The sequence below is a fragment of the Erinaceus europaeus genome, chromosome 7, assembly GCF_950295315.1.
Source record: "Erinaceus europaeus chromosome 7, mEriEur2.1, whole genome shotgun sequence".
NCBI classification, from domain to species: domain Eukaryota; kingdom Metazoa; phylum Chordata; class Mammalia; order Eulipotyphla; family Erinaceidae; genus Erinaceus; species Erinaceus europaeus.
Window position 1 is genome coordinate 67013746 of NC_080168.1, and position 71403 is coordinate 67085148.

General features: G+C 47.9%; 1 protein-coding gene across 1 annotated transcript; it reads left to right on the forward strand.

Moving 5' to 3' along the window:
• Positions 1 to 21008: 21008 nt before the first annotated feature.
• On the forward strand, positions 21009 to 21804 carry LOC103121243 (small ubiquitin-related modifier 2). Its single transcript, XM_007531763.2, has one exon. The coding sequence runs from the start codon at positions 21121 to 21123 to the stop codon at positions 21406 to 21408; it is 288 nt and encodes a 95-aa protein (XP_007531825.1). The 5' UTR covers positions 21009 to 21120; the 3' UTR covers positions 21409 to 21804.
• Positions 21805 to 71403: the final 49599 nt, after the last annotated feature.

Sequence of the window (71403 nt, forward strand, 5' to 3'; positions counted from 1 at the left end):
TTTACAATTTTAAAGAAAAAAAGACTTTGAGGGATTTGGCAATGGTGTAACAGTGAAGCACACATACTACTAAGCACAAAGACTGGCTCAAGAATCCTGGTTTGAGCCCCCTGTTCCCCACCTGCACCTGCAAGGGGGGACACTTCACGAGAGGTGAAGCAGGTCTGCAGGTGTCTCTCTGTCTCTCCCCCTTTCTATCTCCCTCCTCTCTCAATTTCTCTCTGTTCTATCCAGTAAAAAAGGGGGGGGGATGGCCACCAGGAGCCATGGCTCCATAGTGTCAGCACTGAGTCCCAGAGAGAACCCTGGCAAAAACAGCAACAGAAAAAGATAACACACACACACACACACACACACACACACACACACACACACACACACACACACACACACCTCACTCTGATTTCTCAGACTCACGTGCCCACTTTCTCCAGAACAAGGTTGTAGAAGCACTTTGGCCCTTGTTGCCCTCTCTTCGTGGGACAGCCACCCAGCCCCACCTCTGAGCTCCCTCTGGCTCCTTCTGCTCTCAGTGCCCCTGACCCAAACCCTGGTGCTCTGCCCCAAGGCCCCTGCCGAGTCTCGAGTGCCCCTGCTACCCCACTCCTGCTACTGCCACACCTTGGTTTTCAGCTAACTGTATGACATTTCCGATTCATATTGATGAGTTAAGATTGATGAAAATTACTTCTGTTGTACTCAGCAGGAGAAAACTCCACAGTCAGAATATCTTTGAACTTTAAAGACCTCTGGTAAGTAGTCCTGGGTGTTTTCAAGAGCCACTTCTGAAAGGAAATTCACTCATGGGGAGGGACAATTCAATTACTGATTATGGGCAATCTCCCCCCAGAAGATACAAAGCCACTGCATGAAGAGCAGCTCTCACTGTGGACAAGTTTTTTTGCATTAATTTAGGAGGGAGAACTCCTCAGCCTTAACCCCCAGTTCCTGAAGCATCATTGACTACTCCATCAATGAAAATCCATCAGCTCATTATAAAGCTGCTGATCAACACAGTCGAGCCCCATTTCCCCCTCAGGAAGGAGCAGGCATGCCAAAGATCAGGCTTTTCACTTCATTTTTGCCAGTATTCAGTTCATTTATACAAGGTCCTACTTTGAAGACACTTGCAGTGCAATGGCCTTACCCTGGTGGGTTTGGGAAGATAGTGGGATCAGAGAGGGAAGTGGTCACATTTCTTGTTTTCTTCTCCAGCTAAAAGCCATCTAAGCCATCTGTTGTTTTTATGGTTGTGTTGGTTTCCTTTGAGAATGCATTTAAAGCCGTCCCCTCCCACACACACACCTCCCTGCAAGTAACTGACCTCCTCAGGCATTGAATGAGATTAGGTGTTGGTGTTAAGGAGCTCCGGGGTTTCCTTGGCTAATTTCCAGAGCACCACAATATGAAGGGTGGGGAAAACTGTGATCCCAATAGATGGTTTTCTACTTCGATTCTAAAATTAGTTGAGCAGTAAGGACTGCTCCCCAGGGGCCTTGTTGTGTGAAGGTCTTTGGTACTGAGCTCCCCCCAGTTCCCAGTAGCTGCCCTGAGGACACCCCAAGACACAGCTACTCCTGCTGTGCTGCTGTCTGTGACACCCTTGCTCACCCTGATCTCTGTGTTGGGGACGCCATTTTGGGGGGTAGGCCTGGAGCATGGTGGAGCATTCCAGGTGCCCTCCAGTCAGTACAGAGGCAGATGACTAGGTGGTCCCTTCACGTCACCCTCCAGCAGAGAGTCGTGCATTCCTTATCAGAGCTGGATTGGTGAATAATTCTGTCCACAATTCATATTCTATTTATCTCTTTCATTTATTTATTTATTTATTTATTTATTTTTAGCAACTGTGTGGCCCTTTTATTGGATTTGAGGCCAGCTAAAACTTCATGGAGATATTTTTTTATTGCCTCCAGGGTTATTTCTGGGGCTCAGTGCCAGCACTAGGAATTCACTGCTCCCAGAAACCATTTTCCTTTCTAATTTGTTGTTGTTGTTGTTGCTAGATAAGACAGAAATTGAGAGAGAGGAGGGAAGATGGAGGGAAGATAGAGAGAGGGAGAGAAAGACACCTGCAGACCTGCTTCACCACTCATGAAGCAGACCCCCTGTAGGTGGGGAGCAGGGGCTCAAACCTTGGTCCTTGTGCTTGGTAATGTGTACTCAAGTGAGTGCGCCACTACCCTGCCCACCCCCCATAGAAAGAATTTTGCATGACTGGTGTCCAGATTATAAATCACTGGCACAAGGAGCTGTGATTGAGCCAAATCTTCCTCTTGATTCTTAAATTCAAATTTTGATTCTGACTTACTTTTCTCAAATTTGTCACCTTCAAATTTGAGATTCATGTAGTATACACCCCCCCCCAACACTTCTAGATTGACATTTGTTTGAGTTTCCTTTGTTTTTTGCCCCCAAGGTTATCACCACGAATCCACTGCTCCTGAAGGCCATTATCCCCCCATATTTGCTGCCCTTGTCGCTATTGCTGTCGTTATTGTTGGATAGGACAGAGAAATCAAGCGAGGAGGGTAAGATAGAGAAGGGGAGAGAAAGGCACCTGCAGACCTGCTTCACTGCTTGTGAAGCAAACCCCCCCCCCCACTGCAGGTGGGGAGCCAGGAGCTTGAACTGGGATCCTTACACCAGTCCTTGCACTTCAAGCCATGCATGCTTAAACTGCTATGCTACCTCCTGGCCCCCTTTTGAGTTTCCTTTTTTTTTTTTTTTTTTTTTTGCCTTTTCTTTAATTTTCCTTTTTCTGGAGGCTTCTCTGGATGCTCAGTGGAAGCATTTCTGAACTTCTTTTTTGTCACTGGGCTTTCTCTGTCTTCTCTGAGGAAGCAGAGGGCAGGCTGGTTTACAGCCAGGCTCCTTGGTTTTGAATTCTGCTTCTGCGGCCTGTGTGGTGCTGGGCAGAGTGCCTAACCTGTCTGTGCCTTTGTTAACTCATGAAAAATGTGGATGGTAATTGCTCTCACCTTAGAATTCCCATGGAAGTGAAGCAAGGTGACACCTGTACATGACTTGGGACTTCTGGCACTCAGTTCTAGATAACAAATTTTGCTTTTTAACTTATTTTTGTTTGTTTTTATTTATTTTTCTATTATTGGGACTAATGGTTTATAGTCTACAGCAAAATACAGTAGTTGGTACATGTGTAAAGTTTCTGTTTTCTGCATAACACTCTAAACACCCCCCCCCCCCCCGTCTAGGTCCTCCTCTGCCATCATTTTCCAGGACCATGTCCCCCCGCCCCCAATCCTTTACTTTGGTGAAATACACCAACTCCAGTCCAAATTCTGCTTGGTGTTTCCCCTTCTGTTCTTATTTATCAGCTTCTGTCCATGAGTCAGATCATTCCATATACATCCTTTTCTTTCTGGATGATCTCATTTAACATGATTCCTTCAAGCTCCATCCAAGACGAGGGGAATATGGTGAATTCATCATTCTTAATAGCTGAGTAGTATTCCATTGTTTATATAGTTTTCAGCTTGCTCAGCCACTCATCTGTTGTTGGACATCTGGGTTGCTTCCAGGTTTGGGCTATTACAAATTGTGCTGCTGTGAACACAGTTGTATACAGATCTTTTTGGATGGATGTGTATGGTTCCTTAGGATATATCCCTATGAGAGGAATTGCAGGGTCACAGGGCAGGTCCACTTCTAGCCTTCTGAGAGTTCTCCAGACTGCTCTCCACAGGAGTTGGGCCCATTGACATTCCCACCAGCAGTGCAGGAGGGTTCCTTTGTCCCCACAACCTCTCCAGCATTTGTTGCTGCTCCCTTTTCTGATGTCTGACATGCTCACAGGAGTGAAGTAGCATCTCATTGTTGTCTTTATTTGTATGTCTCTGGCAATCAATGACTTGGAGCATTTTTTCATATGTTTGTTGGCTTTTGGATCTCTACTGTGGTGAATTTTCAGTTAATATCCTCTCCCCATTTTTGAATGAGGTCATTTTTGTTGTTGTTGTTGCTGAGTTGGGTGAGCTCTTTATATATTTTGGTTATTAGCCTCGTCTGATATATGGCATGTAAAGATCTCCCATTCTGTAAGGGGTCTCTTTGTTTGGGTGGTAGTTTCTTTTGCTGTGTGGAGGCTTTTTTTTTTTTTCTTTCCTCCAGGGTTATTGCTGGGGCTTGGTGCCTGCACTATGAATCCACTGCTTCTGGAGGCCATTTTTCCCATTTTGTTGCCCTAATTGTAGTTGTTATTATTACTATTGTTATAGCTGTTGTTGTTGTTGGATAGGACAGAGAGAAATGGAGAAAGGAGGGGAAGACAGAGGGGGAGAGAAAGAGAGACACCTGCAGACCTGCTTCACTGCCTGTGAAGCGACCCTTCTATAGGTGGGGAGTGGGGGGGGGCAGCTCTAACCAGGGTTCTTATCCCAGTCCTTGTGCTTCAAGCCACGTGCACTTAACCCACTGTGCTACTGCCTGGCTCCCTACAGAAGCTTCTTAATTTGATGCAGCCCCATTGATTTATCTTTCTTTTAATCTTCCTTACAATTAGAGTTGTATCATTGAAGATGCCTATAAAATTTAGAAGGAAAAAAATTCTGCCAGTATTTTCCTCTAAATGTTTGATAGTTTCTGGTCTAACATCCAAGTCCTTGCTCCACTTGGAATTTAGTTTTGTGTTTGATGAAATAATAGTAGTTCCATTTCATTCTTCTACACATTTCAACTCATTGTTTCCAACACCATTTGTTGAAGAGACTCCCTTTTCCCCATTTAATAGTCTGGGCACCTTTGTCAAAGATGAGATGTCCATAGGAGTGGGGGCTTACTTCTGGGCCCTCAATTCTATTCCACTGGTCAGTGTGTCTGCTTTTGTTCAGTTCCAGGCAGTTTTGATCACAATGGGCACATTTTATTCTTTAATTCTATTTCATATGACAAGATGTGAAATGAACACTCTTTCTGTGTACAGTCTCTTAGACCATTTCCCGAGCTACTTTGTTATCTTATCCTTCAGCCACTGTCATGGAAACAGCCAGTAGTAACTGGTGGTGACTGATTTGTTCTGGGAACGTGTTTGTGGCAAGGTGGCTGTGACCCCTTGGCTCCTGGCAGAGCCTGCTCTTCTGCTAGCAAGAGTTCTGCTCTGCCAGTGTGCCAGTGTGCGGGGCCTCCTCTTTGCAGACTGCACCCTGCCTGCTACTCAGCTGGGCCCTGGGACACCCCCCACCCCCACCCCGAGCTCCACTTCTTTGCTGACAGAGGCCCCTGGTACTCCCTCTGGGCAGTGGTGCTTCCCCTCCCTTTCCTAGGCTGGCTGGGAAGTGCAGGCACACAGTGTAGTGGGTGCTGGCTCTGGGCGGGAGGCAGCTCTGGCATCTCAGCCCCTGACCCCACCTGTCGGAGCAGCTTCCTACCATCCATGTGGTGTGGAAGCATCACACATAACACAGATGCTCATGGTCTATGCAGCAGCTTTCAGAACAGTCACTTGAAATAGCAACTCTCCCTTCCTATTTCCCTTTTATTTATTAATGAGAAAGTAGGAAGAGAGAGAGAGAGGAAGAACCAGACATCACTCTGTAGTACATATGCTGCCAGAGGTCAAACTCAGAACCTCATGCTTGAGGGTCCAGGGCATTGTAACTGCGTCACCTCCCAGACCACCTTTTCCTCTTGCCTTCCATGATGGGGAGACATTGCCTATAGGGGCCAAATTAAAAAAAAATAAATTCCCTTTTTTTTATCTAGAAGATCCCTTAGAAAGAAACAGGGCTGTGAGTTTTTCCTTATAGGCAATAGTGAATGATTGTCGACAGTGAATGATTACCGATGGAAAAGTCCACCTGTGTGTTAGCAGCCCTTGGCACGTGCTGCCTTTCCTGTGTGGGCAGGCAGGCCACAGTGATGTGTCCATGTGGAGTGATGGCTTACCCTTGATCACACTGTGACCACTGGGCTCCCTTCTTCAGGGCCTTGCTGGGGCAGGCAGTGCTAGGCCCATGTCTCCTCACAGATGACAAGCTGCCCAGAGTCTGCAGGAGTCCAGGCATAGCATGCACAGGTAGCTGGCAGGTCACCTGCACCTATTGGGAGCTAGGACCCCTCACATAGCATCCTTGTGAAAACTCCCCAGCAGACGTGCACAAGTGGGAGGTAACGCAGTGGTGGCCAGAGGGGTGGTGGCCAGAGGGAGGGCTACACGCACACTCTCTGGGGGTCTGGGGGCCAGAGGAGGACATCTAGGAGGAGAGGTGATTCTAGGATTTAGTCTTAGAACAATGGGCCAGGCTGTGGTGCCCCAGGTGAGTGCACACGTTGCCAAGTGCAAGGACCAGGGTTTGAGCCCCACACTCCCGACATTCAGGGCAGAAGCTTCACAGATTCAAGTGCTGAGGCAGGTTTGCAGCCCCCTCCGCCCCATCTCCATCTTCCCCTGCCCTCTCATTTCTTCTCTGCCCTATCCAGTAATAATAAAAAATTAATTAATAAAGAGGAAGAAATGGCTGTAGAAATGGAGCCATAGGGAGTCGGGCGGTAGCGCAGCGGGTTAAGCGCACGTGGCGCAAAGCGCAAGGACCAAGTGAGGATCCCGGTTCGAGCCCCCGGCTCCCCACCTGCAGGGAGTCGCTTCACAAGCGGTGAAGCAGGTTTGCAGGTGTCTATCTTTCTCTCCCCCTCTCTGTCTTCCCCTCCTCTCTCCATTTCTCTCTGTCCTATCCAACACTGAAGACAGACAACAACAATAATAACTACAACAACAAAAACAAGGGCAACAAAAGAAATAAATATTTAAAAAAATAATAAAAAAATAAAAGAAAAAAGAAAGAAAAGAAATGGAGCCGTGGACTCATAGTGCTGGCACTGAGCCCTCAAAATAACCCCGATGGAAAAAAAAATGAGTAGGCGCCTGCCAGGGAAACCAATTGGAAACATCTCTGGAGGAAGGCAAACTCGCAGGAGCAAAGGCTGAGTCTGCAGGAGAACTGGCAGATGCTATAGGATGAGAACTTATAAAAAATGTTTATTTAACTTTGATTTGTATTGGACAGAGAGAAATTGAGAGGGAAGGAGTAGATGGGGGAGGGGGAGGAGAGACACCCACAGAGCTGCTTTACCTTTTAGGATGCTTCCCCCCTGCAGGCGGGGAGCAGGGGCTTGAACTCGGTTCCTTGCTCACGGTAACATGTGCACTCAGCCAGGTGCTCCACCACGTGGCCCCCTCCAGGATATGAGCCAGATTTTGGAGATGTGTCAGTGGAATAGCAGGCCATGACATCCTTCGTGCTCGGTCGTGTCACTGCGGTCACTGCACTCTACCTCGACGTCAAGTGTGTTTGTAAGACAGAGAAGGTCTCATCATGCTTTGGAAGCAGCTTCAACACATTTATTATTGCCAAGATGTGTGCTTTGAAAGCATGAGAGGCCCCGTGTGTATCAGTTCATGTCCCTTTATTTTAGGTTCCAAAGATTTGAATGATTTAGGAAAACCTGTAAGCCACACTGTGCTCTGTTTACAAGGAAAAGACATCCAGGAGAAGGGGCTGGGAGATGGCGCACCCAGCAGAGTGCATACTTCTCCACCTGCCCCCTCCCCCCCCCCCCCCCCCCGTTGGGCCCCAGGCACCACAGGGAGCACTGTGCAAGGCCATGCTTCTTGAGCTGTGAAGCAGGGCTGTGATGTCTAGACTTCTCTTTCTTCCCTCCTTCACTCCTCCTCCTATTGCCCTCTCTCTCACCCCCCCATCTTTCATCCTTTATCTAGAGAAAAGGAAAAGGAAAGAAATGTTCCCCACCCGAGTACTGAAACCATAGGGTGCAGAGCACCAGGATAGCCCTGGCGCTACAGTGCTTACAGAAAGCTGCTCCGGCAGGCAGCTTTCCAATCATATTGCATTTCGGAAGGTGTGCTCGCTACTTTCTGTTTTGAGCCTCCCGGTGACAGCCCCAGCCACAGCAGACATTTTGTTGGGTGCCCTTTGCTTGGCTTTCCGCCCAGCCCTTGCTCACTGTCTGGCATCTGCTAGGCTCTTGGCCCTGAATTCTCTTTCGGGCTGCCCTTTTCCACGTGTTCACGGCCTCATTTGCTGTACCCCTCGCACCCTGCTCTCCCCATTATCTAACTGCCCACTTGTCATTTGCAAGTCTAAAGTCTCTTGTCTGCAAAGAGCTAGTTTACATTTTTATGTGTCTGGGATGGAGACAGTACTAAAAATAAGGATGTTCCAAGGTGAGTTCAGTGTCAGCCAGTCCCTTCTCAATCTCAGGCAGCTTTGTAAACAAGTGAGGATGGCTTCCTGTCCTCTGACTCTCTGGGGAGGTTTCTCCCCAGAACCATCACTAAGAAGGAACAGTGCAGCCCGCAAAGCATTCTAGCTTCTGTGGAACTTCCTCTTGCATACGAAATGATCTGAGGCCATCAGGAAGCACTTTGTATACCGGGTGCTCGGGTGGCCAACACCCTGGCTTCCCACTCTGCTTGCTGCACTTAGGCTGGTTTTGGACTCTACCCACCTTGGACCTCCACCCTGAGCTGAACCTTCCTTCTCTCTAGATAAGCAGCTTCTTCATTTTGCTTCTGGCTCACCAGAGACATTTGCAGGGAGATCCTCTGGGGAGTTCTTTCCTTTCAGTAGGGTTTATTGCTTTCTCTGGGATGGTGGATTGAGGAAAAACGAGGCACAGCCCACCCCCCCCCCCCCAACTTCAGACGGAATAGAAGTTGTAAAACAAAGAGAGGTGGTGCTCAGCCACACACATGAAGCCTCTGCTCAGATAGTGTGTGTGTGGGGGAGATAGAGATGGCTCATAGATAGAGGGTGGGTGGTGGGTGAGGCGGGTGGCTTCTTCCCGTGCAGAAGACAGGGAAAGAACAAGGACTCCTTGGGAGGACATTTTGGCTGTGGAATCTCTCTGAGGGTCACTGTAGAAGGCCAGGATGGAGGAGAAAGAGCACAAGAGTGGAGGGCTGGGCGTGATGCACCCAGTTGATTGCACATAGATCCGGGTTCAAGCCCCCACTCTCTGCCTGCCAGGGATGGGGGCGCTTCATGAGTGGCAAGGCAGGTCCGCAGGTGTCTATATTTCTCTTCCCTTTTAAATATTTTTACTAGTGATTTAATAATGATAAGCAAGATTGTTAGATAGCAGGGTACAATCCCATACAGTTCCCACCACCAGAGTTCCATGTCCCATCTCTTTCATTAGAAGCTTCCCTATTTTCTTTATTTTTTCTTTCTTCTTTTTTTTTTTTTTGCCTCTAGTGTCATGTACTATGAATCCACTGCTCCTGGTGGCCCTTTTTGTTTCCATTTTATTGAACAAAACAGAGAGAAATTGAGAGGAGGGAGAGATAGAGAGGGAAAGAGAGACACCTGCAGACCTGCTTCACCACTTGTGAAGCAACCCCTCCTGCAAGTAGGGAGCCTGGGGCTCAAACCGGGATCCTTGCATGGGTTCTTGAGCTTTGTACTGTGTGTGCTTAACCTGTTACTCCACCACCTGGCCTCCACTTCCCTGTTCTTTATCCCCCTCTGGGAGTATGGACCCAAAATCTTTTTGGGGTGCATAAGATGGGAGTTCTGGCTTCCATAATTACTTCTCCACTGGGTGTTGACAGGTGGATCCACACCCCCAGCCCGTTTCTATCTTTCCCTACTGGGGCAGGGCTCTGGGGAGGGGAGGTTCTAGGACATATTGGTGAGGTCATCTGCCCAGGGAAGTCAGGATGGAATCCTAGTAGTGTCTGCAACTTGGTGGCTGGAAGGCAGTGCTTCTTCAAATGTCTCAGTTGTCGGTGAGGTTTGTTAAGATCAATAGTTGTTGATATTTGTTGTTTTCAGGGTGAGTCTGGACTGTCCACCCTTACTCTGTGGCCACTTTATTGTTTTTATTACTGATTTATTTCATGGTTTAATTGTATTTATTTATTGGATAGAGACAGAAAGAAATCAGGAGGGAAGGGAAGATAGGGAAGGAGAGAGACAGAGAGACACCTACAGACCTGCTTCACCACATGTGAAGCTTTCCCCCTGCAGGTGGGGAGCGGGGTCTTGAACCCAGTCCTTTCACATTGTAACATGTGCTCTCAACTGGGTGTGCCACTGCCAACCCCTTTCTTTTTTTTACTTTTAACTGAGAAAGTGTTGTTTGTCAGATTGTTGTCATCTCAGGGCCAGAACCTCTCACCTGCCCACAGTGTGTAGCACACCTCTACCTGTATGCACCAAGAGGCTCACGTGGTCTGCTGCTTGTTGGGGAACCCGATGGGAGGGGCTGAATGTAGACTTCTACACCGCTGGCCACCTCCCGCTGGGAATCAAGCTCTTGCAAAAGAAAGGGAAGGCATTGTCAGATCTTAGAGTCATCTTGTGGGCTAAGACTCAGTGGCATCGGGTTTCTAGACTTCCCTGTTCCTGAATGGAGCTTGGAGTTTTCCTTGCCCCCCTGCCCCCCAGAAGACCCCCACCCTGGGAGTGGCTGGCTTTGAAGGAATCCTGGAGTGCTCCTCTGGGTCTTCCCTGCTTGGAGATGAGTCTCAGAGAAATCAGACTTCAATTTTTTATAACGCTGCTTCTCTAATGTCTTCTTCTTTTAAAAAGAAAGTATTATCTTTATTTATTGGATAGAGACAGCCGGAAATTGAGAGGAAGGGGAGACAGAGAAGGAGAGAGACAGAGAGATACTTGCAGACCTGCTTCACCACTCGTGAAGCTTCCTTCCTGAAGGTGGGCACTGGAGGCGTGAACCTGGGTCCTTACTCAGCCTGGCCTCTATTTTAAGTTAATTTTTTTTTTAAGTTAATTCCTAGATCTGACAAGACCAGGTGTGTTCAGTGTGGTTTGGCTACAGATCTGAATCAATTCCTTTGGCTTGTCATTTGGAAGTTTCCCCCCCTTTAACTTCAGATAGACAGAGGGAGACACAGATATCATGGCACTGCTCCACAGTCCACGGAGCTCCCCCGAGGCTGTGCCTGCTGCTCCCATGAGATGCCAGGTCCTCAGCCTCACGTCCTCGTGAATCCTGAATGGTGCGCTCTCCTGGGTGAGCCAGCTTCCGGTCTTTGGCATCTCTATATGCCCCTCGTGTGAAACCACTCAGTGCTTCTGTCTCTGCATCCGATTTCACTAAGTGTAAACTAAGTTCACTAAGTGAACTTCTCCCTCCAGACGGGAGAAGTTCACCTTTTCTGTTTAGAGGTGAGTAATGTCTCACTGGGTAGCAGGCCGCACCTCCTCCACCCCTCTGACTGTGGCTATTATAAATAGTGCTATGATGAGGTGTCTCTTTGAATTAGTGTTTCTGTATGAGTTGTAATTTGGGTATGACAGAAATATAATGAGCCTTTCTGGTAAAATACTTGTCTTTTCTTGTACCAAATAATAGCAGAAAAAAATCATTGGTTTCTTGCCTACAGGTGCTCATTAAAGACCCATTTCCAGGGGCCCGGTGGTGGTGCACCTGGTTGACTGTACATGTTACAACTCACAAAGACCTGGGTTCAAGTTCCCACCCCCACCTGTAGGGAGAAAGTTTCACAAGTGGTGAAGCTCGGATGCAGATGTCTCCCTCCCTTTCTATCACCCCTCCCCTTTCAATTTCTGGCTATCTCTACCCAATAATAGACTTAAGATAATAATAAAAATTACCTATTTCCACTGAGAGGACCTGAATCTCCCTATGGCATTGCAGGGTAACACCACTAACACCTTTCTGGCAGCGTCCAGGTACACAGCTTCACCTGCTGAGACTGAATAAGAAGGGAGCTCACAGAGCAGCCGGCCTCCTAGGTGAGTCCAGGGCATGCCCACTCACTCTCGACTGCTGTGCTCTGGGTGGACTAGGTGGTGGTTTACAACTCTGAGCCAGAGTTTACAACTGGTGGCCAGAGTTGCTGAGCTTAGGACTGGGGGAATGAGATAGATGCCTTCCACCACTGGAAGAGCCTCAGCCGCATTCTACCTTGGAAGGATCTGGTAGACAGGAATCAGCCTGTCTTTGGGTGCTCATAAAAGTGTCTCTCTGGGGCTTTCCCTCCCTTCCTCTCTTTTCTTTTCTTTCCTTTTCTCTCTCCCCCCCATTTCTTTCTTTCTTTCTCTCTCTCTCTTTCCTACCACCCAGGCCCCTCTTTGTGTTTATTTTTCTAAGGTATTCATCTTCAATAAGATAGGCAGGGTCTCTGTGCTCAGAGGAAGAAGTGTTTCTGCTTCTCCTGATAAATTCAGTGTCTGCCCCTGGCCCTTCCCATCTGTGATGCACATCCCTGCCCCTGATCGTCCTCTGTCTGTGATGTACACTTCCCTACACATTTATGTTGAGCCAGATCCTTTAATTGCCATGGTGTTGCTGTACTAAAGTTAAGCACATTTAGATTTCTCCTGTTTGACTAATTGCAATTAACAAGCTCACGCCCATGATTCATATTTTCTACTAAAATACTAGCATGAGAGAAAGAAAGGTTCCGGAGGTGGGGCTACGGACCAGCAGCAGCTGTGTTTTTCTCCTCTCCTCTCCTAGGTCAACTAGGAATACCAAAGGAGACCACCTGGGACTGCAACAAGACAGGACTAGAACGACTTCAAGAACCCACCAAATCACCGGTGAGTGCAAACACATGTTGCTCGTGGACAAAGAGGAGCCTAGGGAGAGATTAAGTGGCTGCTAACAGCCCGGCAGTTTGCCAGTTGAGACACTATATCCAGTCTCTTTCACAAACAAAAAGATGGCTGAAGGGAGGAGAAGACTCCCCTGAGACTCACCTAATGCAACTGTGAGTCTCCATTGCTATTGCTGTCAGAAGCAGGAGCAGTGGAGGGGAGGCCCTGTGCTGACACCAAGGGACAGAGAACTAACAAGGAAACTCAGAAGAAGGTCTCTACCTCGGTGGCCTAGCAGTGGGGCTGTGAGAGTCTCTTTGCATAACCACTGGATTATCTCTGCCACACCCTACTTTATCTCTTGGTCAGGAGTCAGTGATTAAGCTAAGAAGCCTACTTATAGTTTAAAATCCCTCAGGCTCCCATAGCCTACAGGGAAGGAAAAGAACAAAAGAGGCTTTTAAGGCTTTTAAAGCACTGTGCTCCAACTCAGGGATTAAAATACTATAGAAGCAACAGTTAATTTCCACAACTGTGAATCCTTTAATTATCTTACTTAGGCACAAGTAAATCCAGGCAAGAGTGATCAGTAATTTGAAAAGTACTGAGAGAGGGACCTCATAGCATACTATATAAAATGGTTAAACCAACAAGAAGAAATATTGGAGAAATGAACCAGGACAAGAGGCCAGCTAAAAGCTCCCCAAAGATTGAAGTACAAAATAATGAGGTCAACATACAAACACTAGTTAAGGAAATAATCACAGGAGTGAGTAAAGAGTTTGAAAGAATTGTCATCAGAAATGCAGAAACAACAAATGAGACCCTGGAAGAAAACACTAATTATCTTAAGGTTATTAGAGAGCTGAAAGCTGAACTAGCTGAGTTAAGAACACAACTAGTTGAACAAGCTAAAACAGTATCAGAACAGGGTAACAAAATAGATGAACTCCAGAGAGCAGTAGAGGGCAGAGAGAATAGAGTAAATGAGGCTGAAGACAGAATAAGCAAGATCCAGGATGAATTAGAGACAACTAAAAAAGAAGCAAGAGATCTCAAAAAGAGATTAAGTGATACTGAACACAACAACAGGGACCTATGGGATGACTTCAAAAGAAATAGTATACACATTATTGGCTTACCAGATGAAGAAAGAGAGGGAGAGGAAGAAATCATTCTTCAGGCCATAATAGCTGAGAACTTCCCTAATCTATACAACATAAAAGACATAAAGGTTCAAGAAGCCCAGAGGGTCCCAAACAGAATAAACCCAGACTTAAAGACACCAAGACACATCATATTTAGAATGGAAAGGAGTAAGGATAAAGAAAGGCTCCTGAAGACTGCAAGAGAAAAACAAAGAGTCACCTATAGAGGAAAACTCATAAGATTAGCAGCAGAAACATACATACTACATCCATACAAACTACAGGCCTGAAGAGAATGGCAAGATATCTATCAAGTACTCAGTGAGAAAGGCTTTCAACCAAGAATATTGTATCCTGCTAGACTGTCATTCAGACTAGATGGAGGCATAAAAACCTTCTCAGACAAAAAACAGTTGAAAGAATCAACTATCACCAAGCCTGCTCTGAAAGAAGTTCTGAAAGTTCTCCTATAAACAGTCAGACCACCATAAATAGGCTATATATCAGAACACTCTAAAAATCTACAAGAATGGTGTTAAAATATCTTCAATCTTTGATATCAATAGATGTCAATGGCCTGAATTCACCTATTAAAAGGTAGAGAGTAGGAAGATAGATCAGAAAACACAACCCAACAATATGCTGTCTACAGGAAACCCACCTAACTCAGCAAGACAAACACAGACTCAAAGTGAAAGGATGGGAAACTGTCATACAGGCCAATGGCCCACAAAAAAGGGAAGGTACAGCAATTCTTATGTCTGACATGATAGACTTTAAAATAAATAAAATTTAAAAAGATAGGGATGGACACTACTTAATGCTCAGAGGATCAGTCAATCAAGAGAACTTAATAATTATTAATATCTATGCACCCAATGAAAAGCCATCTAAATACATCAAACATCTACTGAAAGAGCTACAGCAATATATTAACAGCAACACAGTCATAGTAGGGGACTTCAACACCCCACTCTCTCAACTTGACAGATCTTCCAGGCAGAAAATCAATGAGGGAGCTAAATGAGGAGATAGATAGATAAACTAGAAGTATTGGACATTTTCAGAGTCATTCATCCCAAGAAACTGGAATACACATTCTACTCAAGTCTGCATGGGTCATTCTCAAGGATAGACCATATATTAGGCCACAAAGACAGCATCAGCAAATTCAAAAGCATTAAAATCATCCCAAGCCTCTTCTCAGACCACAGTGGAATTAAACTAACAGTTAACAATCAACAAAAGATTAGTAATAGTCCCAAAATGTGGAAGCTCAACAGTACACTACTTAACAGCTACTGGGTCAAAGAGGAAATCAAGGAAGAAATCAAAATGTTTTGAGAGTTCAATGAAAATGAAGACAGAAGCTATCAAAATATGTGGGACACATTTAAGGCAGTACTGAGAGGGAAGTTCATAGCCATACAAGCACACATTAGGAAACAAGAAAAAGCACAAATAAACAGCCTGATTGCACATCTTAAAAACCTAGAAGAAGAACAACAAAGAAACCCTAAAGCAACCAGAAGGACAGAAATCACTAAAGTTAGAGCAGAAGTAAATAACATTGAAAATAAGAAAAGCATACAAAAGATCAATGGAATTAGATGTTGGTTCTTCAAAAGAGTGAACAAAATCGACAAACATTTAGCCAGACTCACAAAACAAAAAAGGGGAAAGACCCAAATAGATCAGATTATAAATGAAAGAGGAGATACTACAACAGACACTGCAGAAATTCAACACATTATATGAGGCTTCTTTGAACAACGATATGCCACCAAGCTAGAGAACCTGGAAGAAATGGCCGATTTCCTAGATACCTAGAACTTCCAAAATTAAGTAAGGAGGAAGTAGATAACATGAATAGGCCCATCACAGCTAATGAAATTGAAACAGTTATCAAAAACCTTCCCAAAAACAAAAGTCCTGGACCAGATGGTTATACAAATGAATTCTACAAAACCTTCAAAGAAGAACTAATACCTCTACTTTTAAAAGTCTTCCAGAAGATTGAAGACACTGGAATATTCCCTGCCAGCTTCTATGAAGCCAACATCACCCTGATACCAAAAGCAGACAGGGACACAACCAAAAAAGAAAAACTACAGACCAATATCTCTAATGAACATAGATGCGAAAATATTGAACAAAATTCTAGCCAACTGGATACAACAGTATGTTAAAAATATTGTTCATCATGACCAAGTGCGGTTTATCCCAGGGATGTAAGGTTGGTCAATCAATGTGATCCACCACATCAATAAAAGCAAGACCAAAAACCACATGGTCATATCAATAGATGCAGAGAAAGCCTTTGATAAAATACAACATCCCTTTATGATCAAAACACTACAAAAATGGGAATAGATAGAAAATTCCTGAAGATAGTGGAGTCTATATATAGCAGACCTACAGCCAACATCATGCTCAATGGTGAAAAACTGGAAGCATTTCCCTGCAGATCAGGTACTAGACAGGTTTGCCCACTATCACCATTACTATTCAACATAGTGTTGGATGTTCTTGCCATAGCAATCAGGCAGGAGCAAGGAATTAAAGGGATACAGATTGGAAGAGAAGAAGTCAAACTCTCCCTATTTGCAGATGACATGATAGTATACATAGAAAAACCTAAGGAACCTATGGCAATATAGTAAGGTGTCAGGCTATGAAATCAACATTCAAAAGTCAGTGGCATTCCTCTATGCAAACACTAAGTTAGAAGAAGTTGAAATGCAGAAATCAATTTCTTTTGCTATAGCAACAAATACAATAAAATATCTAGGAGTATACCTAACCAAAGAAGTGAAAGAATTATATACTGAAAATTATTAGTCTCTACTTAAGGAAATTGAAAAAGACACAAAGAAGTGGAAAGATATTCCATGTTTGTGGGTTGGAAGAATTAACATAATCAAAATGAATATACTACCCAGAGCCATCTACAAATTTAATGCTATCCCATCAAGATCCCAAGCACATTTTTTAGGAGAATAGAACAAATGCTACAATCATTTATCTGGAACCAGAAAAGACCTAGAATTGCCAAAACAATCTTGAGAAGAAAGAACAGAACTGGAGGCATCACACTCCCAGATCTCAAATTGTATTATAGGGCCATTGTCATCAAAACTGCTTGGTACTGGAACATGAACAGACACACTGACCAGTGGAATAGAACTGAGAGCCCTGAAGTAAGCCCCCACACCTGTGGACATCTAATCTTTGACAAAGGTGCCCAGACTATTAAATGGGGAAAGCAGAGTTTCTTCAACAAATGGTGTTGGAAACAATGGATTGAAACATGGAGAAGAATGAAACTGAACCACTATATTTCACCAAATGCAAATGTAAATTCCAAGTGGATCAAGGACTTGGATGTTAGACCACAAACTATCAGATACTTAAAGGAAAATATTGGCAGAACTCTTTTCTGCATACATTTTAAAGACATCTTCAATGAAATGAATCCAATTACAAAGAAGACTAGGGCAAACATATACCTATGGGACTACATCAACTTAAAAAGCTTCTGCACAGCAAAAGAAACCACTGCCCAAACCAAGAGACCCCTCACAGAATGGGAGAAGATCTTTACATGCCATACATCAGACAAGAGACTAATAACCAAAATATATAAAGAGCTTGCCAAACTCAACAACAAGAAAACAAATAACCCCATCCAAAAATGGGGAGAAGACATGGACAGAATATACACCACAGAAGAGATCCAAAAGGCTGAGAAACACATGAAAAAATTCTCCAAGTCTTTGATTGTCAGAGAAATGCAAATAAAGACAACAATGAGATACCACTTAACTCCTGTGAGAATGTCATACATCAGAAAAGGTAACAGCAGCAAATGCTCGAGAGGTTGTGGGGTCAAAGGGACCCTCCTGCACTGCTGGTGGGAATGTAAATTGGTCCAACCTCTGTGGAGAACAGTCTGGAGAACTCTCAGAAGACTAGAAATGGAACTACCCTATGATCCTGCAATTCCTCTCCTGGGGATATATCCTAAGGAACACAACACACCCATCCAAAAAGATCTGTGTACACATATGTTCTTGGCAACACAATTTGTAATAGCTAAAACCTGGAAGCAACCCAGGTGTCCAACAACAGATGTGTGGCTGAGCAAGTTGTGGTCTGTTGGGTAGTATGCCACCTCCCCCTGGCTTCTGCTTAACCATATGCCTATATAGGGATTTACTTATCCAAAGCTTTGGTCTATTTACATAAATCACTTTTACATTTACATAAAGCACTCCAGGGCATTGGTGGTTCAGTGATAGGATTCTTGCCTGTTCTGCCCCCTCCTTGTCACACTCTGATTTTCACCAGTCACTTTTCTCTCCACCCTCTCTATATCACATCCTGTTTCCACCCTACTTGGAGAGTATAAAAACAGCTGCTCTTCTGATTAAAGATACTTGGAAATTGCTTTCCAGCTCTGAGAGTTCCAGAGTGTATCTCCTGCGGAAGTTAGTGCGGCACGAGTTCCTGACCCTCTCCCACGCAGCAGCCTAGATCGGCTCCAGTTGAGTTCTCTCCAAGCCAGAGAGCACTAGCTCGGGAAGAAGTACCCTCAGGCTATCCCGGCAGTGGTCTATATATACAATGGAATACTACTCAGCTGTAAAAAATGGTGGCTTCATCGTTTTCAGCTGATCTTGGATGGACCTTGAAAAATTGATGTTAAGAGAAATAAGTCAGAAACAGAAGGATGAATATGGGATTTCACTCTCAGGCAGAAGTTGTAAAACAAGATCAGAAGAGAAAACACAGGTAGAACCTGAACTGGAATTGGTGTATTGCACCAAAGTAAAAGACTCTGGGGTGGGTGGGGGTAGAATACAGGTCCAAAAAGGATGATAAAGGACCTAGTTGGGGTTGTATTGCTATATGGAAAACTCAAAAATGTTATGCATATAGAAACTATTGTATTTAGTCGAATGTAAAACATTAATTCCCCAATAAAGAAAATTTTAAAAAAATACTAGCATGAAAATAATGCAATTTAGTAACTAAGAAATCAGTGTTTTTTTCTAATTAGAAAACAGAAACCTTTGCATTTAAAGAGTCCTTCTGAAGTTAAGAAACCACATGGCTGCTGCTGAGAATGTGCCTAACCCTCTATCAACACAGTGGTCGGAATACAGAAGAAATGGGGTACCTGTGGGAGGGAAGTCCCATCTGTAATTTCATCAGAGATGAGCACCCTTTTAGTGGTCTAATTTCCTCATGTGATCTTTCTGCAGAAAGACTCTAACTGCTCTTGCCGCACTAAGTAATAATAATTTTCACTTACACACCTTTCTTGAGAAGGTGAAATGATTAAACTGAAAAGTATTTTTAAAATGGAAGGGGAAGGGGACTCAAATCACCCAGAAGCAAATTCTTAGTCAATTATGAGAGGCTTCCTGGCAGCCTGCTATGTGCCTGCTGCTCTCCTCACCATTCATATCAAATAAGGGCCAGTGCTTTGAATTGGAGGCCGTTCTTGTCGTGGGAAGACTCAGTTGTCTTAGCTTAGCCTTTTCCTACCACAGGGAGCATTCTAACTGTTCTGAAGCAACCTAGTGGAGACTCAGTGTGAATGCAGAAGTTAAGGCAAGCTGTGGAAGTGTGGGGTCCATGTGTGGAGCTGCGTAATTCAGGCAGTGAGGCCCTGCCCGCAGTGCAGATGTCTCTGCTCTCTGTCCTGTTTATGGGACAACAGCGGCACTTTCTCTAGGCCATCAGAGCTAGGCACGGGGATGCAGTTAGTGGTTCATTGTCATGGACGAGGGTCCAGGTCCAGGTATCTCCAGAGGCCAGCCTGGCCTTGCACTTTGTGTGATTGTCTGGACACCAAGGAAACCATCCTGTATGCTCTGTGTCCATCAGAAGCTTGGACACTCAACCAGCCTGAGGCAGTCAGGAGAGGAAAGTGAAGGGAGACCTCCAGTGACCTGGACCTCTCCGGAACTTGCAGGAAATACCAGAAATGGACTCCCCACCACAAGGCCTTAGACTCCATGTGGAGTGGTCCAGTCAATACAGAGGACTGTGGGAAGTGGGTGGGGGGCTGTCAGTCAGGGAGGTCACCAGGAAAGGTACTTAAACAGCCCCAGTTCTGCCACCCCCCTTGGGTAGATATCTCTAGGAGAGGCCCTGCAGGGGCTTGTTGGTAAGCAGTCTTTCTGAGGTGACCTTCCTCCTGCTCCAGGGGCCCTCCTTTAATCCTCCTGATAAAGGAACTTCACCCAGAGGCATCTTAGGGCTGCAGGCTTGTGCTCCCCTCCCTGAGCTGTCACCGTCATCAAGCTCCTTCTCATCTGTACTGTCTGGCCCCCACAAGGCTGACTGGAAGTAGGAGGGCATCTGTCTATCTTCTTGGTTTACGAGGGGGGAATCTGACCTGCAGCCGGCGGTACTGCTGCCAGGCAGTGCAGGCCCAGCTGTAGCCTGTGCCCCTGATGCCAGGTTCAGTCCTAGGTTGCTCGGGGGCAACACCGCTTGCTCAGCCCTGGATCCAAGACTGGTTGTTATTAGCTCTGCACAGGACTTTTGGCAGAAGTTTGAACACTTCCCCCTTACACTGACTTTGGCATCCCTATAGAAGTCTAGGATCTTACCCGACTTAGAGTGAAATAGCACATCTCTTCCTGGAGGCCTTGGGTTCCTGTATTAATATCTAGAAGTGAGGCAGTTGCTGTTCTGTCTCCTGTGACATGCTCTTTTAAATAATATTTTATTGATTTTAGTATATTTTAAAATTTTTATTTTATTGACTTTATTGGATAGAGACAGCCAGAAATTGAGAGGAGGAGGGAAGCTAGAGAGGGAGAAAGACACCTGCAGACCTACTTCACCACTCACAAAGCTTTCCCCCTGCAGGTGGGGACAGGGGGGCTCGAACCCGGGTCCTTGTGCACTGTAGCATGTGCACTCAACCAGGTGCCCCACTACCCGGCCCTGTGTGACATGCTCTTGAAGGAAAGCCAGTCTACACTTGTGAGAACACAGGTTGTCAATACACCATATGTGACAAACACAAGACTCAAAAATCCTCTCACTAGTAAAAAAGTAGACAATACAGATGTTCAAAGGACACAAGGAGGAAATCCACAGGATCTTAAAAATATATGAAAAGTATATGAATACACTTTTATATTTCATATGAAATTACATATACTATATATCTATATTCATGTATGAAATATATGAAAGTATTCATTCTCTGACAGAAGTAAGACTTTGTTCTGACAGTTGAGTGACTATGAAAAACTGTTACTCGCTCCACCGCTGCTGCCTCCTTCTTCTGCCGCTCCTGGTGCTGCTTGTGTGCTGGTTTGGTGCAGACCTGGTACCTCTTTTGTGAAGTGGCAAGTGAGGAGACCCCGGCGTTCGCCATGGCCGACGAAAAGCCCAAGGAAGGAGTCAAGACTGAGAACAACGACCATATTAATCTGAAGGTGGCGGGTCAGGATGGTTCAGTGGTGCAGTTTAAGATTAAGAGGCATACACCACTTAGTAAACTAATGAAAGCCTATTGTGAACGACAGGGATTGTCAATGAGGCAGATCAGATTCCGATTTGACGGGCAGCCAATCAATGAAACAGATACACCTGCACAGTTGGAAATGGAGGATGAAGATACAATTGATGTGTTCCAGCAGCAGACAGGAGGTGTCTACTAAAAAGGGAGCCTGCTTCTTTACTCCAGAACTCTGTTCCTCCAGACCAAGAAGACATTCTCAATTAGAAAACCGCAATTTGGTTCCACCACATCCTGACTACTCCAGTATAGTTTTTCTCTATTCTTTCATTTCCCCCTTCCCCATTCCTTTATTGTACATAAAGTAACTGGTGTATGTGCACAAGCATATTGCATTTTTTTAACTCAATGGCCAATGGTATGTTTTGATTGACATCAAATGGAGTTGGGATGGGGAAAATATTGGTTCTGTGAAAATACCCCCTTTCTCCATTAGTGGCATGCTCATTCAGCTCTTATCTTTATATTCCAGTAAGTTATTTTGCTCTCAATGTTTAACAAAAAGAACAACATAAAAATTCTTGCATACCTTGTTTGATTGGAGAATCTTAATGTTTTTCATTTATCATTGTAAAACCAAGGACAATTTTATAACTTTTTTGTACGTAGCTGTTACATGTAGGGCAATCTGTCTTTAAGTAGGGGTAAATTACTCTAAAAGAAATGAATCCTAGATAGTTTTCCCTTCAAGTCAAGCATCTTGTTGTTTAAATAAACTTCTTGTTTAAAAAAAAAAACTGTTACTCATACTCATTTTTGACAAAGATGTAAAGAAACAGAAACAGACTCTCCTTTTATGGTCAAACCCTCACCCCCGGACCTACAAGGGTAGAGGCTTCACGAGCACTCAAGCAGGGCTGCAGGCATCTCTCTGTCTCCCTCTCTATCTCCCCCTCCCTTCTCAATTTCTCTCTGTCCTGTGCAATAAAATAGATAAAATAATGCAAATATGGTTGGTGGGAGTGGTGGATTTGCCATGCTGTCACTGAGCCCCAGTGGCAATAAAACATAAATAAAGTCCAGATGTTCTGCCTTTTAAATTTGACATCCATCATGATTTATTCAAGAAAGTATTTGTGTGCATGGAGAGACATGTACATAATACTCATTGCTTTTCTGAAGTTATATAACTGCTTGTCAGTTTGAGGATAGTTGGATAAAAATTAAGTTTCTCATATGACTTTTTAAATTTTTTAATTTTGTACTTTATTTATTTATTTTTCCCTTTTGTTGCCCTTGTTTTTATTGTAGTAGTTATTATTGTTGTTGTTATTGATGTCTTCATTGTTGGATAGGACAGAGAGAAATGGAGAGAGGAGGGGAAGACAGAGAGGGGGAGAGAAAGATTGACACCTGCAGACCTGCTTTACCACTTGTGAAGTGACCCCCTTGCAGATGGAGAGCCGGGAGCTTGAACCAGGATTCTTATGCTGGTCCTTACGCTTTGCACCACATGCGGTTAACCAGCTGCACTATTGCCCGACTCCCTTGGACTATTTTTTTAAATACTTGTTTTTTTTTCTTTTTTAAATTTTATTATTGGATAGAGGCAGAGAGAAATTGAGAGGGGAAGGAGACAGAGAGGGAGAGAGACAGAAAGACACCTGCAGCTCTACTTCACCACTTGGGAAGCTTTCCCCCTGCAGGTGGGAACCAGGGGATTGAAACCAAGGCCTTGCACATTGTAGTGTGTGCACTTAACCAGGTGCACAACTGCCTGCCCCCAATGCTTATATATATATATTTAATTAATTTTATTTTTGAGAGAGAGGCAGAGAGAGACACACACACACACACAGATAGAAACACCAGAGCACTGGTCAGTTCTGTCTTACGGTGGTGTGGGGGATTGAACCTGGGACTTTGGAGCCTCAAGCATGAGAGTCTCTTTGCATAACCATTATTCTATCTGCCCCCGCCCTGGACTAGTAATAATAAGGTAAAAATGAGATACCAGGCTGGAGAGACAGCACAGTGACTCTGCAAAAGCCTCTCTCCTGTCTGAGGCTCTAAGGTCCCAGGCTCAATCCCTAGCACCACCATCTGCCAGAGCTGAGCAGGGCTCTGGGGCCCGTGTCTGTCTGTCTGTCTGTCTGTCTGTCTCTCACTCATTAAAATGAAATAAATTAGAATATTTATATAAAAAGGGGGAGGGCCAGGTGGTAGCTCAACAGGTTAATTGCACATGGTACAAAGTGCAAGGACCAGCGTAAGGATCCCGATTTGAGCCCCCTGCAAGGCAGTGAGGCAGGTCTGCAGGAGTCTTATCTTTCTCTCCCCCCTCAGTCTTTCCCTCCTCTCTCGATTTCTCTCTGCCCTGTCCAGCAACAACAACAGCAATGGCAACAATAACAACAACAAGGGCAACAAAATGGGAAAGTGGCCTCCAGGAGCAGTGGACTTATAGTGCAGGCACCAAGCCCCAGCAATAACCCTGGAAGCAAAAATAAAATAAAATAAAAATAAACAAAAGCAATGTTTAAAAGAGATCTGTGGGCTCTCATGAAAAACACTCTAAAATATCTTAGACAAATAAAATGTATTACAAGACCAAGTATGCAACTGGGCTTTCCTAATAGGATTTCAGCCCCTACAAAGCACTAACCCACGTCTGTTTCCCTTCATGTAAAATCCCAGAAAGAGGAACGACAGAGCCACCCATCAACAGTTTCCTTGAGGAAGGAAGTGAATTTGGGATTAGGGCCAAGTCCACTTGTACTGTGTACTTACAACAGCAATGTACCAACAAGGACTGTTGTTATATTTTATATCCGGTATAGTAGGACTTCTAATTTTGGGCTACTCTCCACCAACTATATGAAGAGAAAGTGGTGTCACCTGTGTCATTACTAGTGATTCTAGTGGGACCCCTTGGCTAAGAGGGCATCCACCATGTTCCCGCTCAGACATATAACCTGAGTATGGTGAGGAAGTAACATCAGAAACAAGGTTTTTTTTGTTGGGGGGGGATTTTTTTTTTTTTTCCTCCTCTAGGATTATTGCTGGGCTCGGTGCCTGCACCATGAATCCACCGCTCCTGGAGGCCATTTTTCCCCCCCTTTTGTTGCCCTTGTTGTAGCTTCGTTGTGGTTATTATTATTGCCCTTGTTGACGCAATTCGTTGTTGGATAGGACAGAGAGAAATGGAGAGAGGAGGGGAAGACAGAGAAGGGGAGAGAAAGATAGACACCTGCAGACCTGCTTCACCGCCTGTGAAGCGACTCCCCTGCCGGTGGGGAGCCGGGGGCTCGAACCAGGATCCTTACGCCGGCCCCTGCGCTTTGCGCCACATGCGCTTAACCCACTGCGCCACCGCCCGACCCCCTGGGGGGGATTTCATTTATTATTTTTTTATTTTTTGTTCGTGATTTCATATTGATTTACAAAATTATAAGATGATAGTTGTAAAATTCCATACTATTCCCACCACCAGAGTTCTGTGTCCCCGTCCCTCCATTTGTAACTGCAGTAGTCCTTCCAAGGTCACAGATATGGGTTGACTTTACAGCTGTCGAGCTATATCTATTTCTATATATCTCTCTATATATTTTCAAGATTCTTGGTGACATACATTTTGGCTCCTGGTGGAATAGGGGTTCAGAGACCCCTGGTCATCTCCCCCTGACATTTCTTCTTTTCTTTTTTTAAATTTTCATTGATTTATTAATGAGAGGGATAGGAGGAGAGAGAAAGAACCAGATCAATCTGGGGATCGAACTCAGGACCTTGTGCTTGAGAGTCCAGCACTTTATTTACTATACCACCTTCTGGACTACAACATTTACCTCTCTCTCTCTCTCTCTCTCTCTCTCTCTCTCCCTTCCTTCCTTCCTCCCTCCCTCCCTCCTTCTCTTTCTTTCTTTCTTTCTTTTTTTCTTTCTTTCTTTCTTTCTTTCTTTCTTTCCTTCTTTCTTTCTTCCTTTCCCCTGACATTGCTCCCTCTCTGAAAGTATGGACCAAAGATTTTTATGGGGTGCAGAAGATGGGAGTTCTGGCTTCTGTAATTGCTTCTCCACTGGACATGGGTTTTGGCAGGTGGATCCACACCCCCAGTCTGTTTCTGTCTTTCCCTAGTGGGGCAGGGCTCTGGAGAGGTGGGTTTCCAGGACACATTGGTGAGGTCGTTTGCCCAAGGAAGTCAGGATGGCACACATAGTAGCATCTGCAACTTGATATAAAAAACAGATGTAAGAGCTTTTTCTTAAAAAAAAAAAAAGTAAGTTCTAAGAGAAAAATCTGCTTTAAAAAATTTATTTAAAAGAACTGCACAGATAAAGAGATAAAGGAGGCTAAGGAGACAAGACAATACAGTGGAACACATGAAGCCGGACACTGTGTTGCTGAGAACACCTGGAGCCACAGCTCTCTGAGTAAGTGGGTGGGTTATAGCACGCTCTGTAGTGTGGTCACAGTGTCTTCAGACAAGGCTGCAGGCGGGGTGGGGAGGTTCTGGAAGACTCTGATGCCTGCAGGATTCCTCCTTTGTCAGGCCTGGTCTCAGTGCCTATCTGACCACGTATGTCCATTCTTTCTGCCCTTCAGACAACAAACATCCTCTCAAGATTGTTCTCTTTTGTATTAGATTAGGTTTTTGGGTTTTTGTTGTTTGTTTTGTTTTTTGTACTTCCTTTGAGTTTGTTTTCTCCAGAAAGCACGCTAGTGATGCCTTTGATAGGTTTTCCCCTGTGTCTGAGTCTATTAGTTCTTTACTTGATTCCAAATTGTCCTTGCATTCTGTTGTCTGAGTTGCAAAATCACATGTGTTTCCTTTGTGTGTATGTAAGAGAGAAAGAGACAGAGGCGATGTGGGTGGTCTTTGTCTCCATTGAGTTTTCTTTCTTTCTTTTTTTGACCTAAGCCCCTTTCTCACCTCTTTTCTGTCTTATCTTCTTTGAATATTTGAAGCTGCTCATTGACCTTATTTTTGAAAGGGGGGGAGCTCAGAGCTGTCATTTCCTTGACACAATAGAAGCTCTTCATCTGTCTGACTCGGTGCACCTCAGCACTAGTTTCTCTCTGAGGTGTTTTGCTGACAGCAGCCTCTGCCCCTGCCCCCCAGAGCTTATGGATACTCCTCTTTGAGACCCTGACTTACCCTCCAGTGAAGCGCCTTCTCCCTGCAAGAACTCAAGGAGCGCAGGAGTGGAGGGAGGTAGGGAGAGAGAGAGCTGTGTCTGATTCAGTGGCCCTTTGCATCCTCCAGGAGACTTCCCCCAAACCTGTCATTTCACTCCTTAACAGGGGCACATCTGTCTTCCCAGGGCGTGGTAAATCCCAGGGCTGCATCCTTCTAGGGCACAGACAGGCCCCTGCATTGCAGTAACCAGCCTTTAACATTAAAAAAAAATTGTATTATTGATTTAATAATGATGAAAAAAATTGTAAGATAACAGGTACAGTTCCACACAGTTCCCACCACCAGAGTTCCATATCTTATCCCCTCTATCAAAAGCTTTCCTTTATCTCTCTGGGGGTATGGACCCAGGGTCATTATGGGGTGCAGGAGGTGGGAGTTCTGGCTTCTGTAATTGCTTCCCCGCTGAACATGTGCGTTGTCAGGTGGATCCATACTCCCAGCCTGTCTCTCTCTTTCCCTAGTGGAGCAGTGCTCTGGGGAGGCAGGGCTCCAGGACACATTGGTGGGGCCGTCTGCCCAGGGAAGTCTGGTTGGCATCATGGTAGCATCTGCAACATGGTATCAGTCTGTTTTGATCACTGACTCAGCTCCAGGGATGCATTATGCCCAGGGGCTAAGTGAGGAATGCTTGGAGGTGAGGGCTTGAGCCCTGACATTGAGTGACACTGCCTGAACAGGGCTTCTCTGCTGCTGGCCACCCCCTACCTCCCCACCCCTAGTCAGGGTGTCAAGGTAAAACTTTCTAGACTGTGCTTCTCTGGGGGAGGTGTTGGGCTCCCAGACAGGAGTCTCTTCACTCCATACCTTTGGGTCCAGACTCCACTGTGTTTGTAGTTGAACTTTGTGTTTGAGCCTTGGAACTGAGAGAGTTGACTCTGACCTCGTTCTCTTTATTGTCTTGTGAGCATGTTGTTTTGAAGGGAGGACAGGGGGCTTTGCCTGGTACTGTTAAATATAAAGTCACTCAGGAGGTGAACTGCTCAGTTCTGTGTCCTTGTCTTCTGTGAACGTGGTGACGTCTCTGGCCTGTTTTGGAAGGCAGCATGTGACCACAGCACATGACTTTGGAGAAGAGAGCATGGAAGGCCCATCCACATAGCTAAATTCAGTTCTGCACTTCCCAGTCTCGCTCTGGTTTATGGGTATTGTGCCGTATGCCTCCGAGTATGCACTCAGCACCAGTCTTTTACTTCATTTCATAGTAGCCGACAGCCAAGATCTGTAATTATGCCACTGTTCAGTGTTGCGTGAGGCTCGACTTGCTGCTAATTATACTTAATGATTATAGTCCTCACCAGTAACCACAGTAGCAAGTCTGCAAGGCAGAATTACCTCTACTCTTCTTGGGGCTGATTTTTAGGGAGAAGAAGAGGCTCTTTTCTTGCTCAGTCTTCTAGCAGGATGGCTGACCCAGCCAGAAGTTATATATATAGCATCTGAGTAACAGTCCAAGTCATCAAGGGCACAGTGCACAGGGGCACTTCCTGCACTCCCTGGGGATGTGTGTGAGCCTCACCTTGTCAGCCCCACCTATTTGTATTGAGTCACAGTGACAGGCTGGTAACTGCCAGCTGAACTGAATGGTGACTGCAGCTTAGCCCTCCCCTGCAGGAAGCCAATGCTGGAGAGAACTGGAGGGTTGGATGTACAGGGCAGCTGTGTGGGCACCCATGGGGAAGACAGAGGTCCAGAAGGGGTGGTGGGCAAGGTGCCATCTTTCTCCTGGTTCTCCAAGGATTCTGTGGCACCCGGGACCTAGTGGGATGTGGGGGGGGGGGGGAGTGTGAGTGAGTGTGTGTGTGTATGTGTGTGTGTGTGTGTAAGTGATTTCCAAATTCAAGAGAGAAAAAAAAAACAGTGGCTGGAGCAATAGCTCAGCTTGGGGAAGGGCATCAGACTTTGATGCCTGTGGTCCCAGCTCAGACCCCAGAACTGCACCTGCTGCCTGTGATCCTCCTATCCCCCTCTCTCCTCCTTTGCTTTGTGTGAAACGTTCTCTCCCTCATCTGCAGTACGGAAAGCAAAATTTTTAAAAGGAAAAATAACCCATCCATGACCTTTCCAAATCAAGAGAACATTATGACCATCTCGAGAGATGGAGAAACAGCATTTGTAAAATCAAACATACTTTCATGGAAAACATTCTTAAGAAATTGAGACTGGGCTGGTGAACTAGCTCACTTGGATAGTGTGTTGCTTTGCCATGTGTGCAGCTCAGATTCAAGCCTGGCCTTCACTGCATTGAGGGAAGCTTGGTGCTATGGTGTGTCTCCCTCCCTCCCTCCCTCCCTCCCTCCCTCCCTCCCTCTTTTCCTCCCGCCCTCCCTCCCTCCCTTCCTCCCTTCCTCCCTTTTTTCCTCCCTCCCTCCCATCCTTCCTCTCTTCCTTTCTCTCTCCTGTGTCTCTCTGTAAAAGACCATAGTGGTGAAATCATTGAAATGAAAACCAATCTAAGACTGTGCATAACTTTTTAAAGGTTTATTTACTTTTCTCTCAGCTTGGGAGAGACAAAGAAGAGGAGGAAAAGGGTGGGGGTGGAACCAGAGCATCACTCTGGCATATCCAATGCTGGGGAACAACTGGGGACCTTATGCTTGAGGGTCCAGTGCTTAATACACTGTGCTACTTCCCAGGCCACTGTGTGACACTTTTTAAAAAGAAATATATACCACAGAGAATCTTATATCTAATGGTCAAGAGTTAAAATAGATGTCAAGATAAGAACAAGAGGATCAGTATTTTGTCTTGATTCAGACTATAGCAGAACTCCTAGCTCACAAAGCATTTTCCTCTCCCCTGCTGAGAAAATGGAAAAGGAAAACTATTTATTTATAGTATCATATAAATAGAAAATTCAAATCCCATAGGGATAAAAATTAGAATTAGTAAGTTGAGGAATTTTTCCAGGTACAACTAGATAGTGTGAGGAACATTTTGTTTTGTTTTACTACTACTTATTAGTGATTTGATAGTGATTAATACAATTGAAGAGATAATAGGGGTACAGTTTCATACACTTCCCACCACCAGAGTTCCCTGTCCTATTTCCTCCATTAAAAACTTCTCAATTCTTCTTCTTCTTCTTCTCTCTCTCTCTTTTCACCTTCCCTATTCTTTATCCCTCTGGGAGTGTGGACCAAAAGTTCCTTTCTTTCTTTCTTTCTTTCTTTCTTTCTTTCTTTCTTTCTTTCTTTCTTTCTTTCTTTCTTTCTTCCAGGGTTATTTGCCTAAACTACAAATCCATTGCTCCTGGAGGCCATTTCCCCCCATTTTTCTTGCCCTTATTGTTGTTGTTGGATAGAACAGAAAGAAATCAAGAGAGGAGGAGGAGAGAGACAGACACCTGCAGACCTACTTCACCTCTTGTGAAGCGATCCCCCTGAAGGTGGGGAACTGAGGGCTTGAAACTGGATCCTTATGCTGGTCCTTGCACTTTGCGCCATGTGTGTTTAATCCTCTGTGCTACTGCTCAGCCCCCAACCAAAATTCTTTATGCAGTGCAGAAGGTAGGAGTTCTGGCTTCTGTGATTGCTTCTCTGCTGGACATTGGCAGAAGAATCCTTTCATTTTTATGTACTTTCAACAGGAAATGAGACAAGATACCACTAAAACTCAGACATGTAAGCAAGAAAGGTGTGTGAGAGGTAGACAGCTAGGCAAACAGAAGTGGCTATTCAAGGCTGAAGTGTGAAATGTCTGTGATGACATGCCACAGCTTCTCTTAGTTCCCCATGCAGGACCCACAGGTCCGTCCAGGCCCTGCTGTGTGATAGCAATGCCTTTTCCTGCTAACATCTAGAAGATGATTCAGAAGCCCAAGCGTCTTCCTGTATATGTTGGAGGGTGTATGTTCTCACCAACTCCTGTAATTAATATCCTGTTTCATTCAGCACCTGGACCTCACACATACATGCTACTTTCACACCCAACAGACTTGCCTTTCTCTTATGTTCTTAGAAAGGGAAGGAGAGGGGAATGGGTGGCGGTGCATCTGGTTAAGTGCACATGGTACTAAGTGCAAGGGCCTGCACAAGGATCCGGGTTTGAGGCCCCCACCCCACCACCTGCAGTGAAGACACTTCACAAGCAGTGAAGCAGGTCTCCAGGTATCTCTCTCTCTCTCTCTCTCTCTCTCTCTCTCTCTCTCTGTCCTCTCAATTTCTCTGTGTCCTATCCAATAAAATGGAAAAAATGCCAGTGGTAACTGTGGAGGCAAAAAAAAAAAAAAGGAACCGCCATAGCACCACCATCCATGGAGCCCCTCCCAGTGCTGTCCATGTTGCTAGGTAATGCTAGGACTTGAACTCAAGGCCTCACACACAGCAAGGCATGCACTGTATGCACTGTACTTGGAGAGCTATCTCCTGGTCTTTCAACAGAATGTCTAACATTCCTGGAAAGTCATCTTTCTTCCAATTTATATTCATGTCACAGATTTCACTTCAAGCCAGCTAGGTTATAGAGTTGTGTGAATTTTACCTTGGGGCCCCCACCTGGCCTCTAATAGTTTCTTACTTAGGATGACAGAGGGTTCACTTGGACATTGTTTCCCCACCTGTGTCCACTCCAGTGTAGAAGAGGTAACACAGAAGGCATTCAGGGACAGAGAACACCATTACACCAGTAGAAAACTTGGTCTCTTTTTTTCTTTCTCCAGAGCCCTGCTCAGCTCTGGCTGGTGGTGGTACTGGGGATTGAACCTGGGACCTCAGAGCCTCAGGCAGGAGAGTCTCTTTGCATAACCATGATGCTATTGATCCCTCCATCCCAAAATGTGGTCTCAGAGACATCATGGGAGGGGATGACGGGCAGCTCCCCGGGTTGTCAGACATATCACCATGAATAGGGACCTGGGTCTGAGCTCCAGGCCACCATGTAGGAACTCCCAGGGCCACTCCCTGAGTGGGGGACAGGGTGGCCTGAGGCAGCCGGCCTCTCTGTCTCTCTTGGTTCTCACCCTCTGGAGGAAGGGACATGGCCACTGGGAGTGGTGGAGCTGTGCAGGCACTAGTGGCAGGGAGAAGTCGAGTTAAGCAGCCACCTGTATCCCGTCTGCCTCGCCACTTGGCCAGTGACCTAAACCTGTGGCAGGTGCCTCCAGTCTCTCTGGGGGAAACAGAAGGTGGGTTTGTGGTTTGGGTGAGAGGAAAGGAGAGGTGGAGTTGCCATGTGACCAGCTCTTCTAGAGGTATCCACAAAACCCCTCCCCATACACACCCAGCCTCACTTTTTTTTTTTCTCTCCCTTCAGCTAAGATAGCAGAAGAGGTTATTTATTGTACACGGGTTACATTCAGCCACAAGGAGAACAGAACTAGTCCAGAATGACAAGTCTAAGGCAAAGGAGCAATAGGGACTGTGTCTTGGTATGAGCAATGAAGGTCACTCAAGATGGTCGCTTAGGATCAAATGGTGATGAGGTTCTAGATCTGCTGAAAACAAGTTCTAGGCTGCAGCACATAAGTCCAATTTGTACCAGCGCCTCTGGCCTCCAGCATCCCTTATTTCTGCTCCTGTGGCTTCCATGGGTGCACAAGTCTACTTGGACCTCTGCCTCATCTTTCTTCTTTTGCGCTTCAGCCTGCGCATTCGCTTCTTCCTCCACTTGGCTCTCATCGTGCAAAGGGTTCTAGGAAGATGGTGCTAAGGCCGAGAGATCCAGCCTCACTTTTATCTTCTTTTAAAAACATATTTTTATCATCTTTTAAAATTTATTGGGCGGAGACAGCCAGAAATCAAAAGGGAAGGAATAAGTAAAGAGGAAGAGGGACAGAGAGAGACACCAGGTGGGAATGCAGGGCTCAAACCTGGTTCCTCAACACACTGTAACATGTGCACTCAACCAGATGCACCACCACCAGCCCCCTAAAAATAAATTTAAAAACTAGAAATCAGTACTATGTGGCCTAGTGTTGGGGGACCTAGTTGGGCTGCAGAGACTGAACTGCGGTGGCTCCCCGTGAAGAAGCCTCACAGTGTACAGTGTCTCATGTGGTCCAGTTTCTCTGTTAACATATGTACATGAAGCAAAGCACAGCTTTCTATAAAGCGGGGTCAGGCCTGAATGTCAGCCCCAAAGCTGTTCCCTGTGGGCTGGCTCTTGAGCCTTGGCTGAGCCCCTTTGGGAGGGGCTGACAGCTCACCTCAGCTGCTGGGGCTCCCCTGAGAGAGGTCGGGGCTGAGCAGGTCCCCGGCGAGTCTCCCCACACTCCCTCAGAAAGTCCTTGCACAGCCTCACACCATGGCCATGGGAGAGTCTCAGAGCATCTTTGGGGAGCGCGCCCAGATGGGTCATAGAACCCATTTGGCAGTGGACGTGGCAGTGTGACTGTGGGGCTCGGCCAGTGCTCCTGTCCAAAGTGACCCTGCTCCTTCACAGCCAGTGAGATAGCTCAGCTGGTGGAGCACAAGACTTGCATGGCTGAGGCTCCTGTACCTTGGTGGCACTCTGCTCCCCGCCCCCCACCTGTGTATCTCTCATATGACCCAGTTTTTCTGTATGAATCTACTTACATGGAATAAATATAGCAAATCTGTATATAAAAACTGTTGGGGCTGATTGTCAGCATGGCCCTGGAGCCATTCCTGTCAGCACACATCCATCGTTGATAGCAGAGTGCAGATGGGCCAGGACACTTCCTGAGGGGCTTCGGGAGATGAAGGGGCAGCTGGCCATGTGCAGCCTCTTGAGAGCTGGGGTCTGGACACTCAGATGGGAAGAGGCCTCTGGGGGAGAACATGGTGTCACCTCTTGAATTGGCCCCAGATAACACCCTTCCTATGGACAGGCTCCAGCTTTGGGTTGGCAGCTCCAGAGGCCGAACTCACCCTCACCTACGGTCTCACCCTCATCCCCACCCTCACCCACACCCTCACCCTCACCCACACCCTCACCCTCACCCTCACCCTCACCCTCACCCTCACCCTCACCCTCACCCTCACCCTCACCCTCACCCTCACCCACACCCTCACCCTCACCCTCACCCACACCCTCACCCTCACCCTCACCCACACCCACACCCTCACCCTCACCCTCACCCACACCCTCACCCTCACCCACACCCTCACTCTCACCCACACCCTCACCCTCACCCTCACCCTCACCCACACCCTCACCCTCACCCTCACCCTCACTCATGTCCTCACACCCACCCTCACACTCACCCTTGCTGTGAAGAGGTGGTTCTGCTTGCAGAACTGGAGGAAAGGGACCCTGATGCTTCTGGCACAGCCCCTGACCCCTAGAAATGCAGGGTGCCAGTGAGCTTGATGGCATCACAGAAGATGCCCTGATGAAGCTGTCTGGGTTGTGCCAGGCCCTTTAGTGAGCTGATGATGTCATCCTCCCTGCTCCAGCAAGCCCCCATGTCACCTTAGTGCTCTCTGGCTCTGGAGTTGGGGCCCACCTGGGACAAACACAGGCACTTGTCTGGAGCCTGCCATGCACTCAGCCAAGGCCATCACCTGCTCGTCCCCCGGGGAGAGGTCCCTGGGGACAGCTCCTGCTTCAGCTGCTGGGGGGAGGGTGACAGGGAACTTGGCCTTGCTCTCAGTGGCTAGGCCCTCAGCAGCCGAGAAGTCGTACTGGACAGAGGAAGAGAGTGAGTGAGCTGCTTGTACAGGAAGTGAGTGTCCCAGGTCTGGGGAGGGAGCTAGGGTCCCAGCCCCCACTAGAGGTTTTGGGAAGTGTCTGTGTGGAAGACTCCACTGAGCTCAGATGTTTCTTGAAGTCTGCTGGGGGAAGCTTTGCTGGAGCTGCTCACCAGCATCACAACAGCTGACATTTGGAGATTTATCCATCTAATGAGAGGGAGGGAGGGAAGGAGGGGCTGGGCTGGCAAGTGCTGTGCTCAGAGACCCAGGTTCAAGCCCCCAGCACCCACCAGCAGGGGGAAGCACGATGAGTATGGGGTGGTGGTGTTGCAGGTGTCTCTCCTACCCTGTCTCCTCTTTCCTTATTTCTCTATGACTCCATAGGAAAAGAAGGAAGAAAATGAAAAGATACCCACTGGGAGTGGCAGAGTCACCCCGTAGCACTAAGCCCCAGGGAGAACCCTGATGGAAAATAATCATAATAATAATATCATCATGTCATCATAATAACAGCAGTAAGAGAGAAAGGGAGAAACAGAGTGTTGCTCTGGCATAGGAAGGGCAGGGGGTCAGACCTGCAAGTCCTTCACTCCACCTCCTCCCAAGTCCCTGGCTGAGACCAGCTTTTCCACTCAGATGATTCTCGCGTGAGTGCGTGCGTGCATGTGTTCACCATGTGTTACAGACTATATAGCCTGATGGTGGTGCAGAGATAACTAAGCACCAGGGAATTAGAGCTAGTCTTGTAGAGAAGCTGTGAAACAGGTGGCTATTTCCTGGCCCATTTTCTGGATTTGGAGTGTGCTGGGCACAATGAGAATCATCCAGTCCTTGTGTGCCCATGACCCCTTCACAGAGGTGGCTGGTGTGGTCAGGTCACTTATGCTGCCGTCTCAGTCTTTCTGATTGACACACAAAAGCTGTGTGGGTCCTCCTGACCTCAAACCTACTGTGAGCAATAACAGGAAGGACATCTGCAGCAAGGAAGGCATCTGAGTAGGAAGAGGGTCCAGTGCTGAAGAGGAAGAGAGGGGATGAAGAAAGACAAGGGCCGTGGTCCCACTCCTATGTGGTGTGCACAGAAAAGAAGTACTCGGGGCTGGGTGGTAGTACAGTGGGTTAAGCACATGTGGCACAAAGTGCAAGGATCGGCATAAGGATCCCACTTTGAGTCCCCAGTTCCCCACTTGCAGGTTGCTTCACAAGCGGTAAAGTAGGTCTGTAAGTGTCTATCTTTCTTTCCCCCTCTTGGTCTCCCCCTCCTCTCTCAATTTCTCTGTCCTATCCAACAACAATAATAACAACAATGATAAACAAGAGCAACAAAAGGGGGGAAAAAGCCTCCAGGAGCAGTGAATTCATAGTGCAGGCACCCAGCCCCAGCAATAACCCTGGAGATACGAGAAAGGAAGGAAGGAAGGAAGGAAGGAAGGAAGGAAGGAAGGAAGGAAGAAAGAAAGGAAGAAAGAAAGAAAGAAAGAAAGAAAGAAAGAAAGAAAGAAAGAAAGAAAGAAAGAAGGAAAGAGAAAAGCAAAGAAGCACACAAATTAAGTGAAACAGAAATAAAATTGGAGGAGTTGAGCGGTAGCACAGCGATTTAAGTGCAGGTGGTGCAAAGCGCAAGGACCGGCATAAGGATCCCGGTTCAAGCCCCTGGCTCCCCAGCTGCAGGGGAGTTGCTTCACAGGCGGTGAAGCAGGTCTACAGGTATCTTTTTCTCCCTCTCTCTGTCTTCCCCTCCTCTCTCTGTTTCTCTCTGTCCTGTCCAACAATAACGACATCAGTAATAACTACAACAATAAAATAAGGGCAACAAAAAAGGAGATAAATAAATAAGTGACTTTAAAAAAACATTTAAAAAAATGAAATAAAATTGGAGACTCAAAATCCAACCAGTGGTTACCAGAAAGGCTAAGTAAGTTGAGGTCTATATACACAATGGAATATCATTCAACTATTAAAAATAGTGAATTCACCTTCTTCTCCTCATCTTGGATGGAGCTTGAAGGAATCTTAAACTGGGTTTGGTGTATTGCAGTAAAGTAAAGAACTCGGGGGTGGGGGGTTCAGGTCCTAGAGCATGAAGGCAGAGGAGGACCTAGAGAGGGTTACATTGTTATGTGGAAAACTGAGAAATGTTACACATGTACAAACTATTGTATTTTACTTTCAACTGCAAACCATCAATTTCCCCAATAAAGAAAGAACAATGTTGTAAGTTCCCATCTCAAAAGAAAAGTGACTTGAGTCTAAGACAGGCAGAAGAAACAATGAACATTTAAGCTGGTATCAACAAAACTAAAAATGGAAAAGTGACAGAGAAAGCAAAACCATTCTAGCTGGTTCTTGGAAAATTTCAATCAGTCTGATAAACCTCTTATCAGGCGAATCAAAGAAGAAGACAGGCATTACCAAAATTAGAAATAAAAGAAAGGTCATAATTTCTGCTTTCAATGACACACAAAAAAAACAGCAGTCTCAAGCTGTGTAACCTGGAGACAACGTGCCCATTCCTGGAAGGGGGCAGACTGTCACAGTGGGAGCAGCCTCAGTCTATTGAAGATGCTCAGTGGATAATTAATAGCCCTTGGTGAAGAAAGCACCAGGACCAGATAAGCTCATGGGAAAACTGTTCCAAGCCTCTGGGGAAGAAATGACACTGTCTGCACTCTCAGAGAAGCAGGAAGCCCCTCTCTGAGTTCATGCTGCCAGATCTGCAGTGCATGGAAACCCACCTACAGGGAGAGCACAGAGCTCAGATTTGGAAAACACAAATGAAACCTCAAGTCCATATACTAAATACTAAAACATACGCCTCCATTTAAAGACGTGTCCTCAGCCCTTCTCTTTCCCTCTCTCCCTCCCCTCTCAATTTTTTATTTTTAATATTTCATTTATTTAGATGAAAAGTGCAGAGGGAAACAGATCAGAGCCCTGCTCAGCTCTGGCTGATGGGCTGGGGATTGAACCTGGGACCCAGGAGCTTCAGGCAGGAAAGTCATTTGCAGAACTTATTTGCTGTCTTCCCTACTCCCCCTCTCACTATCTTTTTAATAGTCTATTTATTTATATTTAATTCTTCTTCTTCTTCTTCTTCTAGCGTTTGTCCTTCTTCCATAGCCAGTCAACAGCGTCAGGTTGAAAGCTGTCAGGAGCTGCTTGTTGCTGGCTTTGAAAGTGACTGGGATCCATGTGGATTCAGTCAGCTAGGAAGGATCGTCAGTTTCCCCAGTGAATGGGTACTCACGGGATGCACCACGAGAAGGTCGATCCAATGCATCCCTTTATATTTAATGAGAGATACAGAGAGAAACAGATCAGAGCCCTGCTCATCTCAGGCTGATGGTACTAGGGATGGAACCTGGGACTGAGGAGCCGTAGGCAGGAAAGTCTCTTGCAGAACCATGATGCTGTCTTACCAGCCTCCCTCTCAATTTCTGTTTTAACAAATGAAAAAAAAAAAAAGGCAAGGAGAAAAAAAAAAGATGAGACAACAGCTTCTGGATCTGGATCTGGATCTGGATCTGTGTGAAGAACTTGGTGGTCCCAGAAGCCCTCCTACTTCCATGCTTCTGTAATGGACATCCCACCATGAGGGGCCTCACCCTCAGTCCTTCCACCCTGTGCCCACAACTACGTAGGCCACACACTGCCTGGGTGCTAAGGGGCCTGATGCCCTCCACACAGACCTAGAAGCTGGAGGCTGAGGGTACTGGCCTGCATGGTGAGACCCCACTCAGTGCCCCTCAATCCCCTTTAAGACACTTGCTTCCCCACCCCCACACCCCCGGCCCCAGGCCTGTTCTGAGTGCCTCTGGCTGCAGACACTGGAAGGCTGCTATCTCTACCCTCCCATCCTGCTCTTGAGAGAATTCGCCCTGCAAATCAAGATCCACCACGTTCATTTGGAAGACTAGTAGAAGAAACAGAGAGCAGAGGAGATTTTACTAGGCTCTTAGTGTTTGTCAGAAGAAAAAAAGGAAGGTAGAAAGAGAGAGAGAAAAACAGAAAGAAAGAAAAAGGAGGTTGAAAGTGTGAGAATTCCTCAGGCAAAATTTCAGTAGATCCTTCCAATCCAGACACAAGTGCAGTGAAGACAGAGGCTGCTTGGCATATCACCATACAGAAGGACCCAGGTTCAAGTCTCCAACCCTCATCTGCAGGGTGGATACTTCACAGGGGTCCCTCTTTCTCTCTCTTCCTTTCTCTCTCTCTCTCTCCCCTCCCTCTCCATTTTTCTCTAGATCTCTAAAAATAAATAAACAAAGAAAAAAGAAATTAATTAAAACAAGGAACACTTTGGTGTGCCTGCGAGCCCCTGGCTTTGTCACCGTGCTGCCTCCTCAGCTACAGGTGTGGACTTCCTTGTTGAGTATGGGTCTTGCTTTTCTTGGGGGGGATGTTCCATAAGGGTTAGTGCAGTTAGATGGACAGAGCTCTCTAGGACCACCCCCATGCTCTTCCTGATTCCCTGAAGACAGTGGGCACTCCCTGTTCCTGAGAGTACTGGAGTCTCTGTGTAAGGGAGATCTGTGTCTCCTTTCAGTCAGAGCTGTTTGCCACACACATTGTCATAGTGTCTGCTCAGGGCACACACAGGACCTTTTTTGTTGAGAGGAGACCTACTTTTCATCGTTATTATTTTACCATCTTTCCTGAAGTCTCTGTCTGACAGTAATAGTGCTCTGTTACACCTTCTAATTTTTAAAATTTTATTAGTGTTTTATTATTGATTTACAAAATTATAAGATAACAGGGGTACAACTCTGCACCATTTATACCACCAGAGTTCTGAATCCTCAATCCCTCCATTGGAAGCTACAGCAGTTCTCCTAAGATTATAGACATGGGTTAACTATCACCTCTATGACTATCTGTCTATATCTGTATATATTTTCCCTTTTTTTTCATGATATCATTTCTCTTCCTTTCCAAGTCACATCTACACCTGTTACTACTTCTGAGTGTCCTTCCCTTTTTCCTCTTCTCTCTCTGGGTCCTGATGGAGTTGTAGTTCAGAGCCCTCTGGTCATCTTCCCCTAATATTTGCCCCCTTCTAGGAAGATGGACCAAAATTCTTTATGGGGTGCAGAAGGTGGGAGTTCTGACTTCTGTAATTGTTCCTCCACTGGACATGGGTGTTGACAAGTGGATCCATACCCCCAGCCTGTTTCTATCTTTCCCTAGTGGGGCAGGGCTCTGAGCAGGTGGGATTCCAGGACACATCGGTGACAAAGGTGCTAAGATCTAAAGCAGGACAAATTAATTAATGACCAGGGAACCAAAGAGTAGGAATAGAGCGGAACAGAATTGAGATCTTTGGGTGGAAAGAAGTGCTACACTTTTTTCCATTACTGCTTAAAAGCTTTTTAAAAAGATGTATTCATCATGAGAGAATGAGTGAAGAAAGACGCATCACAGCACTTCTCCGTCTGGCCCAAGGTGGTGCTGGGGATTGAACCTGTGGCTCTGGGGCCTCAGGCCTGCAAGTTATGCTAACAGGGTGAGCTCAGTCTCAGCCCCTCCCCCTGTGCTGAGAGTGGCTCTCTCAGGGAAAGCCTACTCTAGGTGAGCCATGCCTTCCTTCAGCCCTCCCCAAAGCCCCTGCCCTCTCACTGGGAAATCCGAGCCTGCCATTCCCATGGAGAGTGACCTTGAGAGCACTGAACTGAGACCTGCCCTGCAGCTTTTCTATTTATGACATTGGTTACTAGTGTCTTCCTTATCTCTTTCTATCTTCCTTCCTTCCTTCCTTCCTTCCTTCCTTCCTTCCTTCCTTCCTCTCTCTCTCTCTCTCTCTCCCTTCCTCTCTCTCTCTCTTTCTCTCTTCTCTCTCTCTCTCTCTCTCTCTCTCTCTCTCTCTCTCTTTCTTTCTTTCTTTCTTTCTTTCTTTCTTTCATCTGTCTTCTTTGGCCTGAGTAAAAATATGTCATGTTTCCATTTTTTTCTTTTCCCATCTTCTTCTTCTAGCATTTGCCCTTCTTCCGTAGCCAGTCAACAGCGTCAGGTTGAGCCTGATGTAAAGTTTCGAGACCTCAAATCACTTTATTAGGGGGTAAGTGGTGATAGTCCTGTTGTTAATATATCTGTACTTTAAGTCATTACCAAGTTGTTTTTTAAAAAAATGACATGGGGGGCCGGGTGGTAGTATAGTGGGTTAAGCTCCCATGGCACAAAGTGCAAGGACCGGCTTAAGGATCCCGGCTTGAGCCCCTGGATCCCCATCTTCAGGGGGGTCACTTCACAGGTGGTGAAGCAGGTCTGCAGGTGTCTATCTCTCCTCCTCTCTGTCTTTACCTCCTCTCTCTATTTCTCTCTTTCCTATTTAACAACAACAGTAACAATAAGAAAATAATAACAACAATTGCAACAAAAGGGAAAAAATGGCCTCCAAGAGCAGTGGATTTGTGATGCAAGCACAGAGCCCCAGCAATAACCCTGGAGGCAAAAAAAAAGTGGCATGGGTATAATTCTCTTCTCCCCTTGATAGGTGTCTGCAGAACACTCTCACCCCCAGTGTAGGTCCTTCCCTCATTATGCACAGGACCCCAACACCCTCTGTTTCATTTTTTGGAGTGAGAAAAAATAGTTCTTATTAAGCAGTTAAATAATAGATATGAGGTTCCTTATTTTCCACAAACTCTTGGCCTACGGACTACTTTGATTGCATAGGTATAATTAAATATTCATAGAAGTTAATGCAGATAACACTTAAAAAAAACTACAGAATGAAACTGTTAAGTTTAAATCCTTAGGCATGGAAGCATGTATATTAAATAAATGGCTGAATTTAATTTCCATGTCTTTATCACACATAAAACTGGGGCCTGAGTAATTAAATGTTTCTAGGAAACAGTAAATTTACGATGGATGCTCATTATTATAAATAATTAAATAGATGGAATGACTGCCTATACTTAACACATACACATACTCTCCCTTTAAATTTATTCGTGATTTAATATTGATTTACAAAATTACATGTAATCAGGGGTGTACTTCTGTATTGTTCCCATCACCGGAGTTCTGAATCCTTAGTCTCCCCACTGCAAGCTACTGCACTTCTCCTAAGGTTGCAGACACAGGCAGCCATCATCTCTATGACTATCTGGCTACATTTGCACATAATTGCCGCCTTTTTCTTCCAGGTCCAGGCCTCTCTTCCCCTTCAAGCCACACATAACCCTATTACTGCATCCAGATGTCCCTCTCCTCTTCCTCCTCTCTCTCCGGGTGCTGATGGAGCTGGAGTTCAGAGCCCTCTTATCCTCTTCCTCCCATCACTTCTCTCCCACTGGGACTATGGATCAAGATTGTTTTGGGGGTGCAGAAGGTGGGAGTTCTGGCTTCTGTAATTGCTTCTCTGCTGGACACGGATGCCCAACACTCTTTTCACCTCCCCCCTGCCCTGCTTCCCAGAGCCTTTGTTGTGGTGCAGACTCCACACCCAGTCTAGCTTTCACCATGTATTTTTCCTTTCTGTCTTTGCTTCTGAAGTCCCACCTATAGGTGAGATCATCCGGTATGCATCCTTGTCTTATTTCTTTTTAAAAAATGCTTCCAGTGGAGTGCTGCCATCCTCAGTATGAAGTTTACACTTATCCAATTCCTTCTTCAAAAATAATAAACCAAAAATGAAAACTCAAAATCTGTAAGGGGTAAACTAAATATAGTAACTGTAACAGGCTGGTGAGACAGCTCACTTAGATAGTGTGCTGCTTTGTCATGCACACAACCCAGGTTCCAGCCCAGCCCCTACTGTATTCAAGGAAGCTTTGAGCTGTGTACTCTGTCAGCTCTGTCTCGGTCTCTCTGCTTGCCTGTCTCTAGACACAGCAGCCTGTGCTTCCTCCTCTCATGCACTGACCCCTGTGCCCTTGGCCACCCCTTGGCATCCCTGATCATATGTCAGCTCAGTGAGAATACAATGGAGTGTTTCACTTCACGTTCATTTGTTCCTTCTGTCCTTAGTGGACACTTAGTTTCTCACCTGTGTCATTTCCCTTTCCTGTGGAGAGCTTTTGTTTTTCATTTATTATTCAAAAGTTTTACTAGTGATTTAGTAGTAGCTTGCAAGACTGTAATACCACAGGGGTCTAGTACCAGACGTGGAGAACTCTTCAGAGACCATTTCTTGGAGTTTCATGGTAAGGAAATGGCTCAGCGGTAGAACCAAGGACTTGCATGCCCAAGGTGCTCAATCTGACCCCAGACTCCACATGTGACTGGCCTCCTCTCTCTCGTAATAGAAGCAATTTTAAAACATTTCTAGGCGTTTAAGTTTCTGTTGGTGATGAGTTCCCTCAGTCTTCTTTCTTTCTTTCCCTCCTCCCTTCCTCCCTCCCTTCCTTGTTGAAGGAGAGTCTTATGGTAGAGAGCTTCTTCATATGGATTTTCCTTTTCAGGACCCAGCAGACTGTGACCTGCTCTTGTTCTGTCTGCAAGTTTTCTGACAAGAAGTATACCCTAAATCTTCAAGACTTTTGGCCTTCTGAAGCTTTAGTGTGAACTGCCAGGAGTAGTTTTTAAATTTTCAGGCTTCTGGGAGCTGGGCAGTGGCACAGCAGGTTAAGTGCACATGGTGGAAGGTGCACAGACTGGTATCAGGATCCTGGTTGGAGCTCCCGGCTCCCCACCTGCAGGGGGTTCACTTCACAGGCAGTGAAGCAGATCTGTGTCTATCTTTCTTCACCCCTCTCTGTCTTCCCCTCCTCTCTCGATTTCTCTCTGTCCTATTCAACAACATCAGCAATAACAACAACAATGACAATAAACAACAATGGCAACAAAACGGAAAAAATAAAGTTAAAAAAATTTTTTTTCAGGCTTTCCAGTGCTGAGTGCCAGGTGTCTGCAGGTCAGCGTCTGTTAATAATTTCAGAAAATGCACAGTCGTTAGTGCCTCCCATCTTTCTTTTGCTCTTTTCTCTCCGGCGTTTCCATCAGACCCAGCTCCACATTGGGGATGGTCTCACAGCTCTTGGCTGCACTGCACAGTTCCTTTTTCTTTCCTTTCCTTTTCTTTCCTTTTCTTTTCTTTTCCTTTCCTTCCTTTCCTTTCCTTTCCTTTCCTTTCCTTTCCTTTCCTTTTTTTTTTTTTTTTTCCCATTCATTCCTGGGGGAGGTTTCTGTTGTGTAAGTCTCAGACTTCCGGGTTCTCTCCCTGACCTTGTCTAGTCTGCTGGCGAGTGTGCAGAGCCACAGGCTGCTGTTCTGATGTCTTCCAGGCCCGTTGTCTGTCTCTACCCTGGAGCCCCCCAAGTGTGTCCCGTGCCCCTTGGCCCCTGTGCAGTCAGCCAGCTCAGACCCAAGTGGAGCCCCAGTGCTTTCTCCTCTGCCTGGTTGGAGCTGCCACACGTTTAGCAGGTACCTTCTGCAGGCTCCTGCTGGCTGTGACCCAGGCTTTGTGTCTCCAGCTCAGTGTCTGTACCCACCTCTCTGAGGTGTCTGGGTGTGTTGGGCCTGGCCCAGCTCTCCGACAGGCCCAGGGAAGCACTGATCTAGTGTTCAGGTATTTCCTTCTATGGGCACAGGCTGGTGGCCTTCTGCCTAGCCGTCCTCTGGTGGCTTCTGCTGACACGTGATGTAGGGAGGCCCAGGGACAGAGAGGGGAGGAGCTGCATAAACTTTGCTGAGGTTTTGCCATCTAGAAGCCTTGCAGACCATTTGGGGCCAGTGCTGATGGCCTCTAGGTGGATCCCAGCTGGGGAAAGAGTAGGCTCGTGAGGGCAGAGGAAGACTGCTGGGAAAATGCTGATCTCCTCAAAGGGGCAGGGAGCTGTTCCTCATCTTGATCTACATAGTTGTGTGTGTGTGTGTGTGTGTGTGTGTGTGTGTGCGCGCGCGCGCGCGCGCGCGCGCGCTTTTCTGTGTGTCTGTGTCTCTCTCTGTGTGTGTCTCTGTATGTGTGTCTCTCTGTGTATGTGTTTATGTCTGTGTGTCTCTGTGTGTATCTTTCTCTGTGTGTCTGTGTGCGTGTCTGTGTGTCTGGGTGTGTGTCTCTTTCTCTGTGTGTGTGTCTCTGTGGCTGTATGTCTCTGTGTATGTGTGTCTAAAGACACAGATACATAGAGAGACACAGACTCTCTGTGTATCTCTCTGTCTCTTTATGTGCATGTATGAGTCTTTGTGTGTCTGTCTGTGTGTATGTGTGTCTGTGTCTTTATGTGCAGGTATGAGTCTCTGTGTGTCTGAGTATGGGGGGCTGGACCTCCTGCATGCACAGTTTCACCACTCCAAGTTTTTCTTCACTCAGGTGGAGACGACACAGAGATGGACAGAGGGGGCACCATAGCAAGGAAGTGTCCCTGTTGGCACAGCACCTCAAGGCCCCTGTGGTCTGTGGCTTGACCCTGGGTCTTACACTTGGCAAGGCCAGCTCCCCACCCAGTAAGCTCCCCACCACCTCTCTACCTTCATCTTAATCTCCAAACTCAGATGATTAAGAAATAAATGTTTTAAAAACCTGGGAAATGAGAGGATGGACATCTGTTTCCCAGCCTGGATTCCTTGTGTTAGACATTCTGAATCCATATATCACGCACACTCCCTCCTTCCTTCCCATTCTCCTTCCCTCCAGGAGTAGGCTAGTATGTTTTGGGGGGGAGGAAGATGTGAAAAGCACAGTCCTCCTTTGGGCGCCATTGGACCTGTCCCTCCCAGCTGCTTAAAAGGCCAGGTCCCACCCAGTGAAGCTCAGGGCCCCACAACCTGTGAGCCTGTCAAGCTCACTCATCTCTGGTCTTGTCATCTAAAAGTACCTACCAATAATACTAATAATGATAATAAAAATAAATAGTAATAAAGGCCTCTACCACCCAAACTAAGCCATGCCATCTGACCTAGGCTCTAGGGATACTTTTATCTTTTTAGTTTTGCTTTGCTATTGTTGTTGTCACTGGGGTTTCAATGCTCCAGGCTTTTTTCGGTTTATCAAAATTTACTTTGGGGGCCAGGTGGTGGCACACCTGGTTAAGTGCATGTTAGCACATGCAGGGACCCAAGCCCCATCTTTGGGGAGAAAGGTTTTACTAGTGATGGAGCAGAGCTGCAGGTATTTCTCTGCCTCTCTCCCTCCCCTTTCCCTCTCAATTCCTGTCTTTCCTGTCAAATAAATAAAGTTCTAAAAATATTTATGAATTTTATTTTCAAATAGTTTCAGATTTTCAGAAGAGTTGCAGCATATAAAAACATATTTATATTACCCCACGCTCAAATGTCTCTATCACCAGGGAGATTCTGTCCCTAGTCAGAAAGCAACACCATTAGTCATTGTTGATTAATCCCAGAACCCACTAGCTTTTCTCTGAAACCTTTTCCCATTCAGCTGGCCTGGAGAAGGTCTCAGCGCTGCCCATATCTCAGGTCTCTGCAGTGTGGAGTTGACAGCTGTGGAGTGGAGAGCAGGCTGGTGGACTGGGGAAGCCAGTCCCCATCCCTGTTCCTTCACTCAGGGCTGTGCAGATGTCAGCCGCTGGCCTGATCACAGCAGTGTCTGGGGGCAGGCAGGGTGTAGCCACTGTGGAGTTGCATCCCTCACAGTAGACTGTCAAAAGCAGGTGCCTGGTCCCACTGCAGTGGAGGTGCTCGTGGTCATTTATAAACGAGAGGCAGAGAAGGCTGGGCTAGGGCCTCGTTGAGACAGCCCTGGAGCAGAGAGAGGCCAGGATCCATGAGGAGGCTGGGTCAGAGGCCAATGGCTAGCAGCTTTTTGAGCACCAGCCAAGCCGCTGTCTGCCCACCCCTGCGCAGGCAATGATGCCGGAGTGAAGCCACCCTGAAAAACCAACTCTCCGGTTTGGATTTATATGGAACTTCAGTGCTGTGCTGGATCCACCCCATACATGTGTAGCTGGTAGCCGGGGAGGATGAGCACAGCAAGGTAGAGGGCAGCTCCAGCCTAGGGCCAGCTCCACTGAGGAAAGACAAAGACTGACACCAAGGCCCTGACCTAATACAGCTGTTTCTCTCCTGAAGCACTTTCACTTCAGAGCTCATTGCTACTGTGGGCCTGAGGACTCAGAGCTTCTTAGAGCAGAGGCTCACTGGCTTGTGACAGAGTTTTTTCCTTTGACCAGGGCACAGCACAGGTCAGCTCTGGCTGATGGTGTATACCGGGGACTGAACCTGGGAACGGGAAGGCCCAGACATGAAAGTGTGCTGTGTAAGCCTCTGTGTGCTTATAAATTCTTACTTCCTCTTTATGTGCCCTGCAGAGGCGTGGACCACAAAAGAAACACCACTGAACAGCTTCACAGACCAGTCTCAATCTCTCTTTATCATTGTTATTTATTTATTTATTTATTGGCTAGAGGCAGTCAGAATCAAAGAGAAGGGAAGACAGAGAGGAAAGAGACAGAGAAACACCTCAAGCCTGCTTCACCACTCATGAATATTTCCTCCTGCAGATGGGGACCAGGAGGCTTGAACCTGAGTCCTTGTGCACTCAACCAGATACACCACCCCCTGGCCCAAGTTTTCAATTTTATCTATAGAGAGAGAAGAGAGAAGGATGGGGGTGGGGGCGGGGGAAAGAGACATAGCACATCACTACTCCACCGTCCAGAGTTCCCTCCCCAGTGCTGTCCATGATCCTTCCAGGTGATGCCAGGACTTGAACCCAGGACCTTGTGCATGGTAAGGTAGTCTCTGTCAGCTGAGCCACCTCTGGCCCCTTGTCTTTTTTCCTGTGCAAATAGAACAGCCTTAGTGCTTATGGTTTCTCTACAGCCAACATGTAATTTGTACCTGTCAAAATACAAGTCTGAAATATGTGACAGCTTCATAGAGTATGTGTGTGGGGGGTCACTCAGAGGTCCCAAGCTGACAAGTGAAAGGTTTGCTGTGCTGAGCCTGAGCCTAAAATATTGGTGTTTCTGCCCTGCTGAGGTCTCCCTTTTCCAGCCTTTTACATCACTGAAGAAGGTGACTGTAGGGGCATGGAGGACTTCCTCTCAGCTTGCTTTTACCATTTCTGCCTATGTACTTCAGCCACTCACCAAAACTGAAAAGCGGCAACAACAAGATGAACACTAAGCAGCAGAACCTTCGTCCTTGCAGGACTGTCATCATGGTGGGAAGACACCGGAGGAAAGGTCATCTAGGGGCCAGGAGATGTCCCACCTAGCAGGGAAAAGTCAGTTAAAATGAACGTAAGCCCTGTGTTTGAAAGGATGCACTCCATCCTGGGAGGATAAGCAGGACACATGTGGGATTAGAAAGAAGTGCTGTGGAGAACCCCCCAAACCTTACATTTGAGCAGAGACTCTAAGCTTAGAGTAGAAAGAGGGTCACTATGAGACTGGAGCAGGTGGGAGTGGAGCTCTGAGCAGAGGCATGGCATCCATCTGGTTCCCGCTGCTCCCCATCTGTCTGAAGCTTCCCGCCCGGGGCTGCTCTTTGAGTTGACTCTAGGGTGAGGGCAGAGGAGGCACTGCTGTGGGTCTGGAGGAGGGAGAGAAGGATGGCACTGCAGAGGCAGCCAGGGGCCCAGAGGACAGCAGGGCCTTGAGGCCTGTGAGGCAGGAGGGGCCAGGCAGCTGCAAGCAGGAGGCTGGAGGAGGAGGACTTGCAGGGCCGACTCAGGCAGAGGCCAAGGGGACTCCTCAACACTCTTCTTTTCTTGCTGCCACCGGCCTTATGGCTGCAGTTCGGTGCCTGCAGAACAAATTCCGTCTCCCAGTGGCCATTTTTCCCTTTTTGTTTGTTAGGGCAGAGAGTAGTTGGGGGGAGGGAGTGTGCGTTTATGAGAGAGAGAGAGAGAGGGAGGGAGAGAGAGAGGGGACTTTACTGTATGCCCCCCTCCCCCCCCACCCTCCCACCTCCATCTATCTCTCTCATTTGAAAAATAAGATCAGTCTGGAAGCAGTGAATTCACACATGCACAAGATCCTGGTGAAACCACAAAAGAAGAAGATTTGGTTGGTTTGCACGTGAATGTGGAGTCAGGTGTGAGAGACAGGAGCTCCTGTCAGCCCCTTTTCCCTTTCCTTCTTTTTATTCAGTAGGACAGAGAGAAATTGAAAAGACAGGGAGATAGAGGGAGAGAGAGAGATGCCTGCAGACCTGATTCATCACTCCTGAAGCCTGCCCCCTGCAAGTGGGGAGAAGGGGCTTGAACCTTGGTTCTCACACATGATAATGGGTGTGTGGCCACCCAGCCCAACTAACTTATTTCTACTGGGACATAGGCGACCGTTTTGGCAAACTTGAGTAGTGACAGAGAAGCAGGCAGGAATGCTCAGGTACCTGCAGAGGACAGGTAAGCCCAGGGGAGATGCAGAGTGTGCTGGGCATTGCCCTGCCTGGGGGCCTGAGCCATGCTCTGCTCCTATTCCCCATGAAGTGGGCAAACACAGTTGGCACCGCCCCAGTGCTCCCTGAAAGGGTGGTTTGCTCATGCTCCGAACCCCCCCCCACCCCCTGTCACCATCTCTACAGTCTACACCAAGGATAAAAAAGTACAATTCTTGCTTGTCAGTTTATGTGTCATAAATGGCAAAGACAATCATGGTTAATTACAAAACCAATATATATAGAAGTTTGCTCTCTGGCTTAAATTTAGCTCTGTGAGAAAAAGAAAATGATGCTTGGGTGTAGGGGCAGGCACAAAGCCCATTTCTGTGTAGAACGACTTACTAGCATGGAATAACTGGTGTCGCTCACAGAAGAGACAAAGCGCCTGCTCAGTGAGTGCTCTCAGTGAAGGAGCCGTAGCCATGTGGGCTCCTCCTGGTCTGCAAGGGTCTGTTTCCCACAGCCGAGTTCAGATGACTTCCACTGGTACTGTGTGTGGGGGGTGGGTGCAGGGGGAAGCTGGGACCTGGCCCAGGGTTCACCAGGGGGCTCAGCTGGCTGAGGGTCTTCCCCACAGCTCAGGCAGAGTGGGGAGAGCTGTGTCATCCTGGGTCAGGTGTCACTGCTGATGTCCTAGGCCTGAGAAAACAGCCCGGCCCTGCCCCTTGATAAGTCTTTTATGCTAAGTGGCTCCTCCAGTCCCTGCACGGTCTCCTATGCAGGCTCCTGGACCTCCCCACAGATGCTCCATGCAGATGCCCCCTCCCTCAGAGCGCCTCTGGGAACACCTGCAGCCCTGTGTCCTCACTGCCATCATCGTCCAGCAGCTAGTGCAGCCGCCCAAATGCCCCGTTCATCTTGTCTCTCACACATGTAGTGCTCACTTGTCTCCCCGCCCCATAGTCTGTTTAACAAATAATAAGGCTGACAAGTGGCCCGGTGCCCAGCAAAGCTGCTTGGCAGGTAGAGCACAAGACTTGCAGGCATGAGCCCAGGTTTCATTGCCAGCGCTGTACAGGTTGTGTGGTGCTCTGGTTCTCTCTCGTCTCCCTCTCCAAATAAACAAAAGCATATTGTTTTTTCAACGTAATGCAGCTACGTAACAGGTCCTTGTGTGTAAAGCAGAGACACCACTAGAGACACTGGACTTTTTTTTTGCCTCCTGAGTTATTGCTGGGGTTCAGCACCTGCACTATGGATCCACTGCTCCTGGAGGCCATTTTTCCCATTTTTTGCCCTTGTTATTATTGTTGTTGTCATTGCTATTGTTGTTGGATAGGACAGAGAGAAATCGAGAGAGGAGGGGAGACAGAGAGGGGGAGAGAAAGATAGACACCTGCAGACCTGCTTCACCACTTGTGAACCAACCCCTCTGTAGGTGGAGAGCCAGGGGCTTGAATCCTTACACCTGTCCTTGTGCTTTGCGCCATGTGCGCTTAACCCACTGCGCTACCGCCCAACCCCTTGGACTTTTTTTTTTCCAGCAACATAAAAGTCTATCAAACTTCCACATTCTATATCTTAAACTCCCATGATGTTATGTGTTAGCTGTGTGCCAATGAGATCAGAGGAACGTGGACTAAGGGGAGGTCATTGTCACAATGCAGTCTGAAGGAATCAGGTAGAAAATTCTAGCTGACAGAATTACAGAACAACACATAGTGCTGACTCTCTTAGCAACTTTGCTCCCCTCAATTTATGTTTAAAACATGGATGTGAGGCTGGGCGGTGGTGCATCAGGTTAAGTGCACATGGTATGAAGTGTTGGGTAGTATGCCAGCTCCCCCTGGCTTCTGCTTAACCAAGCACCGGTATGCCTGTATAGGGATTGGTTTGATCCCATTCAAAGCGGTCTATTTACATAAATCACTTTTACATTTACATAAAGCACCACACTCCCTCCAGGGCATTGGTGGTTCAGTGGTAGAATTCTTGCCTGCTCCGCCCCCTCTCCTTGTCACACCCTGATTTTCACCAGTCACTTTTCTCTCCACCCTCTGTATATGACATCTTGTTTACACCCTACTTGGAAAGTATATAAGAACAACATTGTTTGTTTTGGTAGTGGTAAGTTGAAGTTGTAGTGTTAGGTTTAGCTTAGCTTGGCTTAGATTGTGCTGCGTCCTGCATGAATAAAGAGATACTGCGTACAACCCAGCTATGAGTCCCGGGTCGTCTGTCTCCTCTCGCGAAGCCAGCCCGACAATGAAGCACAAGGACTACCACAAAGATCCCAGTTTGAACCCCAAGCTCCCTGCCTTCATGGGGGTCACTTCACATGATGAAGCAGGTCTACAGATGTCTATCTTTTTCTCCCCCTCTCTGCCCTCCCCTCCTCTCTGTATTTCTCTCTGTCCTATCCAACATAATGACAACAATAATAACAAAAATGACCTCCAGGAGCAATGGATTTGTAGTGCAGGCACCCATCCCCAGAGATAACCCTGGAGGCAAAAAAAACCCAACAAACCAACCAACCAACCAAACAAACAAAAAAACAGGCAGAGAGAGAGAAAGAACCAGATATCACTGTTGTATGTGTGCTACCGGGGATTGAACTCAAGACCTCATACTTGAGAGTCCAGTGCTTTATCCACTATGCCACCTTCTGGACTACTTTACACACAATTTTTTTTTTTTTTGCCTCCAGGATTGTCGCTGGGGCTCTGTGCCTAGTTATCTGTAGACCTTGTGGTGTATGTCTGTGTCCCTGACCAAGAAGCCGCTGTTCTACTCATTAGAGGCTTGGTCTGCTGTAAATAGAGTCCTCCTGAGCAGCTGCCTTGTGCCACTCACTTCTCCTCAGGATGCCATGCCCCAGGCTTACCCATGCTGTCCTGCATGGTCTTAACTTGCCCACTTGACTGTGAGAGCGTTCCTCTGCATGCACACTCCAGGCCTTGCAGTTCCAGTTTGCCTTTGCTTGTGAGACTGGGAGCTACTGAAGGGTGAAGGAGGAGAGCCTAGTGTATTGTTAGCAACTCTGCAGGACTGACCACAATGTTCTACACGAGGATGGTGCTCTGCAGATGTGTATTTAGTGGAAGTGTTCAGTAAGGCAGTAGAAGGGGGGAACAAAGTATCTGGAACCAACCATAAAACCTCGATGTGGGCCTGTGCACGTCCAGTCCAGTGAGAGGACAGCCCTCCAAGTAAAGCTTCAGAGACTTATGTGTCTCGAGACGAGACGCCTTCGTGCTTCCCACCTTCTGTCTCTGGCAGTGTAAGCGGTGTGTGGCAGGGGAGACTGGCTTCTAGGCTCTGTTGTTTTCCATTTGAAGGGATGTGCCCTTACAGGAGATTGACATGGGGCAAAGCTAGACTCTAAGCAGGTGAAGGTGGGTGGTAAACTGTCCTTCCTGAGGTGCCTGGCCAGCAAGCTGCGTCCCCTAAGCAATTAAACACCTTGGAAACAGCCCCACAGAGCAGTCCTGCTCGGGCCTGACCCTCCTCTTCCTGTTCCTCAGGGCTGGACTGGAGAAGACAGGCTTGGCTTTGGGGCATTGTTCTGTCATGCACAAAGTCTGAAGAGCACCCCCTTCACTCCATAGACTCTGTTGTATTACCTTCTCTCCAGGAAGACCTGTTTTTAACAATATATTTCATTAATCACAAAGAGCCAGGAACTGTGCTTCCTGACCTGTTTTCCAGGGAACAATCCCTCCTGCTGCTTTTCAAGCAAGACCCTGCTGAGTGAAAATGTAAGGTTTAAAAATCATGCTTCCACAGTTGTGAGTGTTGGGTGTTTGGAAGCTGCAGTATTGTTTGCCAGAGCTGTCAAAACCCATACTTTGAGAAGCCTTTTTTTGTAGGCTGACGATTATATATAAGCATCCAAATGTAGGTGGGAGAAAGCGTGTTAAGTAAAATAAAGGCGAATTTTAAAGGTCTCCTAAATACACTAGTCTTTTTTTTAAATTTAATTTCTTGTGTTAAGTATGTGTATGGGCATTGTTTCAGAAATGAGTTGTAGGCTTCTACCCAAACTAAGGAGAGCCCTGTTAGCTTTGCCCTGCCTGCTTCCAACTGCTCTGGGCTGTTAACTCACAGCTTTCAATTATTTCTTTGGACATTTGTATTCTGATTTGTATTCTGATTGTTGAACAACATGTTTGGGTTACTGTTTGCACCTGCTCTTTCTTTCTTTCTTTCTCTCTTTTCTTTTTTTCTTTTTTTTTTTTTTTTACCAGCTCTGTGCCTGCAAGATTCTACTACTGCCCAAGGAGTTTTTTTCTTCAAGATGGAGAGAGAGCTAGAGGGAAGAAGAAAGAGACCCCACAGCACTGTCTCACTGTTGGGAAGCTTCTCTATTGCATCATGCTCATGGAGGTGGCTGGGTCCTCACACTCAGTGAGGTGTGTGCTCTGTCAGGTGAGCTACCTCCCAGCCCCTACTATTCATTTTTTCTCTTCTCCCTCCATTTCAGACATTAGTCACTGGTTTCTAAGTAAGGAAGGTGAAGACTTAACCCTCTTCCCTTTTGATTGAATTATTAGGTTAAGTATATATTAATGATAGCTAAGTCATGGAATAATATTTGTGATAATGACCTTTCAACTTTTGAACAGTAATATCTTTCTTTAAAAAAAAAACTTTACTTATTTATTTGGTAGGACAGTGAGAAATCAAGAAGGGAGGGAGATAGAGACAGAGAGACACCTGCAGCCCTGCTTTCACCACTCATGAAGCTTTCCCCTGCAGGTGGGGACCAGGGACTCGAACCTTGGTCCTTGCACACTGTAATGTGTTCACTTAACCAGGTACACCACCATCCAGCCCTATATGTCTTTCTTTTTTAAAAAAGAAAACAACCAATTCTTATTTTTGGAATCATTTCTGTTAGCTGTGTAATAATAACCAGTAAATAGAGCACCCCCAATTCTTCCACCGAAAGTGTGTGCCTGATCTTCAGAGCATCCAATCATCTTTACTCCCTAACAGCCAGTACCTGGGACTGTGTTATCAGACCCAGTCTGAACTGGTTATTCTAGTTTTGCATTTGCTTATATCACACATGTAAGTCCAGGGCTCTTCTCAGGTCACATGGACAATTCTAGAAGCCTGGATCTCTCTGCTTCCTGGTAAACAGGAGGTGGCACAGACCCAGCCGGTGGCCGAGAGGGTGTAGAGGATAGTTGTTGGAGAAATCTCTGCCCTCTTGTAGGACTATGTGAAAGCTTGGTAGAGCTTAGGGGAGCTCTCCCATCCTTGGATGGAGGTCTGGAAAGACACCCCACTGGTTGGCCTCTCCCAGATAGGGATGAGCTAAGAGGGAAAAGTCTTCCATGACTCAGTTTCCCCTTGTTAATCTCTCAAGCCCACAGAAAGTCTCCAAGCCTCTCACACTTAGTTCCCCCTGCTAGCAGGCCAAATGGCTGTCTGCTTGAGGGTTCACTCAAAGTTCACTATAGTCATTCAAAGTTCACATGTTCACTATAAGTTCACCTTTTGATCATATAGGAGAACACACTCTACCATACACCCTTGCCAATACTTTGGCAGTGAGACCCCCACATCTATTTCCTTGCTTTTCTTTGATATCTATGATTTACATCAAGTTTTGTCTCTCTTTGTTTCATCTCACTCTACTGGTGTAGCCACTATGTTTTTCTTAATACCTTTGGATAATTAACATGCCCGCATCATGGAGACTAATTGTTCTGACCTTTTGGTATCACATCAATTCTTGTCATTCCTACCCCTCGCCACTATAGGGGCAAGCTGACCTTTAAGAAACCTGTAATTTCTGACATATGTGAAAAATGTTCTTTGTTCTGTTTGCTATGAAACCTTGTGTTCTACCCTAAATAAACAGAGGTTCCTACAAGGATCTCTCCTGGTGCTTCCTTCTTTGTATGTGGTCACTAGAACCAGTAGCGGAAGGCCAGTGGCTTACCTCCTGGTTGGAGCCACTCCACGTGAGCACCAGCACCCTCTCTTCAGTTCCCGTCTTCGTCTGTGCCCACACCATGCCTGTTCACACTCCATTGTGCTTTCTGTTTTGCTTTGTGTTTTATTTTGTGATATCCCCTTCTGGAAGGCTGCGGACCTGATATTTCACAACTGAGAGACAGCTCACCAGGTGTAGAGCTCACACTTCACCATGTGCAAGTGCCATGATTCAGACCCTTGCAGCACAGGGGGACCGGGGTGGGAGTGTTCATAAATGGTGGGATAGTGCTGTAGCATCTCTCGTTTCCTCTCCTCTGTCTCTTTCCCTGCATCTCTGTCTCTGTGTCGGAAATTAAAAGGAAAAAAAGAGGCCGGTCTGTGGCGGTAGAATTGCATGAGGCTCCATCTGGAAAAAAAAAAATCTCACATTGGTTCCCACTGTTCTGAAATCTCACAGGCATCTCTTCTGACCAAAGTGTCACTCAGCTCTGGGGGCCACTGGGATCTAGCCAGGGACTGCTGGCACACAAGCCAGCCACCACACTCTGCCCCCTCAGCCTGGGACACGTCTTCAGCAGTCTCCTTGCACTACTGGTTGTGCAAGTCTATATTCCTCTCACCTGCTCTCGTTTTGTGGTACACTAGAGCTCACTGGTTTTCTGATTTTTTGCTTGACTATTTTCTAAACTTTTGTATTTGTTTGATCTTCGGAAAAATTTATTGAATTTTTTTTTTTAATTCTTCTGTGGCTATTTCAACTTAGTTATATTTTTGTAATCAAGCCATTCTGATATTTTTTGTTTTCATTTCATGGATGTAACTGTGCTCATCATTCAGTTAATATTATATTTTTCCAGACTTTGTTCTGTCCTCTACATTACATCTTTTCTATGAGTTTTTTTTTTGCCTCCAGGGTTATTGCTGGGGTTCAGTGCCTGCACTATGAATCCACTGCTCATTTTTCCCATTTTGTTGCCCTTGTTGTCATTGTTATTCTTATTGTTGTTATAGCTGTTGTTGTTGTTGTTGGATAGGACAGAGAGAAATGTAGAGAGGAGGGGAAGACAGAGGGGAGTGAGAAAGACAGACACCTGCAGACCTGTTTCACTGCTTGTGAAGCAGGTAGGGAGGCTGGGGCTCTAACAGAGATCCTTACGCCGGTCCTTGTGCTTTGTGCCATGTGCGTTTAACCTGCTGTGTTGTCACCCGACCCCTTTTCTATGACTTTTAACCTCAGAGTCAGCATCTTGCTTTCCCCTGTCTTTGGTAGAGGAGGCTTTCCTCAGATAGCAGTCAGTTATCTGAGGCCTTTGCAATATCAACCCCCTCACAGGACCCTTCCAGGACATGTCCCTTTGGCAGGAGGATCAGGGTTAGCTCAGGGTCTCTGAGACTCGGGGCTCTCCCTCTCCAGAAAGAACTTTTTTTTTTTTTGAGAAAGAAGCCTAAAGGGCCAGGTGTAGCTCAGTGGGTTAAGCGCACCTGGGACAAAGTGCAAGGACTAGTGTAAGGATCTGGGTTCGATCCCCTGATTCCCCACCTGCATGGGGTCACTTCACAAGCAGTAAAGCAGGTGTCTACCTTTCTCTCCCCCCCTCTGTCTTCTCCTCCTCTCTGTTTTTCTCTGCCCTATCCAACAACAATGACAGCAATAACAACAATAATAACAACAATGATAAACAACGAGGGCAACAAAAGGGAAAAAATGACCTCCAGAAGCAGTGGATTCATAGTGCAGGCACCGAGCTCCAGCAATAACCCTGGAGGCAGAAACTAAAAAAAGAAAGAAAGAAAGAAAGAAAGAAAGAAGGAAAGAAAGAAAGAACAAAAGAAAGAAAGAAAGAAAGAAAGGAAGGAAGAAAGAAAGAAAGAAAGAAAGAAAGAAAGAAAGAAAGAAAGAAAGAAAGAAAGGAGATGTATTTTGGCAAGCAGACTGCATCTGACAATGGCAGTTGTGTGGTTGTGCTGGTTTCCATGCAAGAAAGCCATTCTCCCCAACTGAGTTACCCGCCCCCCCCTGTGCCCTACACAGACAACCTGTGGTTTGCCCTGTGCTGTCCTACCCTCTCCTCATCTTCTGAGACCCCTCCTCTCTCTGAGCCCCAAACCCCAGACCCCCGTCCCATTCCTTGGCTCAGGGTTTGACCCTCAGTCTGCTGAACTGGAATCTCATTCACAGTGAGATGTGTTCACAGTGGCCCTCTCGCAGAAGGAGCCCGGGGTGCTGTGCAGGCCCCTGTGGCCTGTTCTCTGGATGGTCCTGCTTGGCCAGGGCTCTCACCCCAGAGGATTCAATCTCCACCTGGCCTACAGAGTATGCTCCCAGGGGACACTGCGTGTCCATCGGTGAGGGCCTCTGTGTGGCTCTGCAGACTCCCACATTTGCCTCTCCTTGGTCTTGACTGGCATCCCCCAGTTAAAACTCTCAGCTCTGGGGGAAGAGCTTTCTGCCTCTGAGGTCAGCCAGGGGTATGTATCTCAGTGCCCATGCCATCTGGAGCTGCCCTCCTCCCCCTTCTCCTCCTCCCCTTCTTCCTCCTCCTTTGGAAAAATTGGCCACCAGGAGCAGTGGATTTGTAGTTCTGGCACCAAGCCACAGAGATAACCCTAGAAGAAAAAAAAAAAGTGCCTACTAATAGCTTGGATTTTGTGGGTTAATAAAGTGGTTTGTGATGTCAAAAATGGCAATATGTGCACTTAACCACGTGCATCACCGCCCGACACCAGAGATGTATAAAATAGCGTCTGGGGGCCTGAAAGGTGGCACATTGGGTAGAGTACTGGGCTGACAGCCATGAGGCCCTGGGCCCAGCCCCTAGTGTCATACCTGCCAGAGAGATGCCATGGCTCTCCTGCCCCGCCCACCTTAAGAAGGAAGTGAGGACTTTCAAAAATGATGTCTGAAATTTCCAAAAGGTGACATCTGTCCAGAAAGGACTGGAACACCCCAGGTGAAGCGTTGTGTTTGTGTGTGTTAAGTCTGAGTGGGTGTGAGTGTAGACTTACACTCTCATGAGGAGGGGAGCACCAATCATTTCAGTGGCCCACAACCTGGGGGTCCACTTCCAAAACGTCCAAAACAATGTCCTGCCTATGACATGTACTGTGCCAAGGGCAGCCTCACGTCCCTGGCGACTTCTAAGCGTCTGGAATCCTGGTCTTCTGGACAGTGGCTGGAAACTCTTCAGTGTCCAGACCCCCAGCCTCCATGAGTGCCGGCACAGAGGAGGTGGCGTGGGCCACCCATGGGTGGGTGGGTCCTGGCTCACCGTCTGCAACCTGCTGTCTCCTCGGCCTCTCGGAGGGTCTGGTCTGCAGGAATCTGTCCACCCCGTCCTCTCAGCCAGCCCTCATGTACATGGCTGCTGGCACCTCATCCCAAAGGCCTTGTGACCTGCTCTCTGTCCCCTTCGTGCATCTGGGAAAATGGCCATGTGCCAAGCAGGCCTCCATGCTTTCTTCTAGGCAGATCTTTGAACTAGAATCAGAATGGTGCTGTCTGGATTCAATTCTTTTCATACAGAACATTCAGGGGCCTCACAGGGACACAGTGATGGCGTGGGGAGAGGCCCTGTGGCCACCACTGCCCTGACCTCTGCGCACAGACACTTACCCCTGGATGGAGTTGGGTGGGGGTGCATCAGGACGCTTTTTTTTTAAAAATCATCTATTAGATAGAAACAGCCAGAAATTGAGAAGGGAGAGGGGGATAGGGTGGGAGAAAGACAGACACACCTGCAGTCCTGCTCCACCACTCATGAAGCGTCCCCTCTGCAGGTGGGGACCGGGAGCTTGGAGCTGTGTCCTTGCACTGCACATGTGTGCTTAAACTGGTGCGCCACTGCCTGCCCCCACTTCAGGACCTTGGCTCCTGGTCCAGCTCTCAGGCACAGCCTCCCAGTGGCTGTGGTTACATCCAAATGCACCACACCACTCTTGAGAGTCCCCTGAGCAGGAAAGACCTTCTTTGCAGAAGGAGCTTAGACTTCCTCTGAGCCACCCAATAGAGGCAGGCAGAGAACACCCCTGCCTTCTCTGTGCACACCCTCCAAACCTCCTCTCTCCCGTTCTATCTCCAGCAGGGACAGGCCACCCACCTCATGCTAAGGTGCTTACACACACCCTCAGGCTGCAGGTGTCCTACAGGACTTGCCTTGGTGTGGCCATGCTGATCCCCAGCGCAGCTGATGGGCCTGGCTCTGCTGAGGCTCCAGGATGTGCCAGAGGTGCTGGCGGGCCTTGCCAACTGTGTTCCCGAGGATCCGCTCAGGCTCTGTGCACCAGCCAGTGGAGAGAGACAGACAGATGGGTGCAGAGGCAGGACTGGTTTGGAGTTTCTCGGCTGAGGCAGGGCTAGCAAGGTCTCTGGACCTTGTGCAGATGGAGAGTGAAGATAGCGGTGCAGGAGCTTTGGGAGGGAGAAGAGCCCTGCACCCCTTTGCATTGGGGGAACTGCTCTGTACTCCCACTAAGGCACCAGGCATGGCAGGGCTGCCTGGTGGGCAGGTCTCCCAGAAGGGCACTGGCCTCAGCTCATGAGTCTGCTCATCCAGCCCCAGGTGGCCCCCCAGAACTCACTCCAAGGACACAGTCAAGCTCGGACATGGGGTCCTGCACAGGGTGGATGCTGCTCAAGAGGGCGTGCCACAAGCCTGGGGACTCTGTTCTGTGTGGCTGTAAAGGAACAGAGTGTGGGGGGCCAGGTGGTGGTGTACCTGGTTGAGCACTCACATTACGGTGTGCCAGGATCCGGTTCCAGCCCTGCCTCCTCACCTACAGGGGGAAGCTTCATGAGTGGTGAAGCAGGGCTGCAGCTGTCTCTCTCTCTCTGTCTCTACCTCCCTCTCAATTTATCTGTCTCTATTCAATAATGAATAAAAATATGAAAGAAAGAGAGAGAAATAAAGGGGGTGTGGAGACCTTGGGGGTCAGTGTCAGGAAATGTAACATGGGCAGCATTTTACCCCAGCCTGCCCCACACACTGCTCCAGTCTTCCCAGCTGGATAAAGCCCTCTACAGTGAGTGTTGTTAGCGAGCAAAAATCAAACCACCATCCACTGCAAGGAAGCAAAAGATGTTTATTCACGAATTCGAATCTGGGCCAAGAGGTGACTGACAGCAGTCCACCAGTTCGACCCCGAACAGGGCTCAAACCATGCAATGTATAGGATTTCTGAGTACATTCTGGGTGGAGAATATGCAAAACTAGAATTCTATCACACACTCAATAGCATTTTACAGAAAATGCAGGATCCAATCATTTCAGACATTGCAATACCCTAAGCAGCCTATAAGAATTGTCTAATTTCAAGCCTTTATGCAAAATAGGGTCACCACACTTTCTCGTTGTCAGCCAAGACCACCTGGCTATCAACTCCCTCGACCTTGAGCAAATGGTTGGGTTTCAAGGACTTGGTTAGGCTAGCTATTCTCTTTAAGACAAACAACAGGTGGCTTACATCTTGGGGTGTGGGTTTTGTCTAGCCCCCCCTAGAATTACAGGAATTTTCCACTGCAGGCAGAAAAGCAACTATACTTACAACTCATGCTTAAAATTTTACTTAAAGCAATTCTAGAGTTACTGCTTCTAACAAGTGTGTCTTGTGTGTGCGCATGCATGCGAACATGTATAAAATGGGGACTGGGAGATAGCTTGCCCTGCCACATGCACCATGCCATGTCCATCAGCTTCTGTGCACCCCATGTGGTTCAGGGAGAGGCCCAGGGGCTCTCCATGTGGTGGCCAGGCCTCACACCATGACACTCTCACATCTGGGTGTTTGCACATGGTTCAAAGTGCTCTCACCCACATGAACTATCTCCTGGCAGTAAGAAGATTTTCCTTTCTTCCTTCCTTCCTTCCTTCCTTCCTTCCTTCCTTCATTTCTTCTTCTTCTTTTTATTTTATTTTATTATTACCACTAGGGTTATTGCTGGAGATCAGTGCCAGCACTACCAATCCACTGCTCCTGGAGGTGTGTGGCTATTCTGGCTATTCTTTTTCCTTTCTTTCTTTCTTTCTTTCTTTCTTTCTTTCTTTCTTTCTTTCTATCTTTCTATTTTTTTATTAAAATTTTAAAAATATTTTATTTATTTATTTTTCCCTTTTTTGCCCTTTTAATTGTTGGAATTATTATTGTTGTTGTTATTGATGTCATCATTGTTAGATAGGACAGAGAGAAATAGAGAGAGGAGGGGATGACAGAGAGGTGGAGAGAAAGACACCTGCAAACCTGCTTCACCACTTGTGAAGCTACTCTCGTGCAGGTGGGGAGCCAGGGGCTCAAACCAGGATCCTTAAGCCAGTCCTTGCACTTTGCACCACATGCACTGATCGAAATTGTCTGGCCAGGGAAAGAGCTCAACCTGTTAGAACAGAGCTGGCATGCCTGAGCACTGGAGGCCCAGCATTAGCCCCTGACACCATCATATATGCTGAGCAGAGCTCCTGTCCCCCCCCCCTTCCTCCCTCACACTCTAATAAATAAAAACATAATAAATAAAACTACTTCAGAAAACCCCCCGGGAGCAGACTGCACACAATACTACACACGAGGAGCTGGGTTCAAAGGCCTGAGTTCAAGCTCCCGCTCCCCACTTGATGTGGGGGGAGAGCTTCATAAGCGGGGAAGTAGGTTAGCAGTGTCTCCCCTCTCTCTCTCCCTCTCTATCTCCTCTCCCCTCTTTCTTGCTCACTCCAGTTGTGATGAGAGTTGGGCTGGGTTCTTCCAACCTCTTCCCCCTCTCCAAAGAAGGAAGGACCAAGGCATTCCTGCAGCAGTCTGTCTGTTTCTTGTCTGGGCTTCACTGTTTAGGGCAGGCTTCTAGATTGAAAGGGAGACAGAGGAAGAGACCCCTGCGACACCGCAGGGCCCCCAGCTGGCTGTGGCGGGCCAGGCGCCCTCCCAAGTGCACTGCTTGGTGTTCCCAGTGCTGTGTCTAAGGGCAGGCTTGGGCGAGACTGACCTGGACCACTCGTCTAGGAGCCTGTGATTAGACCCTTGTTTTATTTTATTTTATTTTATTTTATCTTATTTTGTCACCAGGGTTATAGGTGGGATTCAGTGCCAGGACAGTGACCCCATCACCCCCAGCACTTTTGCCAGTGTGTGACACAGAGGGAGAGTGAGACAGGGTGAAGGGGACAAACCTGTAGCCCTGCTTCACCACCTGTGAAACTTCCTTCCTGCAGGAAGGGGCTGGGGGCTTGAACCTAGGTTTGAACCACACCACCACCCCTATCTGAGCCCAATTCGTGGCAGGGAAACTCAGGAAATGCCATGCTTCTGGGTGCCCCAGGGGAGACAGCCTTGGGGCCCAGAAAGTGTGGAGCCTGCCCCTGCTGAGCTGCCCTGGGGGCAGGCTGCTGCAGCTTGATGTTTAATCAAGAGCATTGGACTGGACTTCATTTCATGCCAGAGTGGGCTGTCATTTAAGGTCATGGGGACAGTGAACCTCATGGGGAAAATACAGACAAAAACTGGAGCTTTTGATTTCAAAACAAATTAAAAGCATCTGTCAGTGAGCAAGAGAAACAGCCCCTCCCAACCTGACGCTGGTCTGAGGCGAGGGGACAAGTCACCCCAAGCAAAGAACTCAGAAAGGAGGGCAGGTGGAGTGGAGGGGGGTTTTGTGGTCCTGGTACATAATGATGATGGCCCTAACTTGGGGTGCGAGGATGATGCAGACACCTGTGCTGGTGAGAGGAGAAACTGCACCCATGAGCCAAGAACTGTATTTGAACCCTTAACCTCCCGACAGTAAAGGGGAAAATAGAAGATGCAGGACCCCTGTGCCCTGGGGGAACCCCAAGCTCTGCTGGGGAAGGCCAGCTCTAGTAAAAAGGATCACAGAGGTCAGAGCGGAGCCCAAGGCCCCTGCGGCCTGAGTCTGCAGAGACCCTGGCTGGTCCTGTACTGGCAGGAGGGGCTTTGCTTCCCTGCAGTGCAGTTGCCATGAAAATAAGGAGAAAGGACAGGAAGGGACTTGGTCACCCAGTGCCCGACAGGGACAGGTGTGTGGAGAGGTACCCGGCCTCAGTGTCAAGGGGGGTAATGTTTGCACATCAGAGCCAGGAGGAAATGCCACCTGACACTAGGGAGACAACATTAGGGTGACTAATGATGGCACCCGCCCTAGCAGGGCATGGAGACTGGGAGTGGTTAGTCCACTGCTGGGGAGATGAGAGGGTGCAGTGAGGCAAGGGACAGTGAGAAACAGCTGCCCTGGGGAAGGGGCGGGGGCTCTGACCCTCCTGGGGGAGACCTCTGGAATGACAGACGGCAAGAAACACAGGCACTTATGGATGGGTACACTTGATGTCTGCGAAGGAGAGAAAGCAGGGCAGAGACTCAGAGAGGTGGCTGCAGAGAGGTGCTCAGAGAGGTGTTTGTTTGTTTTGGAGCGACAGAAAGAGATGAAAGAGACAATAGTACCCAAGCTTCCCTCAGAGGGTGGAGGCTGGGCCCCGTCCTGGTGAGCTGTCTCCACAGCCGCCACTTTACACGCCATGTTCAGCTGCAAAGGAGAGAAGGAGAGGGTGTGGTGGCGGCAGGAGAGAAACCAGCTTCCCAGAGCTTGAGGGGAAAAGGAAGACCAGCAAGATTGAGGGTCCCTGTGCAGACTCGCCTGCACTCGGGAGATCTCTGTGACTCATTTCCCTTAGAAAAGGGTGACTGTCACTTGGTCCAGGGCTTCTCTAGAATGCGGTTCCTCAGACTAGTTAGCTCAATGTTGAAAAAAAGAAAAGAAAAATCCTCCCCAAAAAGGCATGTTTTGAGGTGGTATTCTGCTACCCTTCACTTACACAGTGTGAGCAAGATGAGCCAGCTTCACTGTATTTTGAACTTAATGGTGGATTGATCATCTCAGTCAACCAGTGATGCACTGGAAGCCTGTTATTAATATCATAGAACAACTTTCTTGTGTGTCAGTCCTTTCTTCATTGGTATCCTTAGCAGAAACATTCAGACTTATTAAGAAAATCATTTAAAAAGAGAAGCCACATGTGACAGAGTTTGCAAGCACATACTTGATTTTCTGTGTTGGTTGTAATCAGGCCCCAGACTTGATCTGTGCTGTGTGTGTATGGTGGTGGTGGTGGGGGGGTGTGGTGATTTGAGTGCTATAGCTCCTTGACTGGCCTGGCCATGCAAGAGAAGAACAAATGCCTACTGTGTGTATTATCACTTGGCAGACTTGGGAGCTTCCATCCAGAAACCATTTTAAAGTAAAGCTTATAGCTGAGTGTACTTAAAAATATCACCTTAGAATGGGAGACAGAACAGAGGTTCTGCAAAGAACTCACCTACCTGAGGCTCTGAGGCCTCAATTTCCATCCCCAGCACCACCACCAGCCAGAGCTCAGCAGGGCTCTGGGTAAAATAATAATAACAATAGTTACTAATAATGGGCTGGGCAGACAGCACAGTTTCTAAACTCTCCTGCCTGAGGTTCTGAAGTTCCAGGTTCAATCCCCAGCACCACCATCATCCAGAGCTGAGCAGGGCTCTGGTGCTTCTGTCTTTATCTCTCCTCATTAAGTGATGAAATAAGTAGGAAACATTTTTTGTCTTGGTGTGTGTGTGTGTGTGTGTGTGTGTGTGTGTGTGTAGCGGGGACAGAGAGGGAAACCCCAAAGAAGAGAGGATTCGTAAGAAGGGGAAGGGAAGGGTTGACAAGCAGTGGCTGGAGGGTAGAGACAGTCTGTCCAGACAGGAAGAGCCAGCTCTCCCTTGCCCTGGTCCCTTTCTGCATCCTGGAACACAGGCATCTGCTAAGCTGTAGAATACTCCACAGTTTTCCTGGCCCTGTGAAGAGGGGTCTCTGGAATTCCAGGACTCCCTTTCCTGGGGGTGGGGGGTTTTCTCTGGTCCAGGGCTCATTTGGGTTTCTCTGGGTCTGGAGACATTGATTTAGGGACTGGTCTCATGCTGCACTGTCAGCAGCCTGTGAGGACCTTCTGTGTCCCCCGGTGACCTTCTGTCCTCCCCCCCCCACCCACTGTGTCTGCACATGGCCTTCCCAGGAAGGCAGACAGCCAGTCAGCCAGTCAGCCAGCCTGCAGCCACTCTTGAACCTGGGGGATCCAGGTCTGTGGGTCAAGCTTGGGCCACGGGGAGGGATGGGACTGGTGGAGCAATATTGTAGTGCCCCTCCCCCTCCCTCTCTCTCTTTCTCTTCCCCTTCCCCCCCCCCTCCCCTCTCTCCCTTGTTTCTCTCTCTTCCTCTCTTTTTCTCTCTCCCTCTCTCTCCCCTCCCTCTCATCCACTCCCTCTTTCCCCCTCTCCCTTGTTTCTCTCCCTCTCTCTGTCTCTCCCCCACACTCCTCCATTTCTCTCTCTCCTTCCCTCTTACCCCTCTTCTTCTCTCTCTCCCTTGTCTCTCTCCCTCTCTCTCTGTCTCTCCCCCTATCCCTACCATCCCCCGTTTCTCTCCCTCCCTCTTTTCCCCTCTCCCTCTCCTCAGCCCTAAAAGTAGAGAGCAGAAGTTGGGTGGGGCCCGCTCTGGGTTCATCCTCAGGCTTTGATTAAAGCAGCTCCATCCTGGGGAGGGCAGATTCTCAGGGCTTGTGCAGGCCCTGCATCTTCTTGCTGGCTCTCTGTCCCCTGCTCACAGCTCCTAGAGGGCTAAGTGAACTCATGTCCGCAAGGACCTGTGCATGGAGGTCAGACTTGCCTGCGAGTCACCCGCAAGCCTGTGGCAGGCCCTGGTGACAGGGGGAGAAGCTGCCTGTGATGGCCCCTCAGTCACCCTGTTCCTGCTGTGACGAGCCCCAAATTCATTCTATTCTGAGCCGCACGGCTGCCACTGCTGTCTGCAGATGACTGTGTGCGACAACCTGTCTCTGCACACAATTCCTGTCAGCAGCACAATGCAGCTTTTCAGAGGCATATCGGCAGGAATCAGGGATTCCTGGAGTTAATTCAGAATGCCCTTGCCTGTGACTTTGGCACCTTTGTGAGGTGGTCCTCAGAGGCCCTGGGCAGGGTCCCTGCTCACAGACACCCCCCCGCCAGCACAGAGCCCCTGACATTTTCACTTACCTCACAGCTACAGGACAGCCCAGTGGGAGCTTAGAAAGATGGGGGGGGGGGTTACTAGGCACAAGGACCAGATCCAGGCTTGTGGGGAGGGGTGGTGGTGGTTCACAAGTGGTGAAGCAGGGCTGTATGTGTCTCTCTCTCTTCTTCAGTTCCTCTCTGTCCTATCAAGTAAAGAAGAAAAACAGGAAAAAATGGCCAGCAGGTGCAATGGATTCCTACTGCCAGCACCAAGCCCCAACTATAACCCTGGGGGCAGTGAGAGAGGGTGGGGGGCTGTGAGGTAATTCCCGTGGTAGAGTGCACTCCTTGCCACTCACCAGGCCCTGGGTTTGAACCCCAGATGGCACCAGGAGAGCTCCATGGACAGTGGGACAGTGCTGTGGTGTCTCTGTGTCTTCCCCCCTCCTGCTCTGTCTGAAACAGATATTTTTAAAAGGAGTAGACTCATGGACATGCCGAAGGAAGGAAGAAAAAGAAAGGAAGGAAGAGAAAGAGAGGAAGAAAGATAAAAGAGAAGGTGGGGACAAGTCAGCAGTGTCTTGCAGAGTCCTGCCCTTCTTATCGTACTTCATCTCTAGTTGTCTGAGAGACAGCCACCATTTCTCCTTTAGTTACCTTGATAAAAGTGTGACCTCAGTGCTGAGTCCCAGTAGGGGGCCCTTCTGGTCTTGGAAGGGCTCAGACAGAAGCACCCCCACCCTGCTGTGACCTGTTCCCCTGGGGAAGCCATTCTTTCCAGCCTATCATATCTCTAAGGGGTTATCTTGAGGAAGAGAGGTACAGAGCCCCACTCTGGTGTGGGGGTGTGGGCAGTGTGTGGTGTCGGGAGCCCGGGAGCCGGGAGCCCGGGAGAATAAGTCCTGGGCCAAGCCTTCCCGGGGCGGAGGTCTGTGCTGCTCCGGACATGAGCTGCGAGTCTGAGTCCGTCTATGCTGAGGCATCCTCAGGAACACCACAGAGCTGCCTTCACGGCCCCATCCACTGAAGTCCTGGCTATGACTGTTGGCCTTTGATCCTCCTGCCCAGGCCCTGCATTTCCACCCCCTTTCAGTCACACTCTGCTCTCCTCTCCCTTGTCGGCTCCTCCATACCGAGCTGCACTGTGGAAGACTCTTGTGCATTTATTTGTTCTTTTTACCTCTCTCCCCTTCAGCTTTTCAATCCATAACTTGATGATCCAGTGTTAAAACTGCTCCCATTTGCTCTGAGCCTCCTCTCTGACCCTTTTCCTTGAAATTTCTCTCCACTTGAGGATTTTTTTTTTAATCTCACCACGTCCTGACCTCCTGAAAATAAACAAGACTTCATTGCTCTAGTTACATTGACTGAGGCTTCTTTTTTTTTTTTTTTTTCTTTTTCCTGTTCCTACAAGGACACATGTATCTCCCATGTACCCTGCCAAGTTGAGAAGGCTGACCATGCAGAGCATGTGAGCACAGGTTACAGCACGAGTTGATAGGCACTGCTGTGTAGCCATTGCGGGTACCCTCCTAGCTCCATTCTGCCCACTCTCCTGCAGAGCACTGCTTCTGATGTTCACGGCTTTGTTTGTTTGTTTGTTTGTTTGTTTGTTTGTGGTTACCATCAGGGTTATCAGGAGGACTCAGTGCTGGCACAACGAACAGTGGAGCCTTTCCTTCCCTCACCTCCCCTTCCCTTTCCTTTCCTTTTTTTTCCTTTTTACAGGACAGAGAGAAATCGAGAGGGGAGGGGACACAGGTAGACAGACACCTGCAATCCTGCTTCACTGCTCACGAAGCTTTCTCCCTGCAGGTGAGGAGTGGGGGCTGAAACTCGGAGGGTCCTTACACATGGTGATATGTGTGCTTACCTGGGTGTAGCACCACCCGGGCCCGCCGACATGTTTTTAAAGATGCATTTATTAGTGAGAAGAGAGCACTCTGGCACAAGTGATGTCAGGGGCTGAAGCAGAAACTTTGTGCCACTGCACCCCCTGTGAGGGGCCCCTCTCTGGATGCTATCTCAGAGGCCCTTGGTACCTGCTGGCTCCCCCACCGACAGAGCTCAGTCTTCCGGCCCAGGAGGACTATGCACTCAGCTGCTGTCCCCCCCTGCCCCCGCAGATTAGACACATGAGTCCTGGCTCATTTCCATGGTGACACTGGACCCCAGGAAGGTGGAATCACACACAGATGTGTCCTGGCATTGTTGGGGCAGTGAGGAGGCTGCGTAGCCTGTCCGGCGTTGAGAGCTGTTGCAGGGTACCACTGCCCACCACGCATCCCCACACCAGCCCTTGCCCGTGCCCCCAGGGCCAGTCAGTGCCCCCTCTCTGGAGAACCAGTGAGAGGAGCAGCCCAGTTCAGAGGGGCACATTGCCTCCCTCAGACAGAGCCCACCTCTCAGGATGCTCTGCTCACTTGGTCTTTTTATTTCTGCTTTTTTTTTTTTTTTTTTTTTTTTTTTTCCACCAGGGTCATTGCTGGACTTTGGTACCGACACTGCTCCTGGTGATCATTTTTTTCCATTTTATTTGACAGGACAGAGAGAAATTGAGAGGGGAAGGGGAGACAGAGAAACAGAGATACCTGCAGCCCTGTTTCACCACTCCAGAATGCTTCCCCCCTGCAGGTGGGGAACAGGGGCCCAAACCCAGGTCCTTGTGCAAGGTAACATGTGTGCTTATTAACAGGGTGTACCAGTGCCCCCTGTCCCCCTTGTCCTCCTCCTCCTCTTTTTCTTTTATGGGGCTTTAGCTGCTCCCGGCTAATCTGTTCATTAACAGAGAGAGGGAGAGACAGAGACCGAGCAGAGACATGGCATGACACAGCAGCAGGTCTTCCCTGGTGCCTTAGCATGTGCCCTGTGGTGCTGGGTCTGACCTGGGCTGAACACGTGACTGGGTGAGCTCTCAGATTCCAGAGCCTGGCCTCCTGAGGGAAGGGGAGCTTGATGCCTGGCTGCCATGGCGACAGGATGACGCAGTGTCTGCAGGTTTGGGAAAGGTTGATGGCAGGAGAGAGAGAAGCAGCTGGGCATTTGGAAGGGGCCCAGGGACCAGGGGATGCTTCTGACATGGGGAGCCCAGAGCCTTGGCCTACACTGGAGGGTCTGTGACCACATGAGTGGCTGGCTCCCAGGTGGGGACAGAGGGGCCTCTGAGTACGTTCTGGATCCTGATGGGTGCCCCCATGTCTACCTGGCCTTTCAGAAGGCCAGGAGGCCCTGTCCCAGTCTCCCTTGCTCGTATGGTAGTGCCCTTCCTGGATACTTGCTGCAGGCCCTGGCTCCCTGGCACACCAAGCCCAAGTGTCAACTCAGAGGGCACCCTGCCTCCACGACCCACCCACTGGCCTAGAGTCCTTCCCACTCAGGGCACCTTTTTTTTTTTTTTTTTGGATAGAGATGGAAAGAAATAGAGAAGGAGAAAGAGACAGAGAGACACCTGCAGCCCTACTTCACCACTTATGAAGCTTTCCCCCTACAGGTGGGGAGCAGGGACTTAAACCTGGGTCCTTGTGTACTGTAATGTGTGCGCTTAATTAACCAGGTATGCCACCACCCAGTCCCAGCCTTTGTCTCTGCTCCAGGGGGAGGGCTGCTCCAAGGTCCCCGGGGTCCCCCACCCCTACCCCCTGTACCGGGGTGGGTGCTCTGCAGGGCCAGCCATGGCTGAGCACATGGTCGAGGACCCTCCAGGCCGTGTGTGGACGTGGGCCCTTCTTGTGCTGGAGCTGTGAGATGGGAGGGAGGCAGAGGGCTCCTGCCCTGTGGGGCCAGTTAGACGGAGGGAGGGCCAGAACCATTGGACTGACTCAATGGTAGGAGCAACAGGCAAGACAGCTCTCGGGCTCGGCCTCACCTCCTTCCACAGCACATGGTGGGGGCCCCAGCTCCCCTTTACAAAGAAAGGTGCAGATGCCCAGGTCACGACTCTTAGAAAAGAGTGTTCAGTCGGGCAAGGTGGCAGTCCTGTGAGTACCCACACCACCATGTGCACAGGGAGCAGGTCTGCAGCTCAGTATCTCTTGCCCCCTCTCCTCTTTCAGTTTCTCTCAGTCCTATCAGGTATAATAAAATGAAAAAGAAAAAGAAACGGCAGCACAGATCTTTAGGATGTGACCGGTCTCCCGGCACCCAAGCTGTCCACAGCCGGACAGGAGTCCCCCCTATGGGCTAGCTCTGCCATGTTCTCGGAAACATGGGTTCCTGTGCCCTAGAGCTCCGTCCATACATTGAACCCAGCTGGAAAACATGGACATTGCTCCGAAGTGTTGTCAATCATCATCAGTTTTTCCCTAGCTCCCTCTCATGGATTCTAAACATGTTCTCTCTCCTGCTTCAGCTTAGTCACAGATCTAAATCGCAGATGAGACCTTTGCATCCTGATTCCCAGCTCCTCTAGTCTTTTATGCCCACAGCAAAAGCATGTCTTGGAAAGGCCCCAGGCATGGGTAGTGAGCTCCTAGCAAGTCTGGGGGGCCAGAGGGCCCTGGTCCATGAGGCCACTTCCCCCTGGGCTGGCAGGGTGGGTAGTGGGGGCAGTGGACCACACTTCCCTCTCTGACTCAGAAAAAGACTTGGCCCTTCCAGGTCTTGCTGTCCAGTCTGGAACCGGATCCTCTGCCGAATCTCTCCATCCAGACACTCCAAGCTCCTTCTGGAGACTCCTCCCTTCAGATTAGCCTCAGACTGACAATGTGACCCTGAGTCCTGCTTGTTCTGTCTCCTTGTTGTCTCTGCACACAGTTTCACTACTTTTGTGCGGGGGAGGGGGGAGGCATGCACACACCGAGAGAGCACAGGAGCTTCCCCCAGTGACATGGGGCTCCCCACCCACCCAGCCACCTGTCTGCCCCCTCCCTTGCACACTTGGATTCTTTTATTTTCTTTCCCACTTTGTTTCTAAAGATTTACTTATTTTATTTTTTAAATGGTTTTATAATATTTATTTATTTATTCATTCCCTTTTTTGTTACCCTTGTTTTTTATTGTTGTACTTATTGATGTCGTTGTTGTTGGATAGGACAGAGAAAAATGGAGAGAGGAGGGGAAGACAGCTTGTGAAGTGACTCCTCTGCAGTTGGGGAGCTGGGCGCTCAAACCGGGATCCTTACACTGGTCCTTGTGCTTTGCACCACCTATGCTTAACCCGCTACACTACTGCCCAACTCCCCTTATTTTCCTTCTTCCTTTTTCACAATTTTTATTTATTTATTATTGGATAGAGACAGAAAGAGATTGAGAGGGTAGGGGGCAATAGAGTGGGAGAAAGACAGAGAGACACCTGCAGCCCTGCTTCACCACTTATGAAGCTTCCCCCATGCAGGCTGAGGCCTACACCGCTCTGGCTGCCGTAGATGTGGGAGCTGCTTGCTGGCAACCCTCAGCTTCTTCAGGCATTGCCCAGCAGACTTTGTGATGGCCTTTCTCCCTGCCTCAGCCCAAGGTGAAGGCTTCTTTGGAGTTCACTGAATCTTATTTTCATGAGGGAGAGGCAGGCCAGGGTATTGCTCTGCTCTGTGTGTGTGGTGTTGCCGGGAGTGGAACCTGGGTCCCCAGGAGGTGAGTCCAGCTGGTGTGCACTGTCAATTCCTGACCTCTCTCCGGAAGCCACCTCTGGGTTGCTGGCTGGATTCGTCACCTCAGCCCAGTACTGGGCATGTCTTCCTCCTGGTGTCATCACAGGTGCTTGGCCCCCAGTCTGCCTCTTGTCACCAGAGACATCCCCCACCCCCGACACATACACACCCAGGACAAGGCCGCAGCCACTTTCTATAACTGTCCCTGGTCACTGAAGGCCATCTCTGCCTGCCCATCACTCTGCCCCTGGCTGGTAGCCAGGTTCCTGGGGGTGGCTATCTGCAGGGGCCACCACCTTTGCAGGAGGAGAACAGGGGTTGCTTTGTACCCAAAAGATGTCACCCTCCCCCACTCCCCATGTCTCCGTGTCCCCATGGCAGGAGCAGAGCTGCACTGAGAACTGGGGGAGCTTTCCTGCCCACGTCTGGAAAGGCCTAGGTGCCATGACTCTCAGAGGCTGGTGTGACCCCTCGTCCCGGTATCCTCAGGGCCATAGGGTGTCATCACTGCCTTCTGCCCACTCCCGGCACGGTCTCGGGCCTGCGTCACGGGGAGCGGGTCTAAGCCATGGCCTCTTCTCTGTGGCCATCATTCTTTCTGCTATCCCAGCTCATGCTTTCTTGCCCCGGCC

Coding starts and splice junctions, on each gene's coding strand:
- LOC103121243 (XM_007531763.2), top strand. CDS start 21,121: ATGGCCGACGAAAAGCCCAAGGAAGGAGTCAAGACTGAGAACAACGAC.